This window comes from Rhipicephalus sanguineus, chromosome 2 (genome assembly GCF_013339695.2).
Source record: "Rhipicephalus sanguineus isolate Rsan-2018 chromosome 2, BIME_Rsan_1.4, whole genome shotgun sequence".
Lineage (NCBI taxonomy): Eukaryota > Metazoa > Arthropoda > Arachnida > Ixodida > Ixodidae > Rhipicephalus > Rhipicephalus sanguineus.
Window position 1 is genome coordinate 135733246 of NC_051177.1, and position 72089 is coordinate 135805334.

Below are 72089 nucleotides of genomic sequence, written 5' to 3' on the forward strand. Positions count from 1 at the left end.
GATATGATGGTGGCAAAGCTGCGTATGAAACGTCGAAAATAGGAGCACAGTCCTACGAAAGTGCGCAGTTCTTTGACGGACGCAGGTTTGGGAAATTCGGCCACGGCCCGAAGCTTGGCCGGATCGGGAAGGATTACGTCCTTGGACACGATGTAGCCTAGGATTGTCAGCTGCCGTGCTGCAAATCGGCACTTCTTCAGGTTCAGTTGGAGGCCGGCGTTGGTCAAACGCGTCAAAACAAGCCGCAGACGTTGAAGATGCGTGGAGAAGTCCGGAGCGAAAACGACGACATCGTCCAGGTAACACAAGCACGTGTGCCATTTCAAGTTGCGCAGAACGGTGTCAATCATGCGCTCGAAGGTCGCGGGCGCATTGCACAGACCAAACGGCATGACGTTGAACTCGTACAAGCCGTCGGGCGTGACAAACGCTGTCTTCGGTCGAGCGTCGTCAGCCATGGGTACTTGCCAGTACCCCCAGCGCAAATCGAGAGATGAAAAGTATTCTGCTCCTTGGAGGCTGTCAATCGCGTCGTCGATTCGCGGCAGTGGATAAACATCCTTCCGAGTGATCTTGTTGAGCCTTCGGTAGTCCACACAGAAGCGCACAGAACCGTCCTTCTTGGCAACGAGAAAAACAGGAGACGGCCACGGGCTGTCCGAGGGTCGAATAACGTCGCGTCGAAGCATATCGTCCACTTGCTCATTAATTACCCAACGTTCTGTGGGAGACACGCGATATGGACGTTGCCGCAGTGGTGGTTGGGCGCCAGTGTCAATGCGATGCGTAACAGCGGACGTGCGGCCGAGAGAAGTTTGCCCGACATCGAAAGAAGAACGAAATTCTTCCAACAGGCACAGAAGCTGGGAACGCTGGACCGACGTAAGGTTGTCAGCAATGGAGGGACCAAATACATCCGCGGGTGAGGAATCAGACGTGGAAACGGCACTGATGGTACGGGAACTGGTGCAGTGCGAGTCATCGCGTGCGTCCAGAACTTGTGCGTCTTCGAGGGGCTCCACTCTGCCGAGACATTCCCCTCGCACCAACGTAACAATGTGCGGGGATGGGTTGGTACCCAAAAATAGCGGTGTTACCCTGAGTGACTTGCACGGTCGCGAAAGGTACCAGCAACCCTTTCCTAGTGCAAACGCGGTCAGATGGCGAAAGGAGTGCAATTGTGTCGCAGAGACCGGCGCAGTAAGCTGGCACAGCCGTCGACGAGTTCGAAGGAACTTTGGTATCGTCTTTGACGAGGGTCTTGGTGAATGCCGATGGACTGTCTGCCGGCGTCAAATGTGAGAACGGTGAGATTTCGAGGGCGGCTGGTGCGCAGTGAATTATGGCGTCGTGGCGGGAGAGAAAATCCCATCCCAGGATGACGTCGTGGGAGCATGCAGCAATTATGATGAACTCGATGTCGTACAGAACGTCCTGAATGACGACGCGAGAAGTGCATACTGCTCTAGGCCTAATACTCTGGGAGCTGGCGGTACGGAGGGACATCCCAGAAAGTGGCGTCGTCACTTTTCGAAGTAAGCGGCTAAGAAGGGCAGATGCGCGAACACCGTCCACAAACACGTCTATGACATTCCATGGACTTCGCTGAGGGCTTTTACAGTTGGATAGCGTCGCAGTCCTTGCCTCGTGGACTGCGACGACTAGTTTTCCTGCTCTCGTGCGACAGAACGTGGCCGTATTGGTGACAGTGAGCGACGGCGTGGAGAAAGAGAGCGGCGAGTGGATGGAGCTGGGCGTGACGTCGGCGACATAGGCGGGTCGTAGAATGTACGGCTGGACTGGCTGCTGGTGGTTGACGCGACTCGAGGCGGCTGCACGCGATGGCAGTAACGGGCCACGTGACCGGCATAACCGCATGCAAAGCAGATGGGCCGATTGACGGGTGTGCGCCATCGGTTCGCCGGGGCAGGTCCCGCCCACGTCGCAGGATGCGGTTGACGGGGCGGCTGCTGAAATGACTGCAAGGTGGGTTGCAGTCGGGGCCTAGGGATGACGGCAGCATACGTAGCCGGCACGCCCGCTTCGAAGGGCGGAGGTCTAGCGGCGGCTTCGGCGTAACTCAACGGTGCAGCCGCAGGGATTGCCTGGTGCGTCCTGGCGACAACCTGAGCGTAACTCTGTGGCGCAGGAGCCGGAGGTTGCTGGTGGTATTCAGGCATCACTTCCCCGATTTCCTGCTCAATCGCTCGGCGGATGGGAGGAAGAAGGTTCGTCGGCGACTGTTGAACGTGCGGCGTGGGCGAAGGCCAGGAGAGAGAACTGGCGTGCGATTTCCTCGCGCACGAATGCCTTCATTTCTGCCAGCAGCGTGGCCTGGTCAGGTATGGCCGCCAAGCCAGCAAGCTCTTTGTCGCGTGATGGAGAGCGACGGGTCATCGAATGTTGCCGGCGGAGCTCCTCGTAGCTCTGGTACAGTGTTATGACCTTGGCCACGGTGGAAGGGTTTTTAGCGAGCAGCATGGTGAAGGCATCGTCGTCAATGCCCTTCATAATGTTCCGGATCTTGTCAGACTCGGACATGGTGCCGTTGGCTTTCTTACACAACTCCAGGACGTCTTCGATATAACTGGTGAACGATTCACCAGCCTGGTGAGCTCGTTCGCGTAAGCGCTGTTCTGCTTGCAGCTTACGAACTGCAGGTCGGCCAAAAACGTTGATGACGGCGGTCTTGAAATCCGACCAAGTAGCAAAATCGGACGCGTGGTTGTTGTACCACAAGCTTGCTACTCCCGCGAGGTAGAAGACCAAGTTGCTCAGCTTGCCTGCTTCGTCCCATTTGTTGGGTACGCTCACGCGCTCGTAAACTGCGAGCCAGTCCTCCACGTCGGTGCCATCGGCGCCAGTGAAGATAGGTGGATCGCGGATGCGTGGGACACCGGGACATGTGGTCGGTGTGGGAGGCGGCGTTTGCTGAGTGGCGTCTTGGGGCATGGTAGATGGCAGAGTACGGGAACAAAGCTCCAGGGGCATTGAATGGGAGCACAGCACTCTCCACCAATTTGTTAAGCTGTTTATTGGACGGCACTCGGCGACAATGCACTATGGCGACAGTCAAGGCAAAAGCACGGGCTCCGAGCGCGAGCGGCGTTTTGAAGAGGACGACCCACTAGGAGCCGCTGGAGAGCGCAACCGTTAAGCAGTACCAATTGCTTCGCCACAGCACCAAGACCTTGCACGGCGGATTCCAGAATTCTACCGGCGAGGGGAAAGAGCCTGAATGGGGAGATGGGGGAGGGGTCGACGACTACTCGGTCCTCTCCGCGCAGGACCGGTCCGTTGACCTTTGTTCTCGCTTGGCTGCGAGGCCGTCTCAAGTGCATGCTACCCCTGGAATACGTCGACGATCTCCTTGACGGGTTCGCAAACGTTGAAAGTACCCGAATGCTGGGGACGGTCGTAACAGCCTCTCGCGCGGGGGGTAAAGATCTCGATGGGCTGAGGTTTGCAGCCACAGTCCGGAGAGATCAGCGCCGCCATCCGGTTTGGTGAAGATTTTCTTTGATGACCACCTGCATTTAAAGGAAGTACACAATTTATTCAAAGTTTTACTCCTGCGTTAAGGTGAAACTAACTTCAACATTAAAAGCACACCAAGCCTGAAACCCTCGATAGCAGTGTCTTCAATATTTTCTAAACAGGTTTATTCAAACCCCAAAAGAATAAAAGAAAAAACATAATCACTAGCCCTTGTCTAGGTCAGGAAAAAAGTATGCCAGAACTCTCGAGACAGCCTCTCGCGTCAGGGGCATCGACTCAAGCCATCAGCGTTGCCATGAAGTATCCCCTTTTAGTAGGCAGATTTAGTTGGGCGTCCGCAACAACGTACGGACGCAGCCTGCCAGCAATTTACTATGGCAGGCTTCGTCCGTACGTTGTTGTGGACGCTCAACTAAATCTGTCCAATATCGTACCTCAACGTACGTTGTGATAAAACTAGGCTCTAGCGCAGCAGCAGGCCGTTCTTAGCGGACGTGATCGGTAGTCCTGTGATAGAGTGATTGCCCATCTCTACACTAAACCTACTTCGCGCTATACATAAAACTCAAACAAGTGAAATTCGGTTCCGCTCGAGACACGCTATTACTGCTTCACAATTAGCGGTCGTACCAATATTCACTCATGACTACCGTGACGCACCTTACGCAGTCAGCTCACTTCCGTGCGGGTCACAGCTTCCGCACAAGTTACTCATATTATTGCGCCCACAACTATTTCGCAGCAATGCTTATAGGATCAATAAAATAAACACACGCATCGCTTAAAAATACCAAAAGTAAGAAACTGCTTAGCTAAACAAACTAGTCGCGGAGATAACAAAAGAACACTACCTCAAACTGGAATAACCTTACAAAAAAAACCTTTCGACAATCTGTCACATTTTCCGACAAGCTTACAGCTTTCTTCCACTTTTTAGTCATACTCGTGGCGGTCGCGGTCTTGGTAGCATTTCGGATCGCCAGAGACTACAATGAGCGCGCGATTTTAGCTGAACTTCACCGTCATGCCTTATTCGGGAATTCAGACGGTTCCTTTGACAAAGGCGAAGGGGACACGAGAAACGCGGGTGAAAGGGTGGCAATTCTCTCTTTTTGTTTGCTTTCACTCTGCACTCCACTCCTGCCGCCCCCCGTCTAGGAACACCTCGACATCGTTGTCCCCGCAAAGTTGTGCCTGTCAAAGGCATGCTCCGTCGTGGAGATGCCCATTGTTCGCCACCACTTCCCCCTTTTTGCCACTTGCACCTGAGTGTACGCCACCAAGGACGTTTTCTCGAACAGACCGATGACCTGTTCTTTTCCTTTTTGCGCCGCGGCGGTCGCTTGCACCCGACTGTAGGCCTCAACGGACGTTTTCTGAAACTGCCCGATCGCCTGCCCTTCTGCCTTTCGCGCTGCGATGTGCCACCTGTCTCAAACCTTCGCGGCGCCGCACAAGTCCGCTTCTTTCTTTTGCGGCGACGTTTGCGAGCAACTTTTCCCCGATTACGGTGGACTTCATTCTGGGTTGCGACATCGGCAATTTCACAGCTCAAGGGTGCTTGTGCGCCACTTTCTCTCTTGCCTAAGTCATTGGACTTCTCCGCTCCGTTGCACTGTCCTGCCAATTGATTTGTGCTCTCATTTGCAAAAGCTACAGCTGGGCCCTTTTCGACAGTATGGCTCTCTACCCTCTCACACTCTGGGGCATTTCCTCCGCTATCAATAGGAACTCTTTTGCAGAGGCCCTCTCCGATAGTACTCTCGTCTTTCAGGAGTATCCAATCAACGCTAATTTTAGGACTAGCATTGTCCTCTTCTCCCTCGACTTCAGGAAGGCCATTCACGTGTTGCGGTGCGAGGGCAGTCTCCAGCTCCTCAATGACCCTATTAGGGCGGCTAGAACTAGCCTCTGTCCCACACGGACTGCCGTTCGGAGTCCTTTCTGTCTCCCTACGAGCCGCGGTCTCGTCTTCTATTTGCTCTGCCTTCGCACAATCGGAGAAACGCATACATTTATCAGGCGAGATTTCACTATCCGCGACCTGTCTGTCGTTTTTCTCCGCAGAAGGCTCCGTGCTCATGTCGCACTCGTAGAGACGCGTACATTTCCCTGGTGGTATCTCAGAAGGAGCGGCTTTCTCTGTGGTTTTAAAGTGCACCGCACTCGCCACTTCTTCGCACTTTTCGTGTGCAACCCCTGCACGTGTCTGACCTCTGGGCTGTATTGCATTACGTTTACGAATCCTTTCTACCTCTTCGTCTAATGCTCGCATTTCAGCCTCGTGTCTACGTATTTCTTCTGCCCTGATTTCTGCCGCCTTTCTTTCGGCTTCTGGCTCTGCATTTCTTTCGGCTTCTGCCGCCTTTCTTTCGGCCTCTGCCTTTCTTTCGGCTTCTGCCGCTTTTCTCTCCTCAATTTCCTCGACCCACTCTGAAAGCTCGTCATCCTCCGCTCCCAACGCGAGAATCACCTCTATCAGTTCCGGCTTTCTTAGGGAGTCCGACGCGTCTAGATTCAACTTCCTTGCAAGTAGCAACAACATTGGCTTTCTCAGGGATTTCAAATACGTCGCTGCTTCGATTAATGCTTTCTCTGTTATACAAAGATTCTCGCCTTGTAACTAGTTAATCCTTACGACAACGACAGCTAAGCTTTACAAAGCTATCACACAGATTTCTGTCTTGTCGCAAGTTATCCGTTAACTTAGTCTACAAATAAAGCTTCAAAAAGCTCTTACACGGAAGCCTGTCCAGCCCCTGTTAACCTTGACGCCGCCGACAGAAAGAGCTTAATCAAGCTATCACACAATTTCTTGCCTGACGCAAGTTACCTGTTAACCCAATTACCAAGATAGACACTCTCTACCAGCTTTTACTTGACACATACAGTAAATGCCTGGTAAGGTTTAACAGAGAAAGCCGTCACCCACCCAGCTCGCAGTCATGCCTCCAGCGCCGTGCATCTCAGACGTGCCGTTCCCTTGCCTCTCGAGGTTGATGAGCTCGTGTCATCCTGCTTTCGTCCAGTTGTTGGAACTCGGGCTAACTCCATCCAACCGCTTCCGTCCAGTGGTTGATATCAGGGTCAACTCCATCCAACCGCTTCAATCTCGGGCTTAACGGTATCCAACCGCTTTCATCTCTGGGTTAACGATACCCCACCGCTGCCGTCCAGTTGTTGGGACTCCGGGTCCTGTGGATCTCGTCATTGGTAGCTGGCCCCCGTCATCGGACCCTTCGTCCCGCCAATTCCGAGAGAAAACGCGCTCGTACGAACGACAGAAATTTATTTAAATGGTAAAATGATCAAGTGATCAAGCAATCAAGCGACAAGTGACAAGTTACAAGAGACAAGTCATCCGCATAGGAAACGTCTTCGGCTTTTTATGGCGCCGCGTTGTCAACCCTGGGCTCCTTGTCCGCATCTTCAGCCAATACAGTCGTCTCGGCGACTTGCCCACGAGGGAGGGGAAAGACACCACACATGGAGAGGGCACAAATAACACGATGACCAAATATGGTCACGAAACCTAAAACGATGCCCAAATATGGTCACGAACTCATAGCACCAAGACCTTGCACGGCGGATCCTAGAATTCTCACGGCGAGGGGAAAGAGCCTGAATGGAGAGATGGGGGAGGGGTCGACGACTACTCGGTCCTCTCCGCGCAGGACCGGTCTGTTGACCTTTGTTCTCGCTTGGCTGCGAGGCCGTCTCAAGTGCATGCTACCCCTGGAATGCGTCGACGATCTCCTTGACGAGTTCGCAAACGTTGAAAGAACCCCAATGCTGGGGACGGTCGTAACACAGCTCTCTTTTGGATCCTATCTCGGCTAACTCTACAAAACGCTGGTGTAAGAAAACACGGCCGCGCCAGGGAGAGATGCTCTTTCCGCACAGTCTCTATGCGTTGAGGGCGCGGCACGAAGGAGGATATGCGAGCCGCCCGCTGATGGCTGCGGAGATTGCGCGCGCACCAGCGATTGCGACCGTGCCCTTCGAATCAAAGTTCAAAGTTGCTACTCGAGCAACCCCCCCCCCTCACGTCTTTACGAGCAGGGCGTTTCATCTCTGCTTCGACGACAGGCTTCCTGACCAGGGTCATGTCATTACATACGCCCTCCAAGCGACGGAGACGGGCGGGCAAGTCTGATCCATGTTTCAGCTGCACTCGTCACCCCACTTGCGCGCTTTTACCCGCGGTAGATCATACAATGCGCGGAGGAATGTTATCAATTTGGACTATATATGGGACACATATGGGATCACCATGCGAGGATCCAGAAAGCTGGCTGGAGGCATATGACCGGGTCTCCACGTTCAACAATTAGTACTGTGACGAGAAGCTACGCCACGTCTACTTCACCCTTGAAGATGGCACAAGGACCTCATTCTAGAGTCGAGAGTCCACGCTGACATCATGGGACCTATTCCATACTGGTTTTCTGAACACCTGCACGAACGTCCTGCGGATAGAAAGGGCTGAAACGCTTCTGGAGACCAGTGACAGCTTTCCAACGAGAACATAGGGATGTAACCGAACAAATGACTCGCTTATTTCGCCACGCTGACCCCCCCCCCCTGTCCAAAGAAAGAAAGGTACGCTACCTGATGCAAGGAGGTTAGGAAGAACTTTTCGCCTGACTTGTGCGCAACCCGCCGATGACGGTCTGGGAATTCGTTTCGGAGGCCATAACTATCGAAAAGGCACTAGAAATCCGCATTAGGCAATATAACTGCCGCATGCCCACTTCCAGCAACGGCGATGTTCAAGCGCTGGGAATCAACGACCTGCACGAGACCATCAGAGCGGTCGGGCGTGAGGAGCTGCAGCAGATGTTCCCTAGATCGCAACGTCACGTTGATTCGATAGCCAAAATCGTTCGTGAAGAACTTCAGCAGTCACTTGGGGTCTCCTAGTGACTGCTGCCCCTTTCCGAGAGTCCTATGGGGACCCCAAGTGACAGCAGTCATTTGGCCTCAGCCGCAAGCCTTGAGCTACGCTACTGCAGCCCGACGCACCCCCCCCCCTTTCTTGCCCACTTCAAGACGCCGCACAGCCGTAGTACCGTCGCTAGCCACCGCTGCAATCACCGACGCCATGCCGCCTACCTTTCGGCCCGGGCTACACCCCAATTAAGACCGACGTTTGGAGCGCCCCCGACTACCACCCCCTCTGCTACCATTGCGGAGAAGCTGGCCACACTTACCGCCGCTGCCAGTACCGACAGATGGGACTGCTTGGGTTCGCCATCGACGCGGCGCGTCCACAGCAGTGTGAACGACCATGTGACATCGCCGACTATTTCGTCGGAGCGCATTGGACCCCCCGAGAACCTTCCCGATCGCCGTAGTCAGGCCGCTACGTCCCTCCCGAATGCCTACTATACACTGCCACAACGGGAGGGCCCGTCACCTAGCCCGTATCCCAAAATTTAAGGGCAACAACCGATCGACGTGCGGTTCTGCACGACGAAATACCGAAAATCCTTCGGCGCCGACGACGACGTCGCGACGGCATCTTAAGAACACGGCGCAAAGCAGACTGAGCCCTGACGACAAAACCTCCGGGCTTGAAGAAGACCTGTCAACGCGACGTAGAAGCAGCGGGACAAGCCGACCTAGTCGTGACTCTACGCCGCGACCTAACCGCAGCGCGAGATGGAGATGACGGACTAGCGACCTCGACGTACAATTCGACGGCCGCGACGTCACCGCTCTCGTCGACACTGGAGCTGACTATTCTGTCGTCAGCGGACCGCTCGCCACAATGTCGCAGAAAGGTAGGACTGCTTGGCAAGGCCCCGAAATACGCCGGCTGGCTTCGAATTACCTCCTGCTGGAGTCTGCACCGCAAGAGCCAACATCAATAACCGCACTTATCCTGCGAGCTTTGTGTTTTTTTACAACATTGCGTCAGGGATGTGATACTTGGGATGGACTTCCTAAGTCACCGCGGCGCCGTCATGGATTTGAGGTCACAGAATAGCACCAACCTCTGAAAAAGTGCTGCCGCCCCACACGATGCCAGGGAACCCCGTATTGAATGTGATGGACGAGCACGACATGGTTCAGCCTCTCTACAGCGTCATCATTTCCATCGGCATAGAAGAACCGGCAGACCTTGAAGGCCTCATCGAGGGCGATCAGCACCTGCTTCTTAACTGCCAGATTTTCTTCGCAAGAGGCATAGCCAAGCGGCATGATGGCAAAGCAAATATAGTGCTGACCAACTTCAGCCACTAATATAGGCACCTAAACATTGGTATGCCACGCGCGCTTTATTTGTTATTTTTATGTAACTACTCCGTGGCACGCGTAGCCGCTACCTTGCGCAAGCCGCGCGCTAATGTTAGGGCACGGCTTGCCTGGTTTATACAGCTGGTGACAACGCGAAAACTTCATCTACAATAGCAGGCCAGTGAAAAAATGGCATAAATATACGTCGTTATATCATGAAAAGGCTGGCTTAAAAGAAATAGGTGCTTCGACATGTGTTTCGAGAACAAACGCTCGGCGCGACTGCGGAGCAGTATATAATCTGTTCGGAAAGCTGCTAAAAATCGAGCGTATTTCTTTTGCCCTGGTACACTTGGATTGGAAATATATACAAAGTCTTTATATTACAGGTGAGATATCGCGATACACTGAGCGGATATTAGGCAGCGCTCTTTTGAAGTTTTCGCAGTTTATCAGTTGTGATGTCCAGAAAAATGCATCAATGATAATGATTATTATTACATGGAAAGTTATTAGCAACTATTTCGTTATTAATTTGAACCTGTAATATAAGACCAGCTGGCTCAGTACTTTCGTCACAATTCGCTACAATCTTTAAACTCAGCCCTTGCACGTGTAAAAAATACGTTCCCTGCCTCAATAGTATTTTGATTGTTTTATAGAAACAGAAATAAGGGCAACAAAAACCGCACTTAGTCATTTTTGGCTGAACCAACGGTTTCCATTTCTGACAGAATGTTAGTTCTCGAATCTTCATAAAAGTTTCATTGATCTTATTTACTGCTTTTCACGAAAAAAAGCTAGTCTGCTAATATAGCTTTTGTAATCGGGATAAGATTCCCTTGCGGTCATAGGTCGGCATACTGCACCAGTGGATGCACTCAGGCTCACTTTGAGTCAGATTGACTAGTGAATCTGAGCCTGAGTGTGTCTGACTGACTGTAATTCTTCTCGGATTGGTTTTGAGTGAGACCTGGTTGAGCCGGGTTTTAACGCGATAGCGTTAAAGAACTCGTTCCGCAGAAATTCCGGTGTCGGCGCCGGCGTCGGTGTCGGCAAAATGAGCTGCTGCTCAGGTTCGCGTGTTGCCTTACGGACGCGTTTTTGGCCCTTCGCTGACTCGCAAAATGGAGAATTACGGCGTAGTGGGCACTTAACTACAGTACATGCAGTCGGTATTCGAAAATAGTTTGAAACGACCAATGTTAAGTGCACAGTCGTCCATTTTCTCACGCATGGTTGAGGAATGCACAGATGACCGAAGCCAGGCTAGAAATTAAGAAGGCGACGCGCACGGTGCCCGATGACGCTATCAAACGTTCTACTCTTGAAGTAGAGCTCAAGCCTCCTCAAAGTTTTTGGTGAGTTTCAGGCTCTATGTTCCCCGGTGCAATATATCTTTCGTGAGCAAGGAGTCGGGCAGCGCTCTTCAGAAAATACAATTTGGGAGTAAGTAGGAGTTTAGTAAAACGTTTTGTTGGGCTAGTTTGTGCATGATTACTGAAACACATAAAAAGATGCGTACCCATCCCTCCTTTTCTATTCTGTATCGAGCCCTCCTTGATCGCTACCCGTCTTTTTTATTTCAGTTTGAGTTCGCTCTGTTTATTTGCTGACTATCAGCGAAAGTGTTACTGAAACTGATTTGTCGAAACTCTTGACACAAAGGCAACTGCTTACTTGGCATAGGGGCATCTGCGCTTATTGCAGGAATTACTTGGCTTACCGTAGAACAAAGCTTCAAATACCCTCCATACAGCCTCTGTCCGCCACGCAAAATCTGTTGTGTCGCCATGTTAACCATGCAAACAGTTAATGGTCTCATTTTAACACTTTCAAAATGAAAGGTCTTTCAGCTAGTAACCCTTCTTCGTAAGGATAAAAACAAGCAGCTCGATGGGTATGCGAAGAAATAAAAGTGTGTTTCTGAACCACGAAGTTAAATTCAGAAATATCTTGCAAATCTAAGCAAGGGCGTGGTGCCAAACGTTCTCAACCGAAAGTTACTTCTGGAAACGTAAAAAGTGATCGACTTTCACCCGGCATACCATTGGCCCATTTTCCCCAAGGTTTTTTTCTTTGCTCCAACATGTACATTCTAGCAATATTACCTCGGCTAAAGGGAAAAATCCGAAAAAAAAAACAATTACTAAAGTAAAATATTTGAACGTTGTGTATGATCCTTTTGAAAATTTAAGGCTTAGAGTGCGCACCTCATCAGCGGCAAACGCAGTAATTACTAGCCTCTGTAACTGAAAGCTGCTCAAATAACGCGCAAAACATACATTTGTTTGTCAGAGCATACAGAGTTACGTGCAAGAAGTAACAACGTGTTCATTTTTCTTGTGCTTCATGTCTAGAGGCCTGCTACAGTAGTTCAGAAGTGTAGGGTGCCGGCACTGTAATGGCGTATTTGACGACGTTGTTCTTCCTAAGCTTTGTTCACGTACAGTATGGTAAGTGTGGCAATTTTCTTTTTATTGCGAAGAAGTTTAGATGAAAGCTCGTAGTCTAGTATTGCTAACTTATATTTGCACAAATTGCAATTCTGACCATATTATCTGGCAACATTATCTGCCTGCGGCTGACCTCACGACACCTTTCTCGCCTTTCTATATCCTTAGGGAAGTTGTAATTTGTGGTAAAGCCAAGATACTTGCCTAATGGGCACTGATAACAGACGGAAAATGGTTTTCCTGCCTAATGAGTTCCGTAATGACTTTCCTGGTATTTAAGTGCTTACTTATGCGCGAATTTTGAAACTAAATGCACTTCGTTCCCTATTTATTTATTCTTTACAAGGCCGGGAATTGGTATGGTGTAGTTATATAAAAGTACCGCGATTAGTCTGCGGTATTTACACGAGAATGGACTGTTAGGCGAGTTGGTGCATCATTTGCAGGAAAAACACGCATAAAAGCGGGGTACATAGAAGAAGAGGCGACGACACGAGCGCTCGTGTCTTCATCCTTCTTTCTTGCTCCACGTTTTATTTGCGCACTTTATCTTCAAATGTTATTATTTGCACATAAGGAGAGCCCAATATGTTCCCGGCAAATTAAAGGTGACATATTCAAACATGTATAGTGAAATACATTCTGATTTGAACTGCTGTAGTAGTTACACCAAGACGGTGCACCAACTGAAAGTAGTGATGAAACCTGGTGGCATGATTTTGCGCGGCATTTCGTTTACGCAGTCCAAGAGTGGAATAATGTAGAAGTACACCGTGTTCCCTATTGCTCGCTGGCTCTCCCTAATAGGGTGAAATCATATTGGCTGTGGCCACGGCGCTTGTGTGTCCGATCATGCAACATAAATACCAAGGCGCTCCATCGTGTAATGATTGCTTTGAAGAATAAGTTGGGTCGTTACAGATTATATTATTATATACTGCCTCTTCGTCGTCATTAGTCATGCTCCACTAGCCATATGTCTTCTGTCTACGCTAGAAACACTTGTATATCACGGCGTGTCACAAAATTGCGAAAACTTACGACGTCAAAATGGTGGGCAAGCGCCAAATAGCTCAATAATATGCCGAAAAAAAAAACCTACTGATCGGCAGATACTCTCTCCTTCCAAGCTGAATAAAAAACGCTCCCTGCCGACTCTCTTGGCAGTGGTTGCGTCTAGCGACTGGACAAAAATGAATTGAGTAGCGCTCAACGAATGTATTGAGTAGCGTTACAACGCCATCTAGCGAACTTCGTGCGTTGCGACATTGCTGTCCGAGCTGTTTTTGGTGAAAGTGCGTTTTAATTTCACAGCACTCTAGGGGCACGGGCTGTCGTATGCTGACATTGTACGGTGTCGTTGCGTCGTGTCATATGGCGTCACGAAGGCAAAAGCATGTATAGCGTAGCCGTGTTGGCATAGCCATGTACAACACAGTATAGCAAGGGGGCAATGTGAGGGTGAGGAGGGGGGGGGAGATGGATAGAAGAGGGCAAATCAGAGCGTACATATGTATGGTGTCACGCAGGCAAAACCATGCATAGCAAAGCCATGCATAGTATGGTATAGTAAAGGTTCGGGAAAGACAAGCGAAGTGGAGGAGTAGGGAAAGAACGAGGGGCGAGGGTAAACATATTATAGCCATGTGTGGCATTACGCAGGAAAAACGATGTATAGCACAAGCATGTAATAGCATAGCCATGCATAGTAAAGTATAGCAAGGGCCGGGGGGTGAGAGAAGTGGGGGTGAGGAGGAGGGATGTGAGAGTGTGAAGGAGGGAACATAGGAGTGGGAGAGCGTAACTCATAGCACAGCCATGTATCGTGTGACGCAGGCAAAACCATGTATAGCTTAGCGATGTCTATACAAGAGCTAACGAGAAGAAAGCCAAGGAAAATATAGGGAATGTTATTTGTACTAATTATGATGTAAATGCGGAAAACGTAAAATTGACGAAAAGAGAACTTGTCGCTGGCAGGGGCCGAACCAGTGACCTAATAACGTGCGCGACGCTCTACCACTGAGCTACGGCGGAGGTCATCCTCGCGTCCATTCTATGGGGCATATATGTGCATTTAAACCTAGAAGTGTTAGCGCCACTAGTAGCCATGACAACGAGTGGGGAAGACAATTTTTCTACATGTAGGCAGAACAATCCCAATGCTGTCCTTGGCATTCTGCTCTGTTATTCCTAAATAATTTTGTGTCTAGCAGAGAAAAAACAAGCCCTTATAGTCCCCCTTCTTCAGTTCATTCATAGCACGGCGATGTGAAAGGGAAGTGAGGTTGAGGAGGAGGAAACACGATCGGGGGAGGGTTAAGTATATCATCGCCTTGTACAGTAGAGCAGAGAAAGTGGGTGGAAAAGGAAAGTGAAGCTGGGGAGGAGAGATGTGAAGCTGTGGAAGGGAAGAAGGAGGAGAAGGTTAAGCAAAGCATTGCCATGTGCGCTACAGTATAGGAAGAGGGGAAGGGAAGTGAAGCGGGTAAGGAGGAGCGATGTGACGGGGCGGAGAGAAAGGAGGAGGGTAGGGTAAAGAATAGCACATCCATGTGTGAATGAGAACAAATCAAAACGAGCCCTTAAAAGTCATCTTCTTTCCCATATCCATGTGTGGTACAGTATAGCAAGGGGAAAAAGGAAGTGAGAGTGACTATAAGAGGTCTGAGCGTTGGGAGGAAGGAAACGAGTGGGAGTGAGAATGCCACTCCAATACAAATGAAGGTTTCCTTTCACACCATCGACGCCGAACTGGCTGCACAATTTTAACGCCACCCCGCGCCTGCCCGTGAACGCGAGCATCGCTGAAGGGCAAGCGTATAATTACACCGCATTTCCTACAGCTTTCACGTTGAATGCAACTCCATACAATTTTTTCTAACGCCTTGCTGCTTGCGACATTGATCGTCGCACGCCACCGCACGCTAAACAATCGGACAGAGAGCACGTTGGACACGCAGATGCAAGTCACGTATCTTTCTTTATACCTGAGAGCTTCGCCCAAATATACCCTCGCCGAGTCCGCGCACTTACCGAGCCATGTCACCTGGTGGAGAATAAATAACGCCTCAGCAGACTGCTGAGCGAAAAGCAGACTGCTTTTCGCTCCTCCTTGGGGCGAGTACGCTACAAAGTCCTACACTCCTTGAAGTCTGGGCAAGAACTAGTTTATTTTCCAAGAAAATCAGGCTTCGAAAACGCCAACACCAAGGGGGCGTGGCTGGTTATCTCCCGCGGCACGCCGGTGATAACGCGAGGCATGTTGGCCGCGTATGCGCCGTGCGCCGCTGCATACCAATTGGTATGCGCACACAAATAAAAATTATCGCGGTCACCGGCATCAACGCCCGCTACAGCGTCGTCCCTGAACTCTTCGAGCACGACCAGGTGGGCGTCAGCACATAAACGTCGTGGAGCTAAAGAACGTCTCGTAATCACTCCATCGACACGGCGATGCCGGTCCCATGCTTCAGCTAGTAGCTGCAGGTCGTCGATGCTTGCAAGAGAAACATTCGCTTCTGCCTCCGGCAAGGATGCCGACGCGGAATCATCACGATCCAGTTATCACCATCATCCGACAGAGTGTAAACCGCAATTGTCGCACCGATGCTTGTTTGCGTAAACGTATGTGCCCGACTTGTCGAATGGGTGGTGCTGCGATTTCCGGACTTACGGGTTCCCAACTATCTCATGGGTTGAAAAAAAAATGTTGCGGATGACTACCTGGAATTTTTACTATTACGGGAGAGCTTTTAAAAGTCTGTTCGCTGTCGAGAGGGGGCAAATGCATTGAACTCAACTGACGTTCGCCGGGGACGCCAGAATTCTTCGTTGCTGCGAAAATTTTGTTCGTGAGGGATTTCGTTATTGATGGGTTCAGGTGTATAGTAATTGTATCATTAGTGCCCCTAGAAATGCCTCGAATTGGAAACCACTAAGTCTTATAGGGATTGGGGGAACAACATGCCACATTTCTAGAATGTCTGTCAGCAGTATGTAGCCGCGATCGCTGTAACATAATAAATTTATAAGTAATTTTATGAGCGAATGGAGCAAAAGGGCAGGGACATGAACAAGATCGTCGGGGCAGTGGGTGTAGCGCTGGTTTCGGCGCTGCACTTGCCCCGGTCGCATGCCGGGTTTCTTCCAAGATAAGGTTCCTGTTGGGCACATGTGAAATATCACTCTTCACAGTAAAATACGGTGAAGCATCCTTTGAGTGATCCCGTAGAAACGATAAAATTAAGGTATCCATAGGATCATAAGAGGTTTAGCATTTGTACACAACGTCCGCACGAATGGTGGCCGACGAGAGAATATCTTTGTAATGTTGAGATTAGCATTGCTTACTGTTTTTCTGAATGACCTGCTCTAGCATTCAATGAAGCTTTATACAGAAGAAAGCGCTGGTCCTCGCTTTTACGTTGACGCTAGGTCTAGCTTCGCACGGCAATACCTTACAATATGGACTGACAATGTTGTTGCACATAAGACTGTTGGATCAACTCAATAGATATGTTTGCATTTTGTTTGCAGCCTACAAAAAGGATAGCACTTGCGAAGGACGCGGCTATATATGCCTCACTTTCACAGAGTGTCCAGCGAATAAAACATTGCCTTTCTCTGGCTGCACAGGTTGGAAGAACTGTTGCAATTATCGTGAGTAATCTCTTTAGCAGTATTGCCTTGAAGACCGCGTTGCCTATTAGGGACCGACTGAACCAGGCTTGCATAATTGCTTTAAATCGTACGCTTTTACGTGTTACGTGTTGAAATCGTTGCAAAGAAAACGTTCAACAGAAATTACCTACATATTCTTCGACTTGACCTTCATTTCATGATAACTACTATTTTAGTAAATAGCAACCTAAAGGGGCCCTGAAACGGTTTACGAAATTTTTTAACAACACATGCATTCAAAATCCTGGTCGTCCGTTCAATAGCATACCCTAAATACTTTCATCGTCCAGGCTGATTGAGGCAAAATTTCGGTTTCCCAGCGCACGTTTTCCTCAGCTCTACAGCTCGTGTCATTGTAGTCAGCCAATAAAAATTTCTGTTATCGAAAAAACATGGCGACACAGCGAGGTCCGTTTTCTTAGTTGACCAGGGCTCGCAGCACCATGCTGCTTTGACTATGGCGCCGTAATGCCCTCACACACACAACCCTACAACTGTACACACAACCGAGTGGGTATCCTGCCCGTGCGAGGCGGTAGTGACGAGGGACGCGTCATGTTTTTTTCGGTGGCCACGGCCTGACGGCAAGAGCGAATCGAGTGACAGCTGCCGTCATGTGCCTACAAACCTCATAAAAAAGTGCGAACCGAGGCCTCTGAAACTGTCTAACGACGCGTGGAGGACAAATGCGGGGGCCACGAGCAACCAGATTCGGTTTGTGTGGTATTCACTACAGGCGATATTCGAATCCGCAAAGCATGCATTGCGATATGACCGACCTTCCCGAGCTGCAGCGTTGTTTGTTGGAAAGAAGCCGGCTTTTGGCCTATGAGCAGTACTGCGAGCTAAAAAATGCCACATTATTGTTGTACTGTCCAGCTTTCAGATATATAGATTAATTTAGAGCAAACGATGGTTAAAGATATGTTCACTAAGAGAATGTCTCAGGATGTAGTCATTGGCTAGTGCCCGAGCCGGCGGGCGGTGCCATATTGTCGTTTTTGCAGCGTAAGAATGCCAGGATTTCAAATCGGCCTTACTAAATATAGAATGAATATTGCCTCGAATTATTCAGCAGTCGGCATACCCGATGGTTATTAAAGCAGTGCGAATTCCAACCGGCAGCTAGATTTTTTCTCACAACCCTCTAAGTTCACTTCTTTTGTTGTTTTTTTAGCCTTGCCTCGTACTACGCAACATTTTGGTGCCAACGCTGTTGACAACTTGCCCCTTGTTTAAGGCATGTGAGTACAGGATCTCAAAGGAAGCTGAAGAGACCCACTGTTTTGTTCTAACATTGACTTGCTGAAAGATTGCATTGCCTCGTAAGAAGCACCAAATATATATTATTTACGGTATTCCGCTGAACGTAATGGGTGGTCGCAACAAGTATTAGTGCATGGCTTCAGAACGGCGAAACAAGGAAGACGAAAAGACGAAAGATCACACGAACACAAGCACCCACAAATGATCTTTCGTCTTTTCGTCTTCCTTGTTGCGCCGTTCTGAAGCCATGCGTCTGTACCCACTCGCTAATTGTCAGTGCTACTCAAGACAGTGCAACCGCAAGGTACGTTTTCACGGATCTCGAACATGTGCTAGCAGAAAACACGTAAAATAGTGTCACGTGGTTTTGACGGTGAAACAAGCGGAACTCAAGAAGGTAAATATGAAGCAATTTATTAGTGGGACTTGTGCCCACAAAGAAAATGTTATACACTCGGAGCAACGATAGCCACAAGCACAATCGTTTGTCGGCGGTAATCTGGTAAACTGTAAAGCATGCCGGCATTTATACATGTGACATCGACGGTTCCAGCCGTGTTGTTGGCGGAGGCGCTAGTTCAGAATAAACTGCACTGTTCGCGTTGTGCGTTCAAGCTTATCAGAACAATCTACAATGATCGGGAATGATCCTTGACCCTCTGGCGTGGCGCTCACAAGGAGTGGTTACACAAGTAACGGCTCTGTTGCATGAAAACAGACAAAAGAGCGCGCATGGGATTGCGCATTCTGAAAGAGCATCGTCCCGATGCTTAAAGCAGAACATCGAAGCAAAACATATGCACACGCAAAGCAAGAAAAGTAATCAATAAAGAAAATGTAGAGTCCTCAGGTTCGCATAACGCGTATAAAACGACTTCAGGCGCACACGACGGACCACTTCACGCCGGGAGCGGCACTACTGAGATTCCGTAACACCACATTATTTCAACAATCAAGAGGATAAAGAAAGTTGCTCGCGAACGACTACTGGCCTAACGACGCACCAGACAGGAATCGATTTGCTAATAGGTGCGGACTACATGTGGCAAGTTAACACCGGTGAATTTTTCGGAAGTCCTGACGTCTAGGTCTTGTAGAAATGGATACAATAATTGGTTGGATAGTACAGACACCTATTAGTCACAAGACTATTTTGGACTGTGGAGCTGATCTCCTTGTCAGGGTCTTGTATGTCATGCAGCAGAAGAGGAATCGACAGCAGAAGTCCAACAGTCCTTCTGGCGACTCGAGTCCATGGGCATTACAGACTCCAGCGAATGCCTCCGAGAGGAACCTTCTACAGTTAAAGTCTGGCGGACGGTACCCGGTGCCACTACCATGGAAAGACGATCGCAAACATCTAGGCGACAATCGTGACAGACAATCAACTGGCTTTACTCTTTATTTACTCTTACTCTTAAAAGACTTTACTTCGAGAAGGCTTTACTCTTAAAAGACTCTTTCAGCATGGTGGCCTAACAGAGAAATGTGATACGAAAATACGTCAGTACTTGCAAATTGGACATGCTGAAGTGGTGCCGGAAAGAAACACTGATAATACTGTGTACTATATGCTGCATCGCGAGGCTGTGGGAGAAGACTTGCTGACCACGAAATTGCGAGTAGTGTTCGACGCATCATCGGTTGTCAAATGATACATGCCACTGAACAACCTATTTGGACAAAGGAACCAACCTGAATACGCATCTGCTTCAAGTGTTGCTTCGTTTTCGATGCTACTTGATAGCCATCAACGCCGACATCGAGAAAGCTTTCGTGCAGATTCAAATACAGGAACCAGATCGAGATGCTTTTTGGTTTCTGTGGCTTGAGAACGGGCCTTTTGGTGAAAACGAGAGCATACTCGAATGACGAATGACACGTGTGCCATTTGGATCGACGTCAAGCCCTTCCTGCTGATGGCAACAATAAATCATCACGTGTACAACGTAGGCAGAAAGCAAAGAACACTGGCCCGAACACTGAAGGAGAGGTTCTACGCGGACGACTTGCTGATAAGAGCCGACAGTTTTGACGAAGGCTTAGACGTGTACAACAGGGAAGGTCGATCGTGGAGGACGCTGGGTGAACCTGTGGAAGAGAAAGACAAACGACACTCAACTTCAGGAAGTTTCCTCGAATAACGCAGAGTGTCTGGAAGGATTTGACAGTACTTCAGCAGCGGTTCTAGGTACGCTCTGGAACACCAAAGATGATTATTTGGCATGTTCTTCCAAGCCTGTCACGCAGTCCCTGTTTTCGGGGAAGGAGAACACGAAACGGACCATCTTAAGAACAGCTTCGAGAATATCCGACCCTCTCGGTATTCGTTCGCCTTTCACCGTAACTGCGAAAATCCTATTCCAGAAGCTATGGCTGCTACGGACACGGTGGGATTCCGAGTTACCTACGGAAATCGAGAAGGCAAAGAAAGAATGGTGGTCTGAAGTTGCTCAGCTACGCCTTATTAAGATACCACGCTACGTCACGAGTCATCCGAAAGCAGAAATCACCATGACGCAAGTCCATATCTTTATTGACGCTCGTCCAAGGGCTTATGCAGCATGCGCATAGCTTAGAACAGTGGACCTCAATGGCCGTTGTGGTACGAAGATCATCGTGACAAAGTCTCGCGTGGCACCCATAAAATTCTTGACAATGCCAAAGTTGGCACTAATGGGCGCAATTGTAGGAGCGAGACTACTAAAACACCTCAGGGAAGTCATGGGACACCGTACAGTTCTCAAATATTCATGTGGTCAGACTACAATTGTGCTGAGCTGGATTGTGCTGAGCAAGATGAACTCAGCTCTATTGTGAAAAACAGAGTGGCTGAGATAGCTGACTGTACCGACCTACATCAATGGCGGTGTTGTCCTGGAGAGGAGAACCCATCTGATTATCTTACACGGGGATTATCAGCAGCAGCACTTCGGGAAAGCCTCAACTGGTGCAAAGGCCTAGAATGGTTGCTTCAGTCTGAAACCAATTGGCCGGTCGAACCAAATCTGGTTCGCGTTCCACAAAATGACAACGAACAAGAAATTCCACAGAAAGAGCTACTTCTACACACACGAGAACCACTTGAAGATGTTACAAATTTCAAGAAGTACAGCAGCTTGACCAGGCTTCTTCGTGTTACAGCGTTAGTTACCAGATTTGTAGAAAGAACACGGAGCGCACCAGAACCAGATACGACGTCGAAGCATATTGCCGCAGAAGAGCTGAATATGACCGAGAAGTTCTGGATAATAAGAGCTCAGCGAGAAGCTTTCTCTCAAGAAACGGGGCAACTGTCCAACGGACTCAAGATCTCAAGACGGTCTATTCTTCATGACCTGCATTCATTTTTTGGATACAGAAGGACAACTTCATCTTCGTGGACGCCTACAGAGAGCGCAGCTCTCAGTTCAAGAAAAACATTCACTGATTTTGCCTCAGAACCATGACTAACGCAAATAAACACAGCCAGCCAGAGAAGGACACAAGAAGAAGAGGTAGAAAAACATTCTATCATGGCGACACAATGGCTTCTGGCTCAGTTTTAGATGCGAAGTATCTTAAGGCGGATCTCAATCCGGTGGTGGTGGTGTGCGGCGTGACCACCCTTACTGCGCATGCGCATACCCTCTCCACACAATTCCTTTCCACTCACCCTCTCCATTTTCCCTCTCACCTTCCCCTCTTCACTTCCCCTCTCCACTCCCCCTTTCCATTCTTCCTCTGAAACGCGGGCTAGACATGCCGAAATTCTCTCCTGCGCAACGCCGCGATGAGCTCGTGCGCATGCGCGTCCCCTCCCCTTCTCTCTCCTCTTCTACGCTGCCCCCTCTCGCCCGCCTGTCGACCGCGTTCCCCGCTCGCCCTGTGAGAATTAACGGCCAGGCTAGATGGAAGATACGACGCGCGTAGCGTCCCTCTTCGCGTTCCACGACGCGAGGTCGGTAGCATGCCCAACGAACGCCAACGGAACGCGATCGTGCAAGTGCTCCGGGTTGGCATCGCCTCATGATCCCCTTTAGCGGGAGATGGTGTAATTTTTCATACCCGCTAATATAGCAGTATCTACAACCGTGTCGCACGACCTCGTAATCTACAGTGCCGAGACCTCGAAGCACCTTGTACGGCCCGAAGTACCGCAGAAGTTCATCACTTAGTCCACGTCGACGTATTGGCATTCAGACCCAAGCACGATCGCGGGCTGGTAATCTGCGTGGCACCGTCGAAAGTGTAACAACGGCTATCGGTTGTTTGCTGGCTCTTGAAGCGTAGACGGGCATTTTGCCTGGATTGTTCGGCGCGCTCTAAGGTAGATGGCGACCTGGGGGTTTTGTTCGTCTGTGATGTCGTGTACCATGGCATCGAGCGTTGTTATGTCGCCCCTTCCCTAAACCAGCTTAAAAGGTGTCATGTGTCATCTGTGTGGTTTCTTGTACCGCCAGGCGCTAGGCAAAAGTTACATATGGAAAGACAGCGCCCCAATTCTTGTCTTTGATGTCGACGTACATTGCCAACGTCTCGGCGAGTGTTTTATTCAATATGTCTGTGAGTCCATGCGTCTGCGGATGCAGGGAGTTGTCCTTCGCTAGAGCTGTCTGTCTGTATTTCAAGATCGCTTGTGTTAGTCCACTGTCGTGATGAAGACTTCTGGGCCGCCGTGAGGCAGTAGGATATTCTCGACGAAGAACTTAGCTGCCTCGGCGGCCTTATCTTTAGGTAGGGCCCTTGTCAGAGTTTCCGTTGTGGGGAATTTAAAAATGGCCAGAAGCTGAAGGCAAAGGTAGGCAAAGTATCCTTGTCATTTCATTATAGCGTCAAGTTTCTAGCCAAAATGCACAGAAGCTGCATTTGAGTATAATTTTTATTATTAAACAATAAATAATACCATTTTGAATAACAAAAGCCCTGCCATGGAGCCTTCCCAATGAAACTTCATTGGGAAGCCTCATTGGCAGAGGATCGTGCGTTGTGCGATATCAGTCCACCATAAGAGCACCAGATGGTCGCATTTGCCGAGTCCTCCACTGCGGTGTGGCTTTCGTGCGCGAAGCCCCTGATGTTATTTTAGATGCGAAGCATCTTATGGCGGAGTTCAATCCGGTCGTGATGGTGATGATGCTGGTGGTGTGCGGCGTGACCGCCCTTAGTGCGCATACCCTATCCACACACCTCTTCTTCATTCTTCATTCCAGGGAATCCGAACCTCGTGAAGGTTTCGAGAAGGCAGTCCCATACTTTCCGCGATGTGAGCTTGCGCAAAGGAAACAATTCAACCCATTTCGTGAAATGGTCAGTCACAACAAGCAGATACTGGTTTCGCCGCGGACTCATGGGAAACGGGCCCATTACGTCACATGCAACGATCTGCCATGGCGATGTACTCTCAACGGACTGCATTGTTCCTAACGGTAAACCCCCACGTGGTTTCGCCTTTTGACACACTGAACAGGAACACGCGTAGCGTAATACATCGGTATTACGCGGTATTACGCGTAGCGTAATACCGTACGACACAGCTTCTCGTAAGTCTTCTACCCTGAAGAGTGACCGGCTAAAGCACTGTCATGGTAGTACGTTATGAACAATTTGCGAAGTTTGCGAGGAATGGCAACTCGAAATGGTGACTCCACACTACCATCGTCAACCTGAGGAAAGTACCGGAACAAGAGGCCTCCTTCTCCGAGCAGGTAGCGGTCGCTCTCCTCGTCGCTTCCGGTGTCAGTTGGATCACGAGCCGCTAGCTTTTCTGACACCTTACGACAAAGGCCATCGCCCTGCTGTGCTGCAAGGAGCACCTGTTTACTCACCAAAGTACCCCAACGTGACTGCATTGTCACAGCAGGTGTCGTAACCGCACACACTCTTTCCGGCTCGACCTGGGGTTCAATAGACAAAGGTGCACGTGAAAGAGCGTCAGCAACTGTGTTAGTGCTACCCTTCTTGTACTCGATGACATGGTAAGTGCCCATCGGGCCAATCGTCCCGAGGGATTAGGCAATCGTTTCAGCCAAGAGAGCGCTTGGTGATCAGCCTGAATGACAAACTGAGCCCCGTCCAAGGACCTGTCAAACCTATTTAATGCGAAAATGATAGCCAGGCACTCTTTTTCTGTTACCGAGTAGTTGTGTTCCGCACCGGTCAGAGTGTGGCTTGCGAAAGCAACAGGCCTCAAAGCACCTGCGCATTCCTGTAAAAGTACTGCGCCAAGTCCGTAATCACTGGTGTCTGTCTAACACAAAAGGTTTGTTAAGATCTGGCAGCTGAAGGGAGGCGCTACTGGTGATTGCTTTCAGAAGCGTGTCGAAAGCTGCTTGTTGCTCACCGCTCCAGAGCCATTTCGCCCCTTTCTTCAGCAACTGAGTTAGTGGTCGGGAGATGTCTGCGCACTGCGAAATGAAGTCACGATAAAAAGCAATCATTCCGAGAAACCTTTGCAAGCTCTTAGTATTCTGGGATGGGGGGTAATCCGCAATTGCCTTCAGTTTATCTGGGTTCGGTTTTAATACGCCGTTGTCGACAACAAACCCAAGAAGGTTGATTTTGTTAGTAGCTAGCTGCAGTTTTCCGGGATGAACAGTTAGACCGGCTGCTGACATGCGCTGTACCACCGTATGCAAGTGTTCAAGATGCTCTTCAAACGTGCGCGAAAACACCGTCACATCATCAAGATACCAAAGTGCATATTTAAACTTTGCATCACCCAAAACCATATCCATCATGCGCTGATAGGAACTCGGACTATTGGAAAGACCAAAGTGCATGCGCGCAAACTCAAACAAGCCTCTATGACATGCGAATGCCGTTTTCGGGATATCGTCAGGGTGAACCTCGATTTGCAGATACCCACGAGAACAGTCGATAGTGGTGAAGAACTTTGCGTTTCCCAGCGCGTAAGTTATGCTCGATATTGCTGGCAAAGGGTAGAAATCTCTCACCGTGACTGCGTTGAGCCTGCGGTAGTCCACACCAAGACGTGCCGTACCATCTTTCTTTGGGGCCAATACCACAGGGAAGGCCCACGGACTGTCCGAGGGTCGTACGGCTCCTGTGTCGATCATTTCGTCCAGGGCTTTATTGAGAACGGCTCGCTTGTGCTGGCTCAGCGGTCTCGGGTTGCAACGCCATAGCCGGGCGTCGCCGGTATTGATGCGATGCACTAGGACGTCGGTCTTCCCATGACGTTCCGTAAACATTCCCGAGAACGGTGTCAGCACGGCCTCTAGCTGCTTCCGTTGGTGGTTCCTTCCCGTGAAGTCGCTGAGGGACTGCATGACTGCTGACGGCAAGGTGGTGTGCATGGCTGCCACGCCTTCCGCGTGTCTTGGTACAGGCACCAAGTCTATGTTCTCCGCAAAGGGTGTTGTCTCGGACTGTCCGTGAAGGCGGTAGCCTCTTGCCGGAAAGTCGAGTGTGAGCCCCTCGTCTGCAAGAAAATCTCGACCGAGAAGCATTGACACTGATAGACCAGGCAAACGAACAAATCGCTGGCGCTTCGTTTTTCCATTAAAGCTTATCCGTAAACGAACACAACCTTCAGCGTTTGATACGTGGCTTGATGCCATTCGCAACTGAACATTTGAGTTACGAAACCTCATCTTTTTAGCTTTACACTTCTCAAGCAACACGTCACCGATTAACGAGATTCCTGAACCGGTATCAAGAAGAGCAGGTACGGTAATGTCCAGCGCTTTAACTTTCATCGTTGGTTCTGGAGACTGCGCCTGCGTTACGCGGCAAACAGAGGGAACGATGACTGACTCACCGGCTTGATGTTCGTCCATTACACGCTCCGGAGAGCGTTCCACGCTCCTGGCATTTACGGCCGTGGGCTGCGACACACCGCCAGTGGTTAGTGTCCCGAACCTGCAGTTTCCGAAGCAGTTTCCCGAACCTGCATTCGCGCTACGGCGCGCAAAGCATTGCCACCTCACATGACCAGTTTGACCGCACTGGTAGCATACGACATGCGTATGTCTGCGTTGGTCAGTTAACCTATCACTGAAGTCACGCCTTTCGGCGGAGTGGCTCCCGGAGTACCCATAACAGGAGCGCCTGTCGCAGTCGGCTCGCGCAGGACTTGTGAACCCGGCGTATCGGGACTTGGGGTCCGACCGACTATGCTCTTGTATGGCTCGAGTAAGGAGCGAGCGGTCTGCACTATGACGCTGCTCCGCGGACACTTGCTCCCAGGGACAGCTTACCCCTGATACGGTATTCAAAGAGGCCCTGCGCCGCCCTTGCTCATGTGCGAAGAGGTCCAGGGCGCGGGAGGAGATAGCCGTGAATGCGCCTGGGCTCGTCAGGTCACATGAGGGACTGGCTACGGGGGCGCGCCAAGCCAGTGACGGCTCAAGAGCAGATTACGGCACTGGCGGTGGCACGTAAGTGCTCTCAGCTAACAGGGCGTCTTGTACACCGCGGCCCTCCCGTGCGAGGTGCTCAAGGGTTTCGAATGTGCGCCCATAAAGAAATGGCCTGAATCTGGGATGACTCTGTCGAATGACCCGAGCTACTTGGTCCCTTTCCGAGGCAGTCGGTGCTGCTCGGCGATGCAGTTCCTGCATCGTCCGGACGTACTCGAGCAAACTTTCGTCCGGATGCTGGGTTCTTAGTTCGAGCTCATGCTGGACTCGCAGCTCGTACCCAGGGGGCAGAAATTCCTCTCGGAAGCGCTGTTCAAATTCTGCCCAAGTGGTGAAAGGCGTTTGTAGCCTCCACCACCGTCCTGTGGCATCCCGTAAAGCCAACGGCAGGATTCGAGCCATCACGTGCGCTTCCGAGGCACCGATCGCTCTGAAATACCTGTCCATTTCGCAGGGACAGTTGGGCGAGTTGGCTGAAGTTCATCTTTAAAAGGCGCGAAAAAAACCACAACGGACACGTAGGAAGGAGACAGGACGACGCGCCGTCCTGTCTCTTTCCTACCTGTCCGTTGTGCTTTTTTTCGCGCCTTGTTCGCCGGCCCGTGTGCCCATGTGGTCCATGACCGCGTTGCACAACTCAGCGACACGCTGAAATGCGTTCAGCTGCTGTGCCAGCAGCTGGTCAGCCTGCTGTTGTGAAGAATCCTGCTCGCCGCCGGTAGGCAAGATCGTCCCGGACCGGAGATGCATTCCGTCTGCCTGCGCGATGAAGAGAAAAAAAGAAAACCTGCGCCACAAAAGAACACACACGAGAATGCGCAACACCGAGACTCAACGAACGAGACAAGGGACCAGACCTACGTCCACCGTGCTATTCCTGCGGGCGGGAGCAAAAACCACGTTGGGCGCCAACTCTAGGTACTGGGCTTTCTGCGTCCCATCCGCAGTTAAAGCAAGGAAGACGGAGGCTTCAACTCGCAAAAAACAACAATTTATTTCACTCTACGCTGCATACGGCGGTGTCGGTCCAGGCACACGAGACGACCAGGCGACGACCGTGATCGGCGGCAGCAGCAATCGGCCAACGCGGGTGGCAGCATCCGTCCTTCCTGGCATCCCAGGCACGTCTCTCCTAGGCGGCGCGCAGGCTGCCCCTTTTAAGCCGCGCAGCTGGGCCACGCGCACCGCCTCTGCGCAGCACGTGGCGCTATCTCGCGATAGCCCGTGGGCGTGGTTCCCACAAAATGAAGCGTATTTAAGGAGCAGCAGAGCGTCTGCTCGGGACGGATCGATCGGACTAGATGCCGTTCTGACGATCCTGTCCTCTATGATGTAAATAAACGTCTGTTAAGTTTTCCACAACGCCGGTCTCTCTGGCTCGGCTTCCTGCTGTTCTGGACGTGCAGAACGCCTCGCTAGACAACTTCAACGCCCGGGATTCGACGGCTCCGACGCCCGCTTCCAGCGCGAATTCCTCGACCGGAGCTTCGGGCACAGCTGCAACGTGTGCGAGTGACTTTGGTTCGATAACGATCTCACCGAGTTCTGTAGCATGCGCGACGAATGCCTACGGAATGCGATCAAGCAAGTGCTCCGGCTTCGCATCGCCTCATAGTTCCCTTTGCGGGAGAAGGTGTAATTTTTAGATGCGAAGCATCCTATGGCGCAATTCAATCCGGTGGCGGTGGTGGTGGTGTGCGGCGTGACCACCCCTACTGCGCACGCGCAAACCCTCTCCACACACCTCCTCTCCACTCCCCCACTGCGTACTCACTCCCTTCTCCACTGCCCCTCTCCCCACTCTCCCCCTCTCCACTCCCACTGTCGCGTGCTTCATTCTCTCCTGCGACGAGTAGGCAGCAGCGACGCCTCCAGCGTCTTGACGTGGTACGGACGTCCGATGGCCGCCTCTGCTTCTGGGGCTCTAGACGCAGGCGCTCGTGCTCTCCTTCCTCCTGCGCACAGTAGGCAGCAGCGATACCTCCGCCGTCTTGACGTGGCACGAGCGGCCGATGGCCGCGCTCTCCTTCCCTCACTGAAGAATGCCACAACACCAATGGGATGGACTGCAGAGGCAGACGCACATGATCGTGCGACTTTGCGGGAGACGAATACCTCGGACGCCGGCAGTTCCAAGCAGCGGGAGCTGGACGGAGACTGGAAGACAGTGTTGATTCTACGCCAGAGGAGAACGCAAGAAAAAAATTACACCGTGCTGCTTCGCATCCACGCACGGTTCCCTTTAGCGGGAAATTGTGTACTTTTTTTTCTCTGAACTTAAAATCTGTTTATATATAGCCACATATATAATGCAAGCTTCGAAAGTATTCAGCGATTTATTGAGTTCACTACTGCCTCGCAGATGACAACAGCGTCATTCAAATTGCAAAAGCTGGAATGCAACATTCAAACGTGGATAAATGACTACTCATCGGCTCTAATTCAGGTTGCCAATTTACCATGCATATAGCTTCGTTTCAGGAACATTTGGTGATTTTATATCAAGGCAGAGTAACGGCGTTTCAGGACGGTTCGCGCATTAGCATAAAACCTCGGAGTAACCAGTGCGCCACGCTATAGGCCTCGTTTGCGCTGCGACGAATCCTGCGGGAGCACCTGCTATATTATCAAAATAAATGCATGCTTTATATTCCCTCTTTTGAATGCTGAGAGCAGTCATAGCAGAATACGGTTTCTTTAAATGTACGCATAGCACTGCACTTCAATACCGTTGATGTTCAACACAAACTATAGTGAGTTTAAACCGAAGAATGTTAGTTCCGCCCACATACGCCGCTGTCCCACCCAGAGGCAATTTGCATAATGCCATATTCAACTGCATTCAATAGTTACGTGACGTCATGTATCTTCAAGGCAGTTTTGATGCTCCCATGCATACACATGTTTGTGTCGCTAGTTTGTAGTCCAATAACTAGAACTTTGTCCAATAACTCGTTCAATAACTAGAACCATTTTTACTGTGGCCAAAATTTATTGCCCCGTGACACCATTGCGCCTTCCACACCGCATATGTGCTACTGAATACCCTTGCGAAACTGATAAAGGTCACGTTCCTGGCACTTAACCTCAATTACATCGAAAGATTTGCAAGCCGTCCGCTGGGACAGAACAGCCCAAAGACTGACTTCGTAAATGGCTCTAGGCAGCTACTCGGGTTACAAATAGGCCTTGTGAGTCTATCGCAGAAAGTTCTTTTCAATTGCAGAAGGCCACCAGTACTCATGTGACGCGACATTATCAACTATGAAATTAGGTCAACGCAGTTTGACAGATTTTCAATTTGCTCACTATATAAAATGCGTCTGTGTTTCACATAAGAAGCCATCATGATTTAGCTTCGCCAGACACCAGCAAAATGTGTTCAACGCCAGGAGTCCATGTTTTGGAGTGATCAAAAAAGAAAACACTTACGGCGAATTTCACTGGGAGATCCGGAGCGGCCGCCGAAATCCTGGAGCGAGCACTCGGATTGTACCAAGCCAAATCTGCCAGTGGAACACGTGAATGCTCCGCGTTAGGTCGCTCCGGAAGTTGTTTATGCATACGTCACGTAAATTGGCTTCGGGAATCATTTCTGCTTCCGCTCTGTGCGTTTCCATGGGTCGCCGCTGCAAAGCGCGCATTTCGACCCCGCAGTGGCGTAAAGCAGGCGTGCCATTTTCTTGTGTTGCGCTGACAAATATGGACGAGCGCATGGAGATCTCTTCTTCGATGTAGCCGATAATCTTCGGGCGTGCGCACAATGGGTCAGGGAACATTTCTTTAAACATAATTTCGTAGAGCACGTACGGTTCGTCGTCATCGCTGCTGCTACTACTGTCAGAACCCGTGCTCTCGCTATCGCTCAGAGCAAGAAGCAAACCAGAAGCTCGCCCAGCAGTCAAACAACGCCATTTTAGGAATGTATAGAAGTGCACAAGGTGATCAGACCCTAACCCCGCCTTAAACGCGCTGAAGACAACCGAGTTGCCCGACTGACCGGAAATGACGTCACCGCGTTGCCGGAGTTCCGGCGAAATCCACCTCTGCAAGACGGAGCAACTCGGAACGCTCCGTCCGGAGTGGGTTGCTCCGAATCTGCCAGTGAAAAACGCGAACTTGCTCCGAATCGACCAGTGGAACGCAGATTCTCGAACGCGGAGCAAGAAAACTTGCTCCGGCTCGACCATTGGAATTCGCCATTAACAAAAAAGACCTGCAGAGCGGGCGAGAAGCTGTCTGTGCATATAGCCTTCATCTGCACTTGGTATAAATAAGCAGCGTCTATACTTCCCCCGTCTCTAGACTACTATTTTTAGAACCAGTAGAGTCCCTTATGCAATCACCTAAACACAACTGGAAGAAGAAAACCATCTTCATTTTTTCTCATTCGGCGTTTTGATCCTGCCTCCTCCGCCTCCGAAAGCTTTCTGAAGCCAGCATATTTTGCCCTGCCTCCTAGATTGAAGGCATTACAAGCTTTCTGCACCACACAAGGTTTGGTACAGCCTCCGTGAACGCCTGCCTTTCACCAAGCATGATGTCATAATGACCTGCGAATTCTGATGATCTGTGACGTCATGACGAAGTGATACGGTGGCGGCATCGATGGCGTTGTTACATTGAGTTTATGTAACAAATATTCACTCGACTGCAACGTGACTTTTGACCAACACTTATTGGTTAGTTGTTTGCTTATTCTTCCTGACGCCGACGCCGGTTTCGCGATATATGGTCGTGTCATTTGATATGTCAACAGGTCCCGCGAATTATCGCCAGGCCTCACCAAATGTCGAAGTCGCGTACGTTGTTTCTCAATTCGCGCGTTGATGTCGATTTCCGATGGTCAATTTTTGTTGTCGCCTTAAAAAATTATTAGAGCTCCATTACGCCAAAATCGTGTTTTCTCCTAACGTGACCAGCAATGATGAAAAGATTGACAACGCAGGAGAAAGTGTTAAAGAGCAATAAAGAAGATCGATTTAGCGTGCTCTGGCAAAAATAAACCATGACAGCTTGAGAACGTTTCTATCTGTGTGATGCTCCAGATTAAATTTGTTCTGCAGCATGTATATCATCTCACGGTGCATCAAGAAAATCAGGAAGTCTTGTCAAAGCTATCTAATCTGGAACGTGAGAAGCCCTAACTTTGCCGGGACAGTTGAAGCATGACGCACTGCCTGCATTATTCCGACAAAGAGGCTGCTTTCGAGACTGAAATGTGACGCGTCTGCGTGATCCCAGTTTTGTGCCGACTCATTTCTTCAATTATAACAGCTATACTATCCAAATCATTGCGACATATGTTGTGCCGATATCAAATTTCTTGCGTCAAGGGTGGTAAAATTAGGAGGTTTCAGAATGATAGAACGGGGGCATCATGAAATTGACACGAATGATACTGATCGTGATATAACCGGTGGTCAATATGCATTTTCTACACATGCAGTACCTTCATTTTTTACAGTAACGAAATTGTTGTGTCTTTCTCTCTACTAAGCGGACTATGCATGGTGCAAAAAAAGGGGCGGAAGTTGCATGGCCAAATGCAAGGACTCAGACGTTGAACACCCATATGGGCGCTGTTCGCAAGAAGCCGACAAGTGCTGCATTGACCTTAGTAAACGCACTAATCGTTGGTGAAGTTCTTCTATTTTGCTGGGTAAGAAGCGCTATACAATGTTTCCCATGACAGGACAGCGAAAAACAGCATAGAATATCACAACTAGGAATAAATAGTAGCCGGTATCATACGTTTATAAAAATCACGCCATATCCACGCAGTGAATGATGATTGAGGAGCTGGCTCGGAGATAATCGGGTAAAGCGTGAATGCTCCGTACAATTCCTCTACTGTCATATAAAGACATCACACGTTGTTATAGTAGCGATTGTGGTCATTTTGTTGTCGAACCACAAGCGGTCGCAGACCTTGCAGCTGTGGCCGAACGTGTGGTCGAGGAAATCGAGGAAATGTGGTTTTGCCTGCGTTAGTCTCATCATCAAGGCGCTCGAAGAACAAGCGTAGGAAGACTTCCCTTTCACGCGAGCGTGCGCATGCTGCAGTTGGCTATGCTATGTGTGGTTTTGCCTTCGTTAATATCATCTTCAAGGCGCTAGAAGAAAATGAAGAAGAAAACTTCTCTTTCGCGCGAGCTGCGCCGATAGTGGTTACGCTTACGACGCAAGACTTTGCCCCAGCTTAAGAACCTGGCGAGCCAGCTCATAAAAATGAAATGTATCTGTCCGATGTCATGAAAATAAGAAGGCATGCAGTGCACAACAATTGATCCGAGTAGCGCAGATCATTGGCAGTCACGATAGAGTGCCCGATGGTCACTTGTAAAGTATTACCAAGGTTATGGGCTTTTGACTGCAAAGATCCTGCGAGGACATACATAAAAATTTTAATAATATTTTACGCAGTTTTACGTGCCAGAACCACGATATGGTAAGATGTGCATGGTAGTGGAGGGATTCAGAAATTTCAACTAGCTGGAATCATTTACCGTGAATATATATCTAAATGCAGGGGCCTCTAGCATTTTGCCTCCATCGAAATGCGGCCATCATCAAACACGCGTCATTCAGGCGAGCTGCCGAGCACCGTAAACCCTGCTCTTCCGTCGCAGCTAAACACGACTACCGAGCTTATAGATCGGACTTATGCTTTTTTCAAAATATACGTCTGCATGTGACTCTTGATTTTCATATCAGTTGGTATGATACTTATACCGTTACTTATGCTTAAAATTCTAAATGCTTCAAATTTTTTCAAAAGTTATATATATGTAGCAGCAAATGACCAGAATATCATTGTAGCTGACGCAAAATTTCTATGTATTCAGAAAAGTCCTTCTCTTGCAGATGGCAAATCAGGACGCAGAGAAGAGTTGAAAACCTGCTCATCTTTAATGAGGACGTATACGTGGAAGCCACACGCCCTAGAAATGCACAAAACAATTGGCCCTAATGCCTAAGGAAATAAATAAACAAATAACAAATTTAAGAAATGATAAATACGACGAAGGCCGAGATTACTTATTACCTTAAAATCAAATCTCTCATAGAGAAAGTAAGAGCCTCTGGCCTATATATGCTAAGAATTCATCGCTCATTGGGACATTGTTAAATTATATTGAAATAGACTACCCACTGAAGCGGGTTCCTCGCTGAGCGATGGCAAGCCACCCTCCTCAGAGAGGCCACCAAAGACCAGGAGTGGGCCGTCACCGGGGGCCTCGGAATATGTTGTAGGAGCGATGGACCCCTGGCAGTCTAGCCCCGGTAGCAATAACCGTTAAACAAAAATGTTTATTCAACTCAACAATTATTTAGTTTTGAGTTCAATGAAGCACTTACACACATCGCGTACGAGGCTGGCGCACGGTGGCAGAACCCCGATGGGCCAGGCCAAGCAGTGGCTGCAACTCGTAGAGCACTAAAGATAAAAATGTGTTGCGTTAGCGGCGCCCGCGTCGTGTCTGAGGGCTCGAGCCGGTGACGGATGGGTCTGAGGCCAAGGCTCTGGGCCTACAATTCAGAAAGGTGTAGTTGAACATCACTGGCACGTTCCCGTTGCGTACGACTTCCCAGTGACAACGTTAGCAGCTTGCAACAGAAAAAGTGGCCTAATCCAGCAACACTTCTTTTTCAGTTAATGCACTCCAAAAAGCACAATTATTCGGTATGAAAGTTCTGTTCATCGCGAAACTGCCTGCTAGAGGCTAGAGCTCCTATGCTACAGCGAAGCCGCGATGTGCGAGCGATGAAAAGGTGTAGGTGTTTAGCGCGGCAGCTTTCCGGTGGTACTCGCCCATTGATGTCAAAAAAAAAAGAAGAAACACTGGTGCGCTCTCTTCCTCGACCCACAAATCATACCGCATGCCATTATACACATCGCATTCACAGATATTGGTGATGACGATAACCATATCGTGATAGATCCCATGTTGACAGCACGCCTGTGGCCTTGTTGTGGAAAGCGTACTGCACGCTTATAATTCGAGATCACTAAAACGCAGCCGCATTTCTTTCAGGCTATTTCAGTGAGAGAAATATTATAAAACATTGCTTAGAGAAATCAAATATTCCAATAGACTTTCCTTATGGGGGAATACGGGCCTTGGCAGTTCAAAACTTTTAGGAGAGATTATTGATTTTTCAAGAAAAATGGTTAATTCATCTTCCATGCAAATTTTATGCTGAATCAAACATTTTCACGTCAGACATTTTAGCAAAAGAAAGATCGCCAAGCCTACCCGGAACACGCAGCACAGTCGCAGCGAAATCTGGAAGAGCTGCCTTTCCAGAGCCCGTTGTAGACACTCTGGAAGCGGCTAATACGAGTGCACATCCGAGGTACCCACCACGCCATAAATCATCGTAATTTTCATGAAGTTGGAATGTGCCCATTATGTCATTTTTCGTCATTCCGCGGATGTCCATTGTACGCGATAGACATCTGTAAGGCATTATGTGCACTTTCTTTGTGCTCCGGCACATGACGATGAAGAATTAGGGCTGAGCGCTTTGTAATGGGTTAGAAGCATTCATCAACCAACTCGTTGCGCAATTGGCATACTGTGACGCCTGCTTGCTATTAGGGGCGAAGCTCCTTAAGGCGGCACCCGTTCGTCCCTCGTAGTCGTCGTGATCGTAGTAGTGAGTAACAAGTCTTACGCTTTGACCTCCAAGGTGGTGCCGGTGGGAGATTTCTCCTGTGCGTTGTTGAACAATAAAAAATTCGCAGCGTGCGCGTTAACTAAAAGCCGAATTCTTCTGTCTCTCATTCCCCATTAGCAGCCATTGGCATGTTCCAGTAGGAAACGTTAGTAGAAGTAGAAGTGTAAGTGTTAGCTAAAAGCCGACTTCTTCTGTCTCTCATTGCCATTAGCAGCCATTGTTTACCTCCAAGGTAGTGCCTGGTGAGATTTCTCCTGTGCGTGATTAAACAATAAAAAATTTTGTTCAAAACGCCGTTGATTGATGAAATAAACCAACGAAAGACGCCAGATGTTTTGTAAAAGCAGAACGAAAGAACGCCAGATGTTTTTCTTAAAGTGTAGTAGTAGTAGTTGTATTTAGCCACCTCGCCCGATCGTCAACGGGCGAGGTGGACCGGCAACGGCGCGAGGACCCTGCCGTACGAGAGTTAAATCACACTAAAAGACATACTTTGCGGGCGATACACTCTAGTGAGCTTTCAACTTTTCGTCTTAATGTACATGATAAAGAAATTATTTCTACGAAAAACGCAAGGCACACCTTGAGCAATATGTTTGGTTTTGGGACGCTAAATGGAACCATGAGGCGATGCGAAGCCGGAGCACTTGCACGATCGCGTTCCGTTGGCTTTCGTTGGGCATGCTACCGACCTAGCGTCGTGGAACGCGCGTCCTGTCTTCCCTCTAGCCTTGCCTTTAATTCGCACAGGGCGAGCGGGGAATGCGGTCGCTCTTGGCGCTCTTTCGCTCGGGAGCGGACTTCTTCCTTGCATTTCACCGATCACAAGTGATAATGAAGGGACCACGTAAACCAACAGTACAATAAAAGTTTGATGTTTAATATACACACGATGTTTCACACTCTTTATATTATGTACTGGGCGCATTTCACGGAAGAGTTTCACGGTTTACAGATGATTCCCTCCGTAGCTTCGCCCCACTCATCATCATTCACCCCGTGGATATGCTGTGATTTTTTTTACTCCTCTATGACACTCTATTACATATGTTAACACGGTTCATTGGCCGACATGACGCCTGTGTAGGGTATTTTGCCGAATGAGTTTCAAGCACCAGAGGGACCACAGAGGGTCCACTCTGATGATGAGCTCATTTAGCATCGGCATCGCGAGCCCTCGCTGCTGCCGCCGCTTCGGTGCTGGTAGTGGCTTGTGCTTGATGTCGGCGCTGGCGTCTCTCTTCGGCCTCGCGAGCTCTCACCGCAAGGTCTTGGCGGCGAGCCCGCTCTGCTGCTGCATTGCGAGCCCTCCGCGCTGCTGCCTTAGCTTCTTCGGTGTTCATGATGAGTAGCGGTAGCGAAGTGCATTGAGTGATGTCCGGCTAAATAGAAAGGAAGTGCGCGAAGAGCGAGTGCTATTTAAGGCACGACCCTCCAGCGGTCTCTTATCAAACTAGAGCACGCGCCGAGAGCGCGTGCTCTAGTTTTTTTTCTGTTTTTTTTGAAGTGCACGATTCAAGGCCGCGTGCTCCGCCGAGATCGGAGCACGCGCCCTTGCATCAACAGAGAGCACAGCTGCACCTATAGCGGGAGCAATGAGAACCAATGTACACGGCAGGAGGGACGAGAGAAAACCCTCCAACAAAAGGAGCAAGCTCTTAAACCGGTGCGTACGGAGTCGCCCCTCCGATTCCCCTTCGTCTTCTTTCGTAGGTTCCATCGTAAGGGTCCTAAGTTTTAGTATGGTCAATCTCTACGTTGTATATTTTCTGCACTGGTCTTTTCAAAACTTCTCCTTTACCCAGGCGTAACAAGCAAGCGCGAGCAATTCCGCCATTACCGAGATAAACTTTTTCAAATCTTTCCAGGGGCCACATAAGCTGCTTTTGTTAGGTGTGTCTACAATCACTATGCTTCCGACTGCCAAGTTGCGAGAAGGTCCGGAAGAACGATGGGTATATTCGAGAGTGAGCACATATTCGTACATCTAACGTATACAGAAATCATTCAAGAAACTTTGACGGTGTTGCAAACAGCGTAAATAGTGCTTCGGATTGCTGTGGTTCAGTAAGTGTTCTGTGGAATCACCGTCCGGCAGAGGTAAAATGCTGCCCTATAAGAAAATGTGCTTTCGTAATCACAGATGGTAACTGGCTTGGAGGCAGGCATAGGTAAGTGGTCTCGTCCTCAGTGAGTAGCCTCGTCCTCAGTGAGGAGCATACTGTGTTCTTCAGCAGAATGCTATTTCATCCAAGCTCTTTCCGTAGGCATGTCTTCACTGGCCTTCTTCATGTTCATTTTTATTTCCGGCAATGATAAATAATCATATGTACATTTGTCCTGTCTAGGAGGGTGACAAAAAGGCACGAATGCATGGCTGAATGTCACACCCCGTTCTAGACACACATAACTCAAACAACACAGGCCGCTACGCGAGCAAGATAATTAAAAATTGGGGGAACCTTAAGCTTCACCTTTAAAAGTTGAACGCGATAGCGACATCCGGCCCCTAGTGCGCACTTCAACCACTAAGTACATACCTATAATGTGTATTGTTACACACAGACACACGCGCTCGCGATGTATCCATAGTAATGTACAGGTTTTCAATCTAAAGCACTTTCCTGTGCAATGAAGGAAAGAAGTGTTAATTTTAAGGGCTCGTTTTCTTTTTATACACAATAATAATGAGCACTAAGAGACAATAATGCCAAGGAAAGTATAGGGGATGTTTTTAATTTTAAATGTAAGGTAAATGTGAAGAAAGAAAAGTGGACGAAAAGATAGCTTGCCGCGGGCAGGGCCCAAACCTTCGACCTTCGAGTAACGCGTCCGATGCTCTACCAACTGAGCTACCGCTGCGACCATCCCCCCGACCACATTTTAGGATATATATGTAAATTTGTGCATATGTGCATATGTGCATATTGTGCATATGTACATATGTGCATATGTGCAAGAGTTGAGACATATTACTCACAATGCCTCACAGATGGCAGCACATTATCTAGCGTTTGCTGTTTGCTTGATCAACGCCTCCTATAGAAAGCAGGCGTTGGCTTGATATGTTTTCCCCTAGATAGGCGTAGTTGTCCATTTTTAGAGCTGTTTGAAAGTTCGTGTGTGTTTTTAGCGGCGATGGCTGCACTATCCCGGCCTTTTTTGTCGCGCGAAAAACGTAGTTTGATGGCCTCGCCAATGCGCCTACAAATCGCCGAGTGTGCTCATTTTCGTCGTGACACCTGCCGAACGAAATACTCCTTCCACTACATGGCATTTATGTAGTGTTTTTTTTTTTTTCGAAGCAGCTGCAAGTAACATCGTGGCTTTGTGGTAGGACATATTCTTGCCACGAAAACGGCCCGGGTCCGATCCTCAATGGGACCGAAGATTTTTATTGTTTATTTTATTTCCGTCTTTCTCGATTTTTCTCTCACAAGCGTCGGTAGCGACGCCGACACCGTCGCCGACGCTTACTGCTACACCGGAATTTCCGCGACACGAGCTCTCTAACGCTATCGCGTTAATACAGAGAATATATATACTACACATATTTGGTAGTATATATACAGATTGATACAAATATACAAGCGTAGTACAGTCATATAAGAGCGCAATAGAAATGTAAAAAAAGAACAATATTCAGGCTATTGAAGCGAAAAAGAACTTAACGCAATACAGACAGCAGCAGGAAAAGTAAAAAAAAAAAGAGAATTATTCCTGCATTGATGAAAGGTATGCAGCTAACTTTTTTTAAGCATTTCATGCGTATCGTTTCCTATACCATATTTATACCGATAGGATGATGATTTAAGAAGTCTGCTATAACTTAAGATTGCTTTTGCATGCAATAGTTGGTCCGTGTAAAAATTTGGTCATACATGATTTTTCTAGTTTCGTAAGAGTGTCCCTTCGACAGAAATTCTCGATGAAAATTATCCTTGCATAAATTTATTTTGAGAAACATTGCAATGTGTATCTCTTCTTTCAGAGAATGTTGCATTGTTGATTACTTACTCCCTTTGAAATGTGGCACAAAGTGAGTTATATAAGGCAAATTTTCAATAACCCGCATAACACGTTTTTACAGGCTCATTATAGCTATATACAGCTTATTACTACTTCATTTTGTTGTTCTTCCCCATACGAAGACGAACTATTGTAAATGGGAATGAATTAGTGCGTAATATAGCTGACTTTTTAACCATCGCGGCAAAAGTTGCTTTACTCTACGTATAATATCTTTAGAACGTGAATTGCGTCTTGTAAGGTTATCAACATGAGAGGACCAGCTGAAATTTTCTTCTAAAAGAACACCGAAATATTTAGGTATTCTTACAAGCTCGATAATCTCCCCAAGGAATTTGAAGTGTACGTCATACCTGATAGACTTATTTCGAGAGCGAAAAATTACGTATTTAGTTTTTTAGTATTTAGTTACAGTTGACTTACAATAAGCCACTCGGACAAATTAATGAGCCATTTTTTAGCCTGCAACTGAATAATATATAATTTCTGTCCTGAAAAAACATATTGGTGTCATCGGCGTAAAGAATTATGTCTGGCGTGAACAGAATATTTTGTGTATTGTTTATATATAATAAAAAAAATGAAGTGGTCCAAGTATGGAACCCTGAGGAACACCATATTTAATATCCCCAAAATATGGTTTTGTATAAGGGTGTCTGTGTGCTGGTAGCGGTTTGTTAAATAACCACGTATTAGGTCAAGAGCAAGTCCCCTAATATTACATGCGCTTAACTATTTTATAACATGTCATGTTACTAAAGCCAAATACCTTTTTAAAATCAAGAAATATCGCTACAGTATACATTTTGTCTTCAAAATTCTGAATGATTTTTTCTTTGATTGCTATAAGAACCATATCACTTGACTTTCTTTTCTCAAAGCCGTATTGGTTATCTGTAAGTATATCATTTTTAGCGTAGAATTTCACAAATCTTACTTAAATCGTTTATTCAAAAACTTTTGAAAAACTCATAATACTGAGATTGGTCTGTACTTGTTCATATCATTTATATCACCTCCTTTAAATATAACTGTTACTGCAGCGACTTTGAATTTATCAGGGAACACACCTGAAGACAAAGTGAGGTTACGTATGCGTGATGAAGGATTGCTGAGATGGTCGACAAATGCTCTTGTTGGCTCAGGCTTTAATCTCGTCCTCGTCACATACGGCCGCATTCTTGAACTATAGTATTCGTGTTTTAATTTCACGTTCTGTTGTTGGTTTCATGAAAAGCGACTTGAAAAATTACGCATAATGAATGGCCTGTAATTATAAGTGTCGGAGTTATCGCTTACTGATAGTCCACATTTTAAAAAAGTGTTTATTAAACTTATTAAACAAATATATCCCAAAATATGTTATATCTTAATCTACAATTTCAGAGATGCTGATTTGCTTTTTTCGCTGTGATAGGCCTTTTAATGTTTTCCACCCACGTTTCGGGTAAATTGAGAATGTTTTCAAAGTTATTTTCGTAATAATAATTTCTTGCTTTGATATCATGGCCGAGTTTGCCACTGCTCTTCCAATATTCAGTCAGGAGATAAGGCTACCTAGTTTTAATGAAGTAACAAAAAAGTCTGTCTCGTTCATTCATTCACTTTAGAAGTGCCGTGGTAATAAAGGTTTTTACATTTCTTGTTTTGTTTGTTGTTACAGGAGCTGCTTCATTGTAAAGTTTTTTAACATGGTTGAAAAACAAATTGTACGCAGTGGCATGATCCGTTAACTGATAAAGATCAGACCGCGCAGTTTCACTAACAGACGTTTCAAAAGCAGCGGTATTACTTTTGTTAATCTTTCTAAATTTAAAAGCTTAATTGCCATGGAATTTATGTCTTTTCGACTGAGGGTTGAGGAAAAGAAAAATGGGCATGTGATCACTGACATCAGCAACACCAGCTTCCATCACACTCGCATGCTTGATAAAGCATGAGTCAATTAGAATTTCGGAGACATCGGTTCTGTTGGTACATTATACACATTTTCTAAGCGGTAAGAGAGAAACAGGTCAAGGAGCACTTCTTTGTTGCGTTCTAATGACAGCATATTGATGTTGAAGTCACTTGTAGTAGCAATAGCCAAACCACGTTCAGAACAAAAGTCCAGCATGCGTTCGAAAAAGTTAGAAATGCATCTATCGCAAAAGAAGGCGGCCTGTAAGTTAACACAATTACGGTGCCGGGGCACATCATCATGTGGGATTCGTAGTGTGAGTTCACGACTGAAAACGCTGTCACAGTTTCGAAATAAGAAACAAATTCCAGGATCGAACTAGGTTCGAACCTGGGCCCTCTGCGTGGGAGCCCAGTATTCAACCTCTGAGCCACGCCGGTGCTTGAAACTGCTTTGCAAAAAGGTCCTATACAGGCTTCATGTCGGGAAGGAATCACATTAGCATATGCAATACAGCGTGGTAGAAGAGTAAAATAAGCACCAAGCGTCGCACAACGCGAATTCTGTAACCAGGCGTCACACAATGCGAATTGCGCAACGAGTAGGTTGTTGAATGCTTCCAACCCATTACAAAGGGCTCTGCCATAATTCTTCATCGTCATCAGACACAGTATGAACAAAGTGCGCATAATGCCTTACATGCGTTTAGCAGGTACCAACGCTCTCCGTAGATTGACGAAAAATGGCACAGTGCCTGCTGCCCTACTTCTCAAAAATTAGTGATTTATAGCGTAGTGGGTTCATCACAAGTGCACTTGTATTGGTTGACAAGGAAGCCCATAAGCGCATGATCCATTTCCTCGGGGTCTCAGTAAAATTACAATGATTTATAGCATAGTGGGTTCCTCGCAAGTGCACTTCTATTGGTTGCCAAGGAAGCCCATAAGCGCATGATCCATTTCCTCGGGGTCTCAGTAAAATTCTTCGACCCCCACCCCCCCGTCTCTCTCCCACGTCAACGTATGTTATACAGCATGACGGGAGAGAGAAATAGCGACCGGGGGTCACCCAGTGCAAATTACATAACTGGTGGGCCGTTTGAAGATTCCAACCCATTACAAAGGGCTGAGCCATAATTCTTCATCGTCATCAGTCGTCGCGCCAACAAAGTGCACATAATGTCTTATAGACGTGTAGCTGGTGCCTCGCTTCTCCGCAGAATGACGAATAATGGCTTAGTAGGTGCTTCCCAACTTCACAAAAATTGTGATTTATGGCGTAGTGGTTACCTTTCTAGTGCACTCGTATTGTAGCCCCAAGAGAGCTTAACGGGCTCTAGAAACGCCGCTCTTCCAGCTTTCGCTGTGACTGTGCTGCGGTTTCAGCGCAGGCCTGGCATTTTTTTCTTTTCTGGATTCGTGTGCACATCTGTAACTTGGGAAATGTAGTTCATGTCCATCTGCGAACCATGTTTCAGAGAAGGCTAAAACATTGATGTATTGTAAATCATCAAGGAGCATGCAAACCCGTTCTTCCTTCCTTTTTAACCTTTGCGCATTTAAATGCAGAATAGACAATATGTTTCTAAAGCATGGTGTGGTGGAAGCCCGAAAAGCGTCCTTATTATAATATTTTGGAGAATACTACTGCGTGCCCCGTATCATTATACTGCGGATGGCGTGGTCGTACCGTTCGAGCAGGCCATCTTCAGTAAATAATCGCCAAACAAAGCTCTGAAGGCGGCTCCATGCTACGAAGTAGTTGTATTCAATATATTCTATCTCAGATTCTTTCCACGGCACTGCCACTTCATGGCGTCGCTCCTGCTTTATGATATTCTCAAGGTACCTACACAAATTGCTCAAAGAAGTGAGCTGTTCTTTCTCTGGGGACATAACATCGAAAGTCCAAAAGGATCGCAGATGATCATCAATATCCTCTTGTGTGTGTACGTCTTGATTCTCAGAAAGCAAGAAGAATGTAATCAGCCTGCACCGCGATGGAAACTGGCCTCGGCTGATTGGGAGCTATTTAAACAATCCACCTTTTTATCCCGAAATTTTACCACTGAACTTGCTATAGACGATGCCGTAGCGTATTTTACCGATTTCATAGTAGCTGTCGCAGAAAAATGCATCCCACAAAGAAAACGTACGCCACTTAAAAGAAGAGTTCCCTGGTGCAGCCAAGAATGCAAGCTGGCTCGAAAGAAAAAGAAAAAAAACAAGGCCTCGGGCATCTTTCGCCGGTACCCAACCACAGAAAATCTCAATTTAAAAACGTTAAAGCACAGGGATGGCGTACGCGACGAGAGGCTAGGAGATAATCCTGGGAGAGGCTCCTCTCGGGCATAAATTCGTTCACTCAAGAAAGTAAAGTATGGAATGGACTCGGAAGGCTAAATGGACAAGTCCACCCACTACCCCTCGTGAATCATTGTGGCAACTCGTTGGAAGAACAAGCGAATGCCCTTGGAGAACACTTTGAATATGTTTCGAGTTCTGTACACGATTCTTACTCATTCTTAAAATACAAACAAATAGCAGAACCTAAGAAACTCACTCAGAAAACCAAAGGAAGCGAGCCATACAACTGTTCATTCACCATCACTGAGTTCCGAGCTGCCTTAAGCAAACGTCAGAAGTTTTCACCAGGACCTGACAGAGTTGTGTATGCAATGATAAAACGCTTGCACACAGACAGTGAACCTGCACTACTTGCACTTTTCAATGCCATTTGGGCTGCTGGATATCTTCCGCACTCATGGAAACAAGATATCGTCATTCCCATCTTGAAACAGAGCAGGGACCCATCGTTTGCATCAAGTTACTGCCCTATAGCTCTCACAAGCTGTCTTTGCAAAATACTCGAGAAAATGGTAAATCACCGTCTCTTACACTTTCTTGAGGCGAATGATATGCTTGCCTCCCTCCAGTGTGGCTTTAGAGAAGGGCAGTCAACAACCGACCATTTGGTTCAAATCGAGGCCAACATACGTGATGCGTTTTTACATAAGCAACACTTCCTGTCAGTATTCTTAGATATATTAAAAGTTTACAATACCACGTGGCCCTTTGGGATCCTTAGAGACCTGTCAGCAATAGGAATTCATGGTGTTATCGAAAGCTACTTCTCCAACCGCACTTTCCGTGCGAAAATCGGGAACACACTGTCGCCCTTATTCACCCAGGAAACGGGCGTGCTACAGGGAGGAGTCCTCAGTTGCACACTCTTCATCATAAAGATGAACTCCCTGCGTACAACATTCCCACCAGCCATCTTCTACTCAATCTACGTTGATGATGTCCAGATAGGCTTCAAATCATGCAACCTGACAATCTGCGAGCGCCAAATCCAGATTTCGCTGAACAAAGTGTCCAAATGGAAAGATGAAAGTGGCTTTAAACTGAATCTCCAGAAAAGCTCATGCGTACTCTTTACGCGAAAGATAGGGTTTTCCACAGGTCCTAATATAAAACTGAATAGGCAGCAACTTAGGACGAACACAGAGCAAAAGTTTTTGGGCATAATGCTCGATTCTATGTTGACATTTACACGGCACGTAAAACATCTTAAGGAAAAAAGCTTAATGACAATGAACATTCTCAAAGATCTCTCACACCTCTCGTAGGACAGTGAAAGAACATGCCTACTAAACTTGTACAGGAGCCTCATACGATCGCGCTTGGATTATGGTGCGATAATTTATCGATCTTCCGCACCAGATGTTTTAAAGATGCTGGACCCTGTTCATCACCTTGGCATTCGACTCGCCACCGGAGCCTTTCGAACAAGCCCTATAGAAAGTCTCTACGTGGAATCGAATAAGTGGGCACTCCACCTACAGAGGGCATATTGCAGCTTCACATACTTCTTGAAGGTTAACGCTAACTCGGAACACCCTACCCATGCCGTCATCAATGATACCAGAAGTACCACGCTTTTTCGTAATCGACCGAGAGTGAGGAAGCCCTTCCCAATGCGGGGGAGGAAACTAAGCGAAAAATTCGACATTCCGCTTCTTGCATACAACCTCATGGCCCCAGTAAATTTTCCGCCGCCCTGGCAGTGGCAGATCGTTAAAGTCGACACATCACTCATTGAAGTCACCAAGCACGCCCCCGATGTGCATATTAAAATGCACTTTGAAGAAATCAGGGCCAAATACTCTTCTCCGGAATTCTATACAGATGTGTCCAAGTCACATACCGGTGTCTCCTACGCAGCTATGTGTCCGGCGTTTACCGAAAGCGACGTTCTGCGTCCGGAAACGAGTATCTTTACAGCAGAGGCGGATGCAGTCACGGCTGCTGCGCAACAGACCAAAAGATCAAAACTACGTAAAGTTGTGATATTTACTGACTCATTAAGCGTTGTGAAGGCTCTAACAACTTTCTGCAAATATAAAAATTCGGTTTTAAATAATCTGTACACACTATTGTGTGCAGCGCACACATGAAACCAGGATGTCATTATATCTTGGGTGCCAGGTCATAGCGACATGGAGGGCAATGTTCCTGCTGACAAAACCGCTCGAACTACGACAACAGCGACCTGCTGCCGTTCTTTGGCTGTTTGTGTCACGGATTTAAGGCCAGCTTTTCTTAGAAATATAACAAACAATCACAACGCCTGTGGGATGCTGAAATACGTAACAAGCTACATCTAGTAAAACCGCTGTTAGGCGCTCCACCACTACTGACAAAATCACGGCGAACGGACGTGTTGTCCTGCAGACTAAGGAGAGGACACACGTTCAGTACACATAACTTTTTGTTGACTGGTAGTGAACCACCTGTTCGCAACAGATGTGCGGACAGACTCTCCATTCTCCATATGCTTGTGGAGTGTCCCGAAGCTGAACATGAGAGAAAAAGGAACTTTTCCGTAGTTTACACCAAGCATATTCCATTAGACCCAGCAATGTTTCTCGGCACTCAACCACTTTTCAGCATCGCATCTGTTGTCATCTTTTTAAAAGAGACTTTTGCATTGCAGACCATTGGCCCAAGACGCTCGTAACACGGCCTCCCCTGGGAGACTGATGTTTCGAGATCACATAACCCTAGCACACGCCTCTACGTCCATTCTTCATAATGTATCGTATACGTCATCCGACAACATATTTTTATCGTACATGCATTTTATGCCCTCACAGCGACTTGTTTTAGGCTACTATACAGCCATTTCGTGTTACCGTCAGTCCCATTGTTTCATTGAAACTTTATGCCCAACCATTTGCTTAGCGCTCTTTGTTCAGATTTGGGCCCTTGCGCCAGTCAAATCCACACATCATCATCACGATGAAATTTCATTCCTAAATCGTTTCATCCAATAGCAAAAAAGCGTATATGTGATCATCGTTTTTGTAAGCGTTTCTCATCTTTACAGAAGCACAAGTTTTTCCGTCTCTTTTCAGCTATTGATGATGTAAGAGCACGTGATACTTGGTGAAGGTTTAAATAGTGAATGTTCTTTCTCCTAAAGTTAGCTGTCAGAAGGCACTCTGCGGTGCGTCATACTTTTTCTTTTGTCCCTGTTTTCTGCAATGCCCGTTTCAAGGATGCTCCCTAAAAGCCGTCCACTGCCGTATGTTTCTGGTAAGTGGCTTGACCTCTTGTCAAGGTAGGCGGGCTCCGATATTTGCATTGTCGACATTCGCGACAGCATCGACGGTACTTGCCGAATTTCCAGCGTCTAGCTACGGCTATTTCGGCGTTATTGATGTCCTAGATTCGGCACTGTAGACATGCAAGTGTAGCTACTGCTTAATCATCGTAGTCTGCTGCTGTGGCGTATTCAGACGCGAGCTCTTTCGTTGGAATGTCATCTTCTATTTTTTTCACATATCTTATTTAGCTTGTCATAGCTGGATGTAAGCGGTTTCTTCAATGCGATTAGTGTCGCTCCATCGGCCCTGTCGGCTTCCAAAATTGACGTCGCCTCGTTGAGTATTTTATTACTCTGTGCGCGTGCCGATGATCTCTTCTGTTTCAAACGTTCCATTCATGCAGCGTACTCACAGGAAACCTTGGATTTGCGTCGACTTGTTGACGTTGCTGGGTGCGGCGATCGACGAGGCTTACCAAGCACCGATGATTGTTCCATGAAGAAATCATTCTTGTCGGTGCTGTCATCCGTGGCGCCGATTAGAGCAGATCCCGCGTTTTCGGCACCGTATGTTATGGCACGACGTACACGCTTCTGTAGTACACGGCGATAAAAACTCGAAGCGTACTGACTGCACTATGATCGCTTTAATAAAGACCTAAATAATCCTCACTAAAAGAAAAAAAATGGGCGATGCTTGCACTAAGCACTAAGCCGCGCTAGCCTTGAAATTGTGAAACTGGATGATTTTGAAGACTAGTCCTGTTGCGTCTAGGTTGTTTTTTGGCCTTGCCAAGGTGATAAACTTTATTTATAGGTTGCTTATAGGTTGTTGCTCGGCTGCAGCTAGGTTATCCTAGGGTGTTTCTACGTTGATCCTCACCGAAGAGAGGTTCGAGTTAAACCACAGACAGTCACTGATACGACACGGATGTCCAAACACCAGAAACAGAAACTCGCGCTGAAACCACGTGTGTGCATGTCATAAATCTACCGCGATGTCGTCGTTGGCGTAGGCCTTCGATCGCTTGAGTTTATGGTTTGAATGCAACATCGATGCTCGAAACATCACGACATGTTACGCGCGTATCTCATCAAGGCGGCTTTCGCGTTGAATTGGCAAGAAATGCGACATGTTGGTTCGGCGTGCGTAAATGAACCCGCTTTCGGACCACGCGCATTTATCCCCAGATTCGTGTCTGCGCGCCGTCATATTTCCCAAACGATTCGTCACATATGGGCAGAGGTCGTTCCCAATGTACATTGATGGGTTTTCGAGAGGTCAGCGCGATGAAATCAGGCCTAGATGGGTGTAGTCAATCGTGCTTTTTTAGCACTGCTCACGCTTCACCCATCTTTTATATTCTACAATTACTTTAGTTTTTATTGTGAATCTGGTATTGACAATGTGGCATGTTTCTATATAAACACTTGTAATAGCTTCGCCAACAACATCACCTATCTTTTTCAGGATATCAGGAATGATTTCATTGGGACTCTTCAACACGCCATTGGTTTTCAAATTTTTGTTTCTCGCATATTGCTCAGCTTTCACCAGGTTTGCTTGGCCTACACCAAGATCCTCGTACAGCAAGGCTACTCCCAGGAGATGTGATTCGTTTTCTTTACTAAAGCTTTGCTTTCATCAAGGACGGTTGAAACCAGGTGATTAGATTCGTGAAAGCTTTCACTAACGAATGCCATACTTTTCTTTATTTTCTCTACTTTTCTGCATGCCATGCATTCCTCCATGTACATGTTTCTTTCCGCTGCTTTTTTAAATGTTTTATACTATGCTTTCAGCTCTTTCTTCAAATGCAGAAGTCTTACGTATTGTGTTGATATAGGGAATAGACAACAGAGCACTGCTCATGCGACACCCAAAGAGTGGTGGCAGTTGTGTCAGCAAGAGAGCAATCAGAAGAACCCTAGAAGTGAAGAAAAAAGTGTTACGTGTAACACAAAGAGGAAATAATCAGGAACTGCCTGTACCGCCGCCACCACTCTCAATTGTCGCATCCGTGATGTGCGCCGCGTTATAGGCGCATCTCTGAGCACGTCACAAGTAGTGGTATCAGATCGGAGGCACTGCCTTCTGTGGCATGCAGATATGACAAATAACGCATGCAGATACGACACAATTGATATATATGCGCGTAATTAAATCGGTGACTCACGTTCTATTGGCGTGGTGGCGAAAGAGTTCAAACAATTCAGTGGAAGCACTGTCGCCATCTAATTAGTGGCGGATCAAAGTAATGCATTACTATGGGCGGAAATGGTCTTACTGGTACCGAAGGCTTTATCCCGGGTCTCCATGCTCCGAAGTTAAGTGTTTTAGCAGTGGTGTGCGAATTAATATTTTTTTAAGTGCGAATTAATTTTTTTAGTTTCGCAGCGAATTGGAATAATCGAAGCCAATTGCAGGTCGAATGGAATAATTTTTATATAGTCTAATACCAAGAGTACGGCTAATAAAATTCTCAAAACAATTTATTTTCACCAATCAGCCATAAAAAACGTTTTCGTACAGCAAGTTATCTAAAGGAAATTTACACCTTGTACAACCCTATTACTTGGGAGTATAATATATGCTGCTATTTAATGTTTTCATCAAGGATGTATAGCTGCTAGGTGTATTCGTGAAGTTGCGACACGGATATGCATGCCACCATTCTTCCTGACTAGGAAATCAGCCGCTCACTAGACACACGCGTGCTGATCTGTTAATCTTATCTTGATAGCATACATCCTGCATCGTTTCTATTTCAATTGGAAGAAGAAAAGACAACTGACTGACAGGATGTCCATTGCAGCATTTTTAAAAGACGATATTAAAAACGATAGTCTTTCTTGGGGAACTTAAACGCAGAAATTTTGGTATGTCTGCGTGTTTGTCTGTCTGTCACCTGATTCAGCCACGCGGCGAAAGTTGAACCACTTGCCGAACGCCCAGCCATCTTGAGCTGGTATGGCTGTTCATACTTGTGAACGTTGTCGATCAAAAAGTAAATATTACGCATATCTGAGGCGCAACGTCACTAGGTGAGTATTAGGTGGTGTGTTCCTTTAATAGAAAATACATAGATACGTAATTCTAAAGGCCCTAGCTTCTCAAGCTGCGCTGAAAATGCGACTGCGCTGAAAATGCCAATGGCGCCGACCAACGCCCTCTGCCACGGAGGAAGGAAACCCTCTGCACAAACCTCTACACAAACCCTCTGCACAAGCTCACGCGACTCTGGAGACCGCGATTCGCAGAGGGTCTCGTGAAAACATGCGCCCTCTGTGGGGGATCGGACGAAACGCTCGGCGATGTCGTCCTTGAGTGCTGCGAGATTCGTCCACCGGCCGGCACAGCGGCGCTGCCCATAGCGCTTGGCTTCGGTGTAGAGGGCGGAGAGCTGCGGAATGTGGTGGAAGTGACGAAGTGGCGCCGTGAGTACTGGTGGCGGCGCGGAGCACTACGTGTTTAGTGGCAGCTTGTTAGCAAGTTTAGCGACTCTTTTTTTTCCTCAGTCACGCCGGTTTTGTGCACCAAACTACGGTGACCCGTTAAAAAGGGCAAGACCACCAACATCATCATCATCATCTTCTTCTTCTTCTTCCCGATGTATTGCCAGATGGCGTCTATATCTCACGCAGCGTAGAGTTACTGTATAAGCTACCTTTAGGTAGCAGAGTTGCGCATCTGTCTTCCAAACGCCGCTAGCAACCGTGCATTGCGTAGAAGCTGACGCTCGGTCTAATTTTTGTATTTCTCGTCGCCGCTGCGGCAGCGAACTGACTTAACACTTGTCATCGACAGCCAATGTTTGTCGCCGGTCTTCGACACGCCGGACATGTTAATCGGCGACACGGTAGGCATGTCGCCTGCAAAAACGAAGTGCGACTTCACCGCATAGCTGTGGTTGCTAGCGGGACCTATGCGCAACTCTGCTACCTAAAGGTAGCATGTACAGTAACTCTAACGCAGCGCCTCTTCTATCGTCTTTACGCGGCCTTTGCAGCGGAGCACGCAGATACGCGGCCATTTTTTTTTCTCGCATTGACCCTGAATAATGTTAGGTTTTCTAATTTTACACATTTCTTTTTAATTTTGGCAATGGCTCCTCATTTGTTTCGGTTGTTTATTTCAGTATGACTTCTGCATTGTATTGTGACAGCGCAGGCGGTCTCACGCAGAATATGTCATGCCCACTCCACTTGCATACTGGCACAACACTTGGAAAAGCACAGTAGGGGGAGGGAAGTAGGTGGCTGCTGAAAATAGTTTGGCTCCTTGCGCATCAAACTTGGCAAATTTTAGCGCAGGTATGTAACTCTTTGTGCTGATTTTGTCATTAAATTTTGTGGTTTTCGAATGTTTACAATACGTAAAGTTCCTCACGTATCTAATAGAGTACCGAACTAATCCAATCGAATATTCGAAATTTAGTATATCCGGACGCCACCAGTTTTAAACATTACGCCGCATAATTTTTCCTCCACTTAGCCACAGGGCTAAATAACCAAGCTTTCAAAATGCAAATACATCTTAAATACATGAATGCCTTGCATTCGAAGAATAATAAAAAAGAAGAAAAATGTCGTAGGTCCGTGAGAGCTTGATATATCAAGCTTATATGGTTCCAGCAAAAATGCCTTCCCTGACCTTTGTATTGGCCTCGAGGCCCACCACTGGAAGCGCCGGCGCCACCGCCGGCGTGACGTGCTTGGCAGGATCACGTGGTCTCAGCGGCCGCGTCGGCTGCTTGTGGCGCACTGCCACGTGCTTTGAAAACGAGTTTCAAGTCCCACATGCGCTGCGGTCTGTTCAAATTCGGAAGTTTTCTCTCATTTTCTACTCAATTGAAACCATTGTAATAGAGTGGCTGCCTCCGAAGGCGACGAACATGGGGCTCTACCGCTCGGTGCCGCAGTGCCGCGCTTACGCAAAGGAGCCCAGTGTCGGCCTGCACCGGTAACCGCGGGACAAGAAACAGCGTGAAGCATGGGTTGTAAAGCTAAGAACCGGCAAGTAGCCATCCGCTACGAGGCTGGTGTGCAACAAGCACTTCCGCGACGAAGACTTGTTACTGCGTCGGGCCTGCGATGTTCGGTGAGTAGCAGACAGCGCGCACTGAGACGATGGCTCGCGCGCGTTTCCCGCCGGCAAATGATGCTTATCTGCCACAGGATGGTAAAAGCGCTACCTTTTACCACGTGCGATGCCATCTCAGAACCATCCAATGCGACCTCTTGATCGTCGGCCCCGTGCTCAGCGTCCACAAAATCGGCTGCAGATGCGCAAGTCATTGTTTAGATACGTTGAATTTAAAAAAAAGCGCACAGGGTCCCTTATGCATTCGTTAAAGATGACTAGAAGGCGAAAGCCATCTTCTTCTTGTCAGTCGATGTACTGATTCTCCCGCGCCCCCCTCCAAAAGCGTTCTGCGCCTAACGCGGTTTTGCACGGCCTCCGTGACCGATCACGGAGGCAATGCAAAGCGACCATGACGTGTGAATACGTCATAATTTGACGTCACATTATGTGACGTCATAATGACGCTACATATTTTGACGATCTGTGACGTCATGATGACGTCATATGGTGACACCATCACGTGACGATTATTTTTTGCATCACTCGTGTTGACGCCGCCGACGCGGGACGCCGACGGGCAACCTTCCCACTTGATGAGGCATGCATTGCTTAATAAGCTACATAAATTTTGCATTGCCTCCGTGATCGGCCCACCGGCCAACCCCATGTATTTTCTTGGAGCCTCATTTATTTACGTGGGAAAGATGCCACCCTGTTCGCGTTAGACACGACACTGCTGCCAAAATTGCTGGGGTACTCGCCAAATAATTACTGTCCTGTTTTGCGGCTGCTGGTTGCTGCAATAACTTCTATTTTATTCACCGCTATTTGAAGCTCATGTGGGTCCTAGTTCACAGCCGACGTTTGCAGAACAAGTCCGGCAAACGTTACTGTATTTTCTTTCTTTTCCTAGGCCTCGCATGCTACTACATGCTCGGTCTCGTAGACTGGTTCTTCTTCCACCAGCAATCTCGAAGTGGTGAAGCTTTGGTCCATGAATTTGTTGATGACAGAGAGCGGCAAGTTCACTGGAATGCAAACGGAACGATAATTAAGGAGCATTAAAAAAGGGCGTCGCATTTGCTCACGTTTTGTGTGAGCACCAAACGAAACGAATGCGCTGAATGAAGAAATAGAAGCAGCGGCATTTGCCCGCTGAGAAGACCGATCAATACGCAGTGCGAGACAGCTTGTCAAATGACATTGAAACGTACCCGAATTTAGACCGAAAAAGAAAAAAAAACACTAAATCGTCGGGACGGCAGATCACAAAGTTGCCATGCTCACCGAAGCCGCAGTTGTAAGGAAATTGTTTTTGAACTGCTCTGATAGCGTCCGCGCAACAGTAGTTGTTTGTTTACTCACAAATTCTCATATTTTGCGGCCTAAAGTTCACAGCGCGGTGCCGAAACGCGCTCGTAGCAAAAGCGAAACCATCAGTACGAACATACATGCAAACGCTCATACATGCAGAGGCACCGTCAGTCGTCGCGAACCCGTGCGATCGCTGGCTTGAGGCTTCTTCCTGTTATGCTCCGTTTGGTTATACAGACAGTCTACTCTAACGAGATATTTCACGTAGTTTGCACTCAGCGAGTGACTACCTTTCACGCAAGAAGTCGGTTCAGGAGTCTCCAACGCGGTGACAGCGTGAAGCGGGTGCTCGGTTTTCTGCAAAGAGACAGCGACTGTAGACTATCTTGTGCTTTCAGTTCGTCGAAAATGATTATTTTGACATTAAAGAAGTCAGTTAATTTCGAAAGTACTTACAGAAATGCCCTGGAGGGCTTCCGCGAGGTGTTCTTGTAGAGCGCCGACAGCAAAACCTATGGGGAGCGCGCCGGCGGTATCCTGCCTAGCACGCAATCGAGGCGCGTCCGATAGAGGGCGACTCCGTAACTCCTCGAGGCCAATATTGATATAAGAGGGTATGTTGCCGCAACGAAAACGTTTTTTCAGCAATGCACTTCTGTTTAGAACAGAGATCGAATATAAGGCGATGTGTTATACATAAAAACAAAAATAATAATAATACAGAAATACCTTATAATTGCCTATTATTGTATAACGTGGTTCGTATAGCCCAGCGCAATATAACTTCTTATCAATTCATTTGTGTTTATGCTTGAAACCGACTTTAAGGGCATTGGTTGTAAGGAAACAAATACCGAGGTAACAAAAACTTTTAAATAAAAGATCATAAAGCGTTCATGTTTTGTTATAACATGGCTTTTATTGGCAGGATGTTCTTGCAGACAAGTTGGTTCAAGCTACAAGTGATATTAAAACATCGCGCAAAAAAACCAGGATAGGCGGAATGAACGCGCAAGGCAGAGGGAACATCGAGAATCATGGGCACCCGTAGTGTCTTGCTCATTCATACCGCCGGTCCTCGTTTTTTCTACCACTTTAAACTTCACTCCGGGATTATATTGCCCATGTAACAGCGTCTTTCTAGCAGTGCATTAGTGCTTAGTAAAAGCTATACCAGCCATCATACCAGCTTCGTTGGTAAATTACCCTCACATAGTGGAACACCAGATGCATCTTTTTGTTTTTTTACGTTTCCTCCAGCATGCGTCGTATAAAGTATAGACCATCGCTAGCAAGGCTGAGACCATCGCGACGCCCGCCAGCCGTACGCGATGCCCACCTCACCAGACGGCGTTGCTATGGGCGCGGGACGCCGACATCCGGCGCCTAGTAGCGACGCCACGCCCTTCAGGAGGTACACCCCACCCTCCGCTCTCTTCGGTGTGCCCTGGTCGCCCGTCCGACTCGTCCTCATTGGCACCCAGTCGACTGGGCGCTAGACCTGAACCCTCTGAAATAGGTGTTACATTCTCCACACTACCTTCTTGAGAGGAGGGATACGTGGAAACCATCTGTCTCGAGGAAGCGCCTTCTGTTGTGCAATAACGGTTAGTTTGGCCCGCCTGTCCAGTGTAAAAGGGGCATTGCCTGCATGCCACCTGAGAGACTGGTGCTCTGGCAGGACAAGAGCGGGACCATCGCTTCTTTCGGCTGCCAAGTATGCACCGCATTTTCCGTCCGATCGCCCGCTACAGTGCGCAAGGCATCATTAATGATCATCATCAACTAATATCCTCTAGCGGGCTCGGGCCGGGCCTGGTCATGAACACGCGCACCCTGGGTAAGTTAGTAATGAACGCCCGGGCTCGGGGCGGGCTCGCGCTGGGTTCGGTCATGTACAACCGGTCCCGGGCCGAGCCCGGGCCGGAAAATCAGGCCCGTGCAGTGCTCAAATGTGCACTGTCTTTATAAACACAGAAAACCCCACTGTTTTACGTATGTCGACACAATTCTTGTCTGCTTGCGGAAAGAGAGACCTGTGAACCTAATTTTATATTTCCTTTTGAATTCACAAAGTAGCTCCACAATGGAGGTCAGGCGAAATAACATGTCGTTAGGAAAGCACTTCTTTCTCAGGTGGCCTCTGAGTTCCCTGCCTAGATTTATACAAAACAACTTTTTTTCACCACAACCACAGCCTCGATGTCTCCAATACGGTGCGCGATACTTTTGCATTGCCGTTATTAACCCTCTAAACACTTTAACATGAATTTGAGATGTACCGTTGCTTCTTTAAAATTATTTTCAGGTTACCCTCTATGATCATTCACTGTATTCCGCCAGGTAAGAATGCGTGTGATAATATTGCAAACAGGTCTTTGTTGTAGCTTTGACTCACCAAATCATTTGTGTCTTTTTTCTGCGTGTTTTGAGAGCAGAGGAGATCTATGTCTTCTTCTCTATTAAGCGGTTGTTTTTAAGATACTCAAGTTCTACGTGGTAAAATATTGACACACAATTAAATCTGCATAATTTAAAAGTTTAGGGCCCGTTTAGTCAGCATCGGAACGCAGCCGAAGTGAAATCTGCAGTTGTACATGGGGGGGGGGACCAGCGCAAGTATACCTCGTCCCACGCTTGTCCTCACTGCTCTTTTTTTGTGTCCCCTTCTTACTTTTTATTCAGGAGCATTATTCGTAGATATTCGCCAGAATTACGGTTATTGTAGGCCTAAATTACAATATAGTTGTTGTAAAATTGGTCTGTGAACCCCACGTTACTTACGGCGGCTACATTAACGGCCACATAGCTATAAATAGGCAAGTTGCTTTTTGTACTGCGTCCTTATTAAATGAGGCCACCGTTGCCAGGATGCCGACTCGCATACGATTATGATGCGCATACCAGTTCAGCGGTAGACACGTTTGAAAGAAGGCAGAATTTTTGCAGTGAGATTCCTTCACTTCGCCTCAATGGCTTGTCGAAGTATTGGGGACTTTTGTGCACTAAATATGTGCTCTAGTTAGATGTGAGCTGCTTGGTACACTCATCACTTTATCGGAAGACATATTAAATAAATAAGACGTACAGAAAATACAAATTATTATCTCATTGAAAAGCAAACCACTGCAAAGAATGAGCACGGGACACGGACATAGATCTCAGACCGTTAAATGCTTTGCTCTTTGGGAAGATATAAAAGCAATCTGAAGTGAAAGTGGAAACAAAGATATAAACACGCGGCTTATTTGCAGTCATAAAACAGATGAGGAATTTGACATTAGGAATAGTTTCAACTGTATCGCACGAAAGCAGGTTTCACGAAGTTCGTGGTCTGAAGAAATTTCGATTCCACGGCAGGAACTCACTGGGCTTAATGCTGTTTTCAACCCGAACAAACGAAAATACCTTGGTAGGAAACCCGATTATTGAAGTCATTGCCAAAATAAATAAGAAAAAAAGCCCTAATTTCTCTATAATTTTCACACAGACGGATTCTTCTTTCATCATGTGCTCATACGCTAACATGTTGAAAAATATAGCGGCCTTAGTCACGACACTAGTTTTGTTTTGACAATGCTGCACTCGGTACCAATGCACGGAACAATGGACTCAGCAGTCGGGAAAACTTTTATGTAATACACAGTGCTAAGGCCAATAGAGTGGTCAGCGTCCCTTAGATTATCCCGCAGGAAGAATAGATCGTGGTTGCTTTACGTTATGTCATTGTTATGCTACACCTTGCGATGATCTTCTTCCACCAACTTTCTTGCTCAGCCTGCTTCCACAGCCACTGCACTCGTTCTCCCCGTCTGCGCGTACTGGCAGCCTGTCATAAATTGACAGAACCATCCACATTTCTATTTTATAATTTTTTCATAGTACCTGAAGGGTCCCACGGAACATTACATGGCGGGTGAGCAAACAGAAAAAAAATTGATAGGCCAGGTCACATTTCGTGACTTGAATGTTGCCAGCATTGAAATGAGTAATGCCGATGATGAGGGCGATTTTTGAAGGAATGGAATTACATTCTCCGGCACCTGACCTGAATTTCGCGCTCTTGGAGCCCCTCATCTCCGTGCTAATTTAGAGGATTTATGTTTCGGGCCGCCTTCGCGGTCTCTTCCACGCGCAGGTGTGGCAAATCGCCAAATACAATGCCGCTGTCGCTTTTCGGTGTGGCTGCGTTAGAATTTTCGGTTCCTCAGGACCGGGAGATGTTTTTTTGAATTTTAGAACTTCCCGATTCAATGAATTAATACGAGTGCGGCCATCACTTTGCAAAATCGAGTTTCAAATGTAACAATCAAAGATTCGCAAGCCATCTAATACACATTTGGTTCCAATTCTGTTGAATTCAACAACTTCGTTTTTGGCATACGCCAATACTTTAGCTTAAACAGCGACAACTATATGCATTATAAATTGGATTGGTATGCCATTGCTTCAATGTATGCTTCCATGTAGCAGTACTTCCATGTGTGCTGTGTCAGCGAAAAATACAATCCTGCAAATATTCACATGATGGATAAACTGCGCCAAGGTTTCACGTTACATAAGAGGTATGCTAGATAAGTGCACCCAGTGTGCCTTCATTAAGGAAAAAGTTTCAAGAAAATTGAACCAAAAGTGTTAGGAGAGTTTGACATTACAGTCAACGTGATCGGAAACAACGGTGGTGGTCGAAGTACTCGTTGTACACTAGTGGAAGCAGCCTCAATAGGTCATTTATACGGTGTTGATAATGTGATTTAAGCAGTCAAAATAGCACAGATCTGTAAAAGTTTTGTTGAAGCACCAAAATACCACGTATTCGTCAAAGGCTTGCAGATTCATGGTGGACGATTCGCTGACGCTCTTTATTTCCCGTACATTCAACAAAAAAGGCATTAGCTTATTAAATGGGTCAGACCAGTTGTGAAAGATCTTTCGGAATGATGTTACTTAGGATGATGGTCACGGTGGTCTTCTTTCTATTGATACTAGACTATGTTGGACATACTAAAGACCCTTAATTAACTATAAAACGATACCTCGGTGGAACTTCTGGATGAGGGGCTAAGGTGTACCATTTTTGGTACACCTTACCCGGGCGTCGTAGATGCTGTGGAAACATCCTCACCCGATAGAAAATTTTCGAAACTTTCATTGCAAAACTTGAGTTGCGTGATAAAACATATGAAGCCTGTCTGCCTTGGATGGACCTGCCATAAGACCAGCAGGATGACCTTGCAGTAGCTGTGAAATGACTACGCTATCTGCTTCATCGGCTCTCTCAGAGCGCAAATGTTTTGTTTAACTATGTTGCAGCAAACACAGTATTTTGGGGATGACCATGTGGAACCAATTTTCTTCCTTGATTTTGCAACTACCACAAATAACTACATGCCCCATGGAGAAGTGACCAGAGAATCGGCTACCACGACAAAACTCAGAGTTGTCGCAGGTGCGCCGTTCCATGCTACTGAAATGAATTCGCTGAATGAAGACTTCGAAAAAAGCCCGAACCCCACCAACGATATGTAAATGTCGCAGTCTTGGCTGGCTTCGAGCAAACTTTCTTGCAGGATGGAATCAAGCTCCCCGACAGGGAGGTAAACAGATTCCATTCGATAAAAAAAACACCGACAGGCGTATATGTCATAAATCAGGCTCGTGATTACCCCTTGACTTGCTTCCGTTTGACTACCAAAACAGGCGTTTTTTCACTAAGTGCCCAATGCCAGTATCACTTCCAGTGGACGTCCGAAAAGTATTGTCGAACGGCTGAGAAATTGGCGAGTTGCTTTTATGTGAAGCCAGTGTTCCTACTGCCTCGGACACCGTCGAACTGAACGACCATGCTACAGAAGCCTTGGCTGAGGGTGGAGTGAAGTTGCAGAGGTGGGCTAACTAACACGTTAAGCCGCAGCTAACATCAGGAGCACGCAATGATACTGGGGCAACAATGGAAGACCAGACAAGGCAGCTTACGTCTGACCGTCGATCCTTTTCTGCAAGGACCTCAGTCAATGAAACGGGTCATCTTACAGACCTCCACCTGTCTGTTCGACCGTCGCTATTGAAGCGCCTTTTCTGATCCGCAGAAAGAGAATGCTGCAACGCATCTGCAAAACGGAACTTCATTGGAGTAGCGTAATTCCAACCCAGCCTGCACGGTGGAACACGCGCTAGAACAGCTGAGGAGTACGGAGTGAAACTGCCTCTAACGGCACCGTCTACCGTAGGAGAACAAACCCTGAAACCGAAGCCGCCAATGCTCTTTAACTCGCGCGCTCAGCACCAAACACCAAGGCCCCAGCGACACCACCGCCACGATATTTTATGTCCCTCACTTAGGCGTCCTCTCCTTGTAGACCCACCGGTGTGCGCCACGTCTTCGAAGTCATGTCACGATGCTCGTTCATCATGCTCTTCTTTGATCTTGTCGTTTTGACCGTATATGTGACGCGCCCATGGATCGCAAAATATGAACGTTTTGCCGCTAGAACAACGCGACCGTACATGTCGAGTCACAAACAACATTTCGTATCGCACAAATGGCACACTTATACCGAGAACCAATGGATAAACACGTGTTAGGCCACTCAGATATGCTATTCCCTTCACAGATAACGATATCAACGCCACGAAAGCGCAATTCTCTTTTTAGAACTGTGACCTAGTGGGCCTCAATAATGAGGCTTGTAAATTCATTATTGCTTCTTACAATACCTATGCCATTTTCAACCCTAGGTGACGTCCCACGATCATCACAATTTGAATGATGCGCAAGCCACCACGCCGATATGATTTTAACCTTGTTAGCATGGTCGCGAAGCCGGTTGTTTATGCAGCGACCTGTTTTCGCAAGTATATACGGCGATACACGGATCAGAAATGCAGTTCCGTAGGGGCCACAAGGCTTTAAGCACGTAACGTCATGTACTTGCATGCTAGCGTTCACAGAGTCTCACAATAGTACGTATAGGGAAATCTGGCGCTAGTGTCCATGGGAGCTGCAATACAGGACCCTTCAACCGACATGGGAATGATGTGTAGTACAGTCGAACTCCTAAATGACGAAATCACCGGGAAATCGAGTTTTGTTCGTTATCGTGAGATCTTCGCTGTCGCGAAAGTATAAAAATACGCACACCAGTTATTTCACACAAACAGATTTATTTAAAGAATTCGTTTATCTTGCTCTGTTTCACGTTGCTTTGAAGGAGCTTCACGGCTCGAGCCTCACCGTTTAATAAGCTTTGCATAGCCTCGTCGTCGTCTGGGCGCCGAGGAAAGTGTGAATGACGTGAAAAGCATTGAGAACTTCACGTGATCTTACGTGCGTTTCTTGCGTTTTGTTGCGTTCCTCACTGTCGTCGTCACTCATAGTCTTTGCGCACACTTTCGATGATAGCGTCGTCGCTGAGCTGTTCGTGCACTATCTGGTCGGCGTCAGCACACAAAAAGTAGTGCAGCTCAGCAGCGTCTTGTTGAACTTATGGCTACGCCATCATCTTCATCAGTAGCATTGTTATCATGATCGTCCGACCAAATGTAAACAGCAATAGCCGTACCGGTGCTTGTTGGCGGAAACTTATGTGCCCAAATTGTTATATCACTGGTGCTGCAATTTTCAAAACTTTCATGCTCATGGATTAAAAAAAATGTTCCGGATTACTACCTTAAACTGTCGTTATTGTGGGAGTGCTTTTTAAAATGTCTTGGCTGTCGTGAAAGGGAAATGCATTGACCTTTATGGACGTTCGCCGAGGACGCCAGATTTTTTCGTTTTCGTGAGAAATTCGTTCATGAGGGCCTTCATTATTGAGGGGTTCAACTGCACATGGATTTGCCTAAGCTTCGTTCTCCGTCTGGCTCCACGTGGTCTGCAGCCGCCTTGTCGCAAGACGAAGTTTACAAGATTTATCTCTCCCACTTTACCACCTTGACTTTTTAGGTCCCCAATTCAAATCAGCTCGCGAAGTTCACAACGAGCCGTTCTTTTAACGAAAACAAAGGCCAATATACCACAATAAATAAAGCGACACGTGCATTCAAAGCCGCAAAGTCTCGAAAAATTCATGTACTAATCAGCATTCCTATGTTGAGAGAGCGATAGCAACGTCACAGCTCAACCTAGTAAATATTGTAGAAAACTCTATGCTCGCGGTTATCACAGTGATGTGTTTGAATAAATGGTGATATTTTGTTCTGCCTTTCTGTATGAATGGGAGTACTTACTACCGCAGAATTTGTTCCCTTTCATTGTGTATATTACCAATATCATTGCTCCGCAAAATGTTTCTTCACGTTTTTTTTTATGTAGAACGCTACTCTTTACTTCGACCTTGTGATGTGTGCTATTTCTGCTCCCACTCCTGCTTAAGTCCTCTAAAGTAGGCGGGCTGTAATAAATAAATAAATGAATAAATAAATAAATAAATAAATAAATAAATAAATAAATAAATAAATAAATAAATATGTTTACATGTGAGAAGCATCATACAATAGTTCTTAATCGCACTTCGCATATTTCATTTGGTGATTCATTGCACACGTTCTCTTTTGTCTATTATTTTGGCTTGTCAATTTGCACACCTTTGGAAGGTTTCGTGGGGCAGGCTGAAAAGAAGGCGGACTCGTTATATTAACTTGCGCTACTTTCAGCCAAAAAGCCAGGCAAGCTTTTTTGAAATCGTTCATAACTTTCGAAAAAATCGCCATTCATAAATGAAACAGTGAAGTAAGAAGCTTTATCGTGCTAAACTGGGCTGGTTGATTGATCATTATGATAAATGCAGTCCAAAAGGGTCGCAACGTGAGAAGAAGAGCGACACAGGACATGCGCTGAACAAACAACTGGTGGGTTTATTACCCAGAAAGGAATAAACACAAGCCCTATTACGATCCGCTAGTACTACGTTCCCCATGAGTGACCAGGATAGCTCCTTTTCCGACGGGGGACGAAATGTAGTGAAGAGGAATGTCCAGCGCTGCAGCCACATCGCGAGCACTGCGTAAGACACGAGCTTGAGCTGCCTAGCCTGCTTCTGCACCGCTGTCTGCGCCTGTCCAGTTCTTGCTGCTACTACTGTTCGGGCGTGACCACCGCTCTCAGCCCAGTGTTTGCATTATACAAGAAATTGTGACATAAATAAATAAGAAATTAAAAATCTGTTGAAGGTATACTCGATACGCCTATGCGAACATAGCGACTACTTTTAGAGCGCAGCTCTTAGGCAGGCGTTCCTGCGTTCAGCGGCGTCGCCGTTGCCGTCAGTGGTGTAAACGATAAACATGAAAAATTAAAATGAGGAACAAATACCCAGCATCGAATAGGATTTCAGCCCGAGCCCTCTGCGTGGCAGTCGAGCATTCCACCACACAGCCACGCTGGTGCTTGAACTCATGTGCAAAACGACACTATACAGGTAATATAGCGTGGCAGAGCAGTAAAATAACAACCAGTCATCACACAATGCTAAGTGCGTAACGAGTGTTTGTTTTAATGCTTCGCACCCACTGGAAAGTGCTCAGCCATATTTTTTATCGTCATCAGCCACATGAAGCATCAACAAATTGCAAATACAACCTTACAGATGTGTAACGGGTATCTCGCTTATTCGCAGAAAGACGAAAAAAGGCGTAGCGGGTGCTGTCCTTCTTCACAAAAATATGGTTTAAAACGTAGGGGATACCTTGCGGAAAGCTAAAACTGCAAACGCAGTTGGCCTTGCCCAAACACGATGCTGCGCTCAGAATTCACATTAGGCGCTATCGTAATCGTCAGTGAATTTTTTCGATATTTCTTCCCATTTTCTCTCTCTTTTGTTCTTACTTTCTATCTTTGTTTCACTCTTTCTTTCTCTCTGTACTCGTTCTGTCACCGATCAGAGTCATTGCAGCCCACATCAGACTAATCGGCGCACGTGTTTTGGGAGCGAAGGGGAAGAAGATGAAGAAGAATAAGAGGACAAAGAGAGCGCGTGACGGTTCATGATGATGATACTTTTTGTTCGCACTAACGAAGTTTCTCCGAGCTTAAACCGCTCTGCTGTTAACATCATGGTTATTCTTAAGGTAGACAGCTTCCATGATTTCACTTGGTCTTTGATACGCGTGCCTAAAGATGACACGCGGGCTATGAAACAAAGGTTTAAAACCTCTTGAACGATATTGAGATGAGAGATGTGAAGTAGGTGGGCCCTATAATGTGTTGTGCTGGCTTAGCCTCTCGCGAACGACAACCCGTCTGTCCAATACATATTTTGCCACAAGTCTGCAGGATTTTACAAACCACACCACATACATATGTTCAAAGACGAGTGCGTTGATTGACGGGGCATGCATTCTTGCGAGACTGGCCTGTTTTTTTCCTATCTCTTGCGGAACAAGCTCTTTCAAGTTTACCGTGAGCAGAAAAAACAAGATTTACGTCAAATCATTTTGCAATCTTCGTGAGCCGACGTGAAAGCCCATCAATGTGTAGGATTCCTGCAACTGTAAGGTTCCTAAGCCTAATGGTGGAGGACAGCTTTAACCCATTAGCGCCCAGCGTACTTTACAAAATACACTTCATTTTTTTGGAATAGAAAATACACTATCCAATATTCTAATTTTTATGATTAGCATTTTTGGCGCTAAAGGTTGCAGACAGACACTTCTAATCAAACATATTGACTCAGGTCATTTTTTTCTGTGCTACGAGTTGTTAAACTTTTGGAAAACGAGCGCCCGTCGAACGCATGTGACGACTACTACGTTTTCTCAATTAATTTAAGGTTTCACACTGTATATATTGAAAAAACAGATTTATTGTGCTTAAGAAAGAACAATATAATCGCGGCGAAGCGCAAGAATCATGTGTAGTGCACAGTTTTGCTCTGAGGGGTAATCAAACGTCGGTGTACTTTTCGTAGTACACTGGGCCTTTATGAGAGCTTACATGTGCATTGCGTTGTAGGTTGCCTCGGAGATCGAACCAGGTATTTTCTTCGGAAGAATGCCGTTTTTACGGTCATTTGAGACTCGGGAGACTGCAGCAGATGCCGGCAGGTATATATGAGGGCCTCTTGGTGAAGTAATTGTCACTCCGAAACGGCTGAGGAGGAGGGGGAAGGCGGCTGTGCGAATGAGTGCATTCTGCCTGATGGAACGAAAGAAATCGGGAAGACTGCTTCTGTTTTGATCCAGGAAACGAATTTCTTTTCGTAAAGGGCAAATACAATAGCATAGTTGCTATGGCGATGAACTATGACACAGTCGAGCCACTACGCTCTGTAAGCAGATGATCAACTCAAAATAAAAACGTAGTGCCATCACGAAACATCGTCAGGAGCTAGAGAAATATTGGCACGGGAAAGATTCGCCTCCGCAGTCAAGCTGCGTATAACTACAGAATTTGCATTCGTGGGAAAAAGTGATGGAAGGCCCTATTTACACAGATCATCAACATTGCTGCACTGAATGCATGGAGGATCTGCCAACCTAGTGGAAGTTAGCAGACCCTCTATGCGTCGACTGCTATCATTCACATGCATACTTGCAGGACACTACCTGTGCCGTGTACACAATAGAACTATGAAGAGGTCTTCCGTGTCCAGTGTGCCTACTAGTCCCCACCATCCATATGGGCACTTTTCACAAGAAGATTGAAGAACGGCTGAAGTGCACTGTCTGTGATAAATAGAAATGATGCTGCGAAAAGTATGGTGCAACGCTTTGCATGATGCGTTGCTGCTTCGACAAGTTGCATGTGCCAAAACAACTTTGGTATTAGTATGGAAAGGGCAACGCATGCTTGCTATTCTTGTGCCGAGCCAGCTTGCATTGCTATCGCAAGAGTCCAGCGTACTTTCTAAAGTACAGTATCATAACTTCTGAAGGAATAGATGTAATTCTATGAAAATTGCTGGATGTTGTTGTCTGCTGTAGTTAGATAAGTGCGCGAAATTTCAATTCAATTCAACAAGTAGTTTTTGCTTGGGCCTTAATGGGTTAACAATTTGACGGACAGCTTCAACAATTTGAGCAACTTAGCGCAATGGATGACGAAGTTAAAACTGGGAAGCCCGTATTCGTTGGCCAATCTAATTGATCCCGAGTGCTGACCTTGGTTTCGTGGTGGCAAGACTTAGTAAGGAAATAATTTAGTGAATTGTAGGCAATGCCGTTTTTAACTATCTTAGAATGCCTTGAGCAATAACTAAGCAGCGTTTTTGTTTTCCAACGCGGCGAACAGTTGTCAGTTGAGCGTCTGTCCTGTGTAGTCAATCTTCGCGTGTTGCCGTCTTTTTGCACTGATTTTACCACTAAGAAGGTATGCTCGAGCTGAACATAGAACAGTTTAAACAAGCATTATTAGGAGCAGTAAAAATCACCTTGAAATTTTGTAGCAGTTAAGACACACAAAGTCGATGTGCCACTTACGGTTATTGTGTCTGATTACGACATCTTGCATAAAGGAACAGCTCGTCATTCAATATTAAGTATACGCTTAAGGAGAAAAGCTTGCTTGCAAATAATTCATACATTCAAGGCTGCAGCGATCTACTGCAGCCAAGTTCGCCTTTGCAAGAAGCTATGCACTAAAAGTGAACACTTGGCGAGACTCAGAACAACTTCGTTGGCTCGACATACCATAGATTTCTCCTTCTGCAATCAAAGATGTAATCCAAAAAGCAGACAATATTCATCTACCTGAGCTCGTCAGCCATAAACGAGGATTCCTGAAGTGTGAGGTAGAGTTATGATGAAATGCTCAACGTCAACCTCTAACGTAAACCATATTCTCCGCAAACATACTCTGATTCACCGGAGAGACAAAAATTGGGGGACCCTTAAGCTGCGCCTTTAAGAGTTGAACGCGATAGCGAAATCCGGCCCCTAGTGCGCACTTCAAATACTAAGTGCATACTTATAATGTGTGTTGTTACACATACACACACACAGCCACTCACACTCACACAGACACACACACGCGTGCCCGCGATGTATCTATAGTAATGGTACAGGTTTTCGATCTAAAGCACTTTCCTTGTGCATGTTTCTCAGAATGTTTCTCAGAATGCTTCACAGATGGCAGCACATTATCTAATGTTTGCTCTTTGCTTGATCAACGCCTCCTCTAGAAAGCAGGCGTTGGCTTGCTATGTTTTCAGCTAGATGGACATAGTTGTCCATTTTTGGAGCTGTTTGAAAGTTCATGTGTGTTTTTAGGGGCAATGGCTGCATTATCCCGTCGTTTTTCGAAGCATTGCGTCGCGCAAAAAACGTAGTCTGATGGCGTCGCCAATGCGCCCACAAATCGCCGAATGGGCTTATTTTCGTCGTGACACTTGCCAAACAAAATGCGTTAAGGAGAGCCCTTCCACTACATGGCATTTATGTAGTGTTTTTTTTTTCCGAAGCAGTTGCAAGTAACATCGTGGCTTTGTGGTAGCACATCTGCTTGCCACGCAAACGGCCCGGGTTCGATCCTCAATGGGACCGAATATTTTTATTGTTTATTTATTTGCATCTTTCTCGATTTTTCGGTCACGGATGATTTGTCGCTCACAAGCGTCGGTAGCGACGCCGTCACCGACACTGGAAATTCTGCGACACGAGCTCTCTAACGCTATCGCGTGAAAATGAGGCAAATTATACCTAAACCCCTGCGTGCGGAGAATAGGCGAGCTAGCAATACGAGATATATGGTCACGTCCTCAAAGACTTAGTTCACTAGTTTTCAAGGGTGCGGACCCTGCCGGAAGCCTTGCCGCAAGATGTGCCTAGTGAAGGGCGCTACCAAAACAGCCGACTTCTTTGGGTCTCCCTTATTATTGAAAATATAGGAAACTGCAACTGCGACACTTCGGATGCTGTTAATCCTGAATGTACCATTTGCCGTACACAAGGTATAAGAAAAATGACAACTCCTTTTAGGCTACGTTTCAACAATCACAAATCACATTTAAAATTCATGCCACACGGCCCCAATCCTAACTTGTGAGACACTTGTGCATCCTATCGACAGATTCCAGGTCGCCGTTCTAAAACTATGGTTCTCCACCCACTACGATAGCGAAGCTTTGTGCGTCGTTTCTAATGCACACGCTCGGTATTCTATGTAAGATGAAAAATGAGGGCACAGGAAGGCTTACGTGAATACACAAATAGCAAAAATAAAACACATTTTAAGGACTGAACTTCTTTGCGAAGTAACACCAATCAACGTATCGCTTGTTATCTCTTCATCCTTAATTAAATACAAGCGCAAATGACTATCTTATACACCACAATTAATTACAGATGCGCACCGTGCTCATTAACAAAATGCACATTTACGCCTCAAAATACCATTCAGTGCTGTCATTCCTTTGGTATAGCTGCATATTGAACTTATTCCTCTATTTACTGGTCATACATTATTTTGGTGCGCAGCATTCTGAGACGCCGTTGTCAACTTGTACGCGTATTGTCGACCAACATAGACGTCTCTTTGTATTTCATACCTGTGTCATGGCACTTATTTAACGGTCAAGGTCTTCGGCGATTTCGGCAGAGTTCGATGGAGGACCATTTCATCAGATGAATCGCGCCATCCACTGCTACACTTATTCTGCTGAGACGCAAAGAAGGAGTATCTTCGTGCACTTATTTTACGTGACATAAAACCCAAATTGATCCCTAAATGACTAATGATTCCTAAACATTAAACCAACTCAATGTCATGCAAAAATGCATTCTTCCTGATGTCAAAGCCTTTCCTTCATGTTATCATGTCTGTGCTCTGTGTCACTGTAACATATGTGGCAGATTTTACTTTGTCTGCCGTATATTTCTGCACTCCCGGAGGGATTCTCACATTTGAAAGTTTTACACAGCCAGCTTAGCCCTCAATTTATTCGCCCCCCTCCCCCTTTCTGTCTTGGCTGAAACGTCGTTGCGCTCACTGCACTGTTTCATGCTTTTCAGTAAGGCGGTGGTCAATAAGGAGGCATGCATATTCAGTAGTCAGAGGAGATTTACGTTTGTAGCGTTAGCTACACTGGCCTAGACGAGCCAGTTTCGCGTGTAACCTCAAGAGCCGTACTGCGCATGCTCGAGGACCAGTGATGTCACGCACCGGAGCCGGCAACTCCCGCGCACTCCGCCGGCGCCGCTGGTCTGCGCTTTCCAGAGGAGTGACGTCGTAGCCTTGGCAGACGTATTGGCTCCAACGCGGGCGCAGCTATTCGCCTTAGCTGTGCAGTCGCTGTCTGACACTACGCTGGAGCCGCTTGATAACGCCTGTCACTGGCGTTTGCCAGGGTGGTATAGCCATGGAAAAAGAGCGCAAAGACTGCTCAACGGCGCACAAGAGCAGAGAAGCTTAACTCATCGGATCTCGAAGTAGTTGCCTGGCAAAATAAATATACATGCGCCACATAATACGTATACCGTGTCTGTTTCATTGGAGCAGCAGCAAGCATTATAATCAAGCTAACCCTAGACAATCTGGAAAGCTAAGAATAATTAGCTGAACCTTTGCTGACGCTACGTTATCCTGGCATTTTTTTTTCTTTTTAAGATTTTCTTTTTAACCTTATGCCATGCAAGCTTTAAGCAATCAAGTTCGAGTACACAGCTATCGAACTCTGAATCAGCATACCCAGCACTCCAGTTTCAACTGGTTTGTTAAAACATTGATTCCCTCTATGGGGTGCTGCATAGGACAAGCTAGCGAGCGGCTGCCTCAGTGTTAGGTTAAAAGAACACGAACACCCATTGAACACTAAGAGGTAAGCTCATTTTGGTCTGGAAGTGAAGAGAAGTGGCTGAGTACCAAAATAAGTGAGCTCGCCACTTGAAGGGCCTTAACAACCAGTTGTTTTTGAAGGCAGGCGTGCTCCATCAGGCAACACCGAGATTCGTGTGTCCGTAATCCACACATGAGGCTGCATGGTTGTGAGTTACACTTTTCAGATATGTGCATGAAAAATCCTTGGAACATGGGGTGTCGTTGAAGTCAACAATTCGACAAGCGATTTCCTTTTCTTCAAGGCTGCAACTGCCTGCCCTAGGATTTTGTATGTGTATTTCTATACCCTTTCCCCAACCGAAATATAAGAGGCTGGAAAGGACAAATGTGAAAGCGGAGAGGCACTGCGTTGGTGCGCTGCAGTTCAATCATGAGATGCAATCAACCATCGCTAATTTCCCTCTTGTTATTCTTCAGGAAACTTCCTAACAGTTCAAAAATCCATGTTGGCTTTTTGCGGGAAAACACAGTGCAGGACAATGGATCCATACAATGTCATGTCATTTATTTTGTGGCATGCATATTGAGTTATTCCAGCTGACGAAATAACCGCAATGACATCTCATTTATACCATTCTGCTCATACATTGTGCCCAGCTTATAAAGATGACATGTTATGCCATTCATTTCCGAAAGGTTGTCATTGCACGGCCGGTTTGGATGGGAGGCGCGTAGCATTCCTTCTTAAGGCCTACGCTTCGGGTCTTGTTGCCACCTTTTACAACCCCTTGTTCTTGGCGCTGCTGCGTAACCCTGGTTAGGGTGCCTTGATGGGCACGCCTGGGGAAAGGCATCGTAACCGTCGCTAAATCTGACTAACCCGGTCTGCCCCTCCGTTTGCGCAGGCTAGGAAACAGGTGGTATCACTGAACGCTTATTTGCGTACTCTTTATCATGAATATACTGAAAGGGGGGATTCGCTCGCCGTTTTTCGGGTATTTTTATCTCATAGGGCCGAACAGCCTCACATTATCTTTGAGAAGCTTCGAATCATTAAAGTTTGCATGATGTAAATCGCACTTCAATATTTATTTAACGGTTTATTTATTGACTCAATAATATTTGTTGATTTACAAGGTTTCTGCTGGCTTTAGAAGAAAGCAGCCAGCAGGAGTGGGCATTGAACAAAAATAGCACAGTGTGATACTAAAACAATAATTGTCGCACAATATTGAAGAATTCCGAAGAAACAATCGGAAACATAAATAGTGAAAATATAAATAGAACGATACAACGCATGGCATATATTGTGTAATGCACAGAGCATTGAAAGACATGCGAACGTCAGAAAAAAGAACACACCGTGGCCAGAAATATTGAAGGTTCTTCCAAGTCCACTAAAAACGGGGGCGCTGTCTCTACCTTCACTGAATAATGACTTTTGCATTGAAAACGTTAATTTCAGCAAAGTGCAGGGGAAGCTCAACATGCGCGGTACCTCCAAAACACGCATGGTGTACCCGGTTTGTTCGTTCTTACCAGCAGGAGGCAAGGCGTCAAGTGAGTAGATGTATGGTTGGGGGAAATGCTCCCACTCGTCGAGTGGGCCGACTACTCGTCACGAACGCCACACAGTATACTCCGGGTGGGAGTGCAGGCAATTTCTGCACGCACATCGCCGCCCTCCCCTCCCCCCACCCCCAGCACGACCGCTGTCAGGCTTACATGTACCGGAGTGGTCAAGAGTTCCCAAGCAACTCTGCCACAGGATTACATGGTATAGTCTCCTGCAAACTTTTCTTCCCCTCCCCCCCAACTTTTACATTCTGGTTTACTTGCGCAACAACAAGCGAATACGCGATGTTTAATAGCGTTGTCTCTATACCAATAAACATGGCATGTGCCATTTTATGAATGCTCCCTGTCGTGTGATTTATATAGTAATGCACATTCAGACATCCCAGCTGAACGACGCAGTGATGTTTATTGCATTAAGCCAATCAAAGTGAGTGGCTGTCCTCGTACGGAGTACGCGGACATCTACTCGCTTTGACGAAATCATATTTTGCAAAGAGAACTCAGTGTTCATGTATCGACAACTTCCCATGTTCTTTCTTAACACTTAAAAATGGAGCGCCGCAAGGGAGTGTCTTGGGCCCACTGTTATTTAGCTTCTATATTAACGACTTAGTAAGTATAGATCCTACAGTTGATTTCTTTATATATGTTGATGATAGTACCATACTCTTTACTGGAAGGGACGCTAACGAACAAATTATCAGATGTAAGGCGTTCCTAATGAAACTACCTTATTAGTCACTTTTGAATGTGATCAGAAAGAACCCCACGAAAGCCAAAACCCTTCTGCCAGAAATAAACCGTTTCAGTCGGAGCATTCAATCACTTATTCAGGTCAAAATATAGAACTAGTTAATGAACATAAAATCCTTAAAGTGATATTTTGATGTCATTTGAGTTGGGATGCTCACTTTAATAACCTTGGGAACACGTTTTCTGCTGTTGCCTGTGTATTATCTTGCTGTAGAGCTTTCATGCCGATAAGAGACAACCTACACAATTTTCACGCATTGTTCACCTCGCAACTTAATTATTGCAGTTAAGTATGGGTAACCACCACGCGAACTAATACAAATAAAATAATTACATTACAAAAGGCGCTTCTATGGCACATTGCTAATATTGTACCCCGATGAACAACAGAAACTGTCACAAAAAAAAACGAAATCATATGGGTAGATTCATACTACGAATACCGTATTTAAAAGTATTTTATCTTGGAATAAAAGAATATAGCGACTTTCTTACATCAGTAGCGAGTTTGCAACAACATGAGACACCTGTGCCCCTCAGAAAGCCTGAACCTTGGTTATCACACCGCTTTCACACCGAATATAGGTTACAACCCATTCAACACAATTTACAGAAAATTCTAAATAACCATCTTAGGGCTACTAATCTACCTCGCAAGAATTTGAAGATGTATTTGGTTAACATGTAAACATATATTAATGTTTAACGATGCATATCAAATGTCCACGATTTCTTTTATTGCCTCGCTATTTGCACAACAATTTCTCTCGTTGAATGTTAAGCATCCTGTCGTAAAGCCTGTATCTGAGTGTCAAATTTACCATTTTTATGCACACTGATAATTTTCGTGTGATAACGCTGATATTTTGGCTGTATATCTCACCTCAAGCCAGAAAAATAAACATTAGTTGCG

The 72089-nt window shown here is 46.9% G+C and overlaps 1 long non-coding RNA gene across 2 annotated transcripts; it reads left to right on the forward strand.

Moving 5' to 3' along the window:
* The first annotated feature begins 10029 nt into the window (after nucleotides 1-10029).
* Nucleotides 10030-33594, forward strand: LOC119383689 (uncharacterized). 2 transcript variants are annotated; one of them, XR_005181710.2, is made up of 6 exons: nucleotides 10030-10130; nucleotides 12102-12197; nucleotides 16737-16859; nucleotides 18058-18124; nucleotides 32010-32171; nucleotides 33377-33594. It is a non-coding gene; the product is annotated as an uncharacterized LOC119383689 (long non-coding RNA). The 2 variants fall into 2 exon arrangements; XR_005181709.2 differs by lacking the exon at nucleotides 18058-18124 and having other exon boundaries at nucleotides 33377-33578.
* Nucleotides 33595-72089: the final 38495 nt, after the last annotated feature.